This window comes from Bombus huntii, unplaced genomic scaffold, assembly GCF_024542735.1.
Source record: "Bombus huntii isolate Logan2020A unplaced genomic scaffold, iyBomHunt1.1 ctg00000141.1, whole genome shotgun sequence".
NCBI classification, from domain to species: Eukaryota; Metazoa; Arthropoda; class Insecta; order Hymenoptera; family Apidae; genus Bombus; species Bombus huntii.
In genome coordinates, this window is record NW_026099386.1 from 56,273 (window position 1) to 126,463 (window position 70,191).

Consider the following 70,191-nt stretch of genomic DNA (forward strand, 5'->3'; position numbering starts at 1 on the left):
CTATGAATGATTCTCTAATGTGTATATTAGAGATGAATTTGATAATTTATCCTCATAATATGCAATCCGCTTTTAAGTGGAAATCATAATTAACAATTTCTGTTTGATCAAATATGAAGAGCAGATAAATCGATACGCTTAAATCAATATCAGAATTTCTTAACATTTTTATCAAATATTTTAGCACTTTTCCAATTTAATATAAAATAATATAGAATAACATAACTGTCATTTCTTTATAAAGCGAAAGAAACTTGGGACAACCTAATAGGAATTTACTTTTATTATCCATTATAAAAATGGATTGTTAATCCTCTAGGAGATACGAACAATATAATTGCAATTAATAAGGAATAAGCTAGCATAACTTAAACCAGCTTTTGCAGAAAGCTATTAGCTGAAGATGTTTATTAAACAATGACAACATGAATTTTCTTAAGTACCCCATTTGCTACTTAATCTACTTCGTAAGTACTGTGTGTCCTAGCCTTCAAAGGATGCAATTTTAACCAGAATGTTTCACATTACCTACAATTACCGTATTGTTTCCTTGTAATATAATTTATATTTACATTATCTACGTTACGTTACATTCTACGCGTTAATGTAATGTGATTTTTATTTCTAATCGAAGTTATTTAAAATTTGTAGTATCTGAATAAAAAATTAACAGCCTGCAAAAACTTCACAGAAGCATTAGTATCTTCGAAACTATTGAATTCAAATGGCTAATATTCTTTAACAATATGCACTCGACGACGTTTATCGAGAGAAGTATGTGACGTAATAGTTAAACTTTCAATTCATATACATATATCGTTTATGAAAAAGTAGTCATTCTGCTTTTGTGATCTGTGACACACTATAAATTCTCATAAGCTAACTAACGCGTAATCTTCTGTAACGTATTAATATAATATAGGTATGTATATCTCGACTTTGAGCAACCAATTGGTGATAAATAAGCTTTAGTACATACACGTACTTTCTTACACGTAACAAGAGACCAGTTAACATCTCTGCTCTTAAAAGAAAAACGAAAGAAACTGTGAAAAGCTGCAGAGTTCAGGTCGAATAACACCAGCTCAGATAAATGACCCTCTAACTTACCTTTGTCCTCATCGACGTCAGTGATTTTAAAGCTAGTTATAAAGTGCACTTCTCAGCCAGCGTCCACGGCAGTCAATATTATTTAACGGGTCTTAACGCGATGTAAAAAGGGAAAAAGGAGGAAAGAAGGAACAGGGAAGCAAAGAGAAGAAACGAATTTTTCATTTTCTCGAAACTGGATCAAGTTTCAGGCTGCTCGCCAAAGAGTCTGTAGCTAACGAGACAAGATTAGACAAACCGCGCTTTAAAATTTCCACAGAACTATAATAATCCTCGAAATCAATACGATTCGTCGATCCATCGCCTGATTAAAAAATGAGATAGGATGAAGCTCACTAGTCGGCCTTTGAACTTTCAATAGTGCTTACGGCTCGTATACTCTAGTTTGAATGCTACAATGTAAGCCAAGTCAGCTGTAACTAGCGTTCGCGTGATTGTCGCTATCTATTATTCACGCGTTACACGTTCACCAGACAAACGCGTCTACCGGTTGACATTGTTTTCTGTCCTGAGTTTCAAAGCAATTATGTTGCTTCGTGTAATCAAATCTCGCCAAACTAACGATAAGTTCTTGTTTGATCTTACACAGTTACTAAAACTATACAAGTTAAACCAATCTAGCCTAAACAAGTAATATCGTTATATATTCTTTTTTAAATCTATATATTGTTTAATAAATCGTGGTTAGGATATAGTAGCTGACAAAAATATTCGGACAAATATATTTGTAGAAACATTTTAGGAGTGTATTATGCATAGTGTTGACTATCATGGGCGTGTTGGTATTATTCGAAACTAATCTGAAAATCTGTATGGAATTTGTAAGATATTTAGTACGAGTACTGTGCATTACTGATATGTACACAACCGAGACGAGATAACGAAGGTATTGCTCTCCATCGTTCATCGCTACGCGTTGCCAATAGCAACGTATAATGCATATATATCTCGCAAAGACCATAAAAGTACCCAATGGAACCACGTTTAATATTTGATAATAATGTCCCATTACAGTTTCGTCATTTTCAATTAATTAAACACGATCCTCTCTTTAAAAATTAGAAGATAAAATACGTAATACAAATCTACTCGAAATCTTTTAAACCTTACGGACGACTACTTATGGTCTTTAAAAGCAGCAGGGATTAGCAGAATATTAACTGCGGATTTTTCTTGGACCGCAGCATGCAATATGGAATATGGTTATTAAAATGTACACTGAAAATTTCATATCCATAAGATACTCGTGCTTGTAGAACCTTGAAAATGAATTCTTAACCCAAATAGTCGACCGCGATACTCGAGAAATTTTGTGAAGCTGACGTCAATACCAATATGTACCGTCGTTGTGCTATTATTTCGTGATAAGCCGTATTGATTGCACTTCCATTTCACGGAATTAATTTTTCCACACAAAAAGTGATAACGATAATCGAAAACAGAAAAATATACTACCACTTTTCGTATCAGCATACACAAGCGCACTCGATTTTACACGAGTATACAATTTGCAAATTCGACGGAACGATCGGATTTAATTATTTTTTCGATATTTCAGGCATCAAGTTCTATTTACACATCGAACGTTGAAATACGGCGAAATACAAAATGTACAAACCACTCTGGACATTAATTAACTTTAAACGTTATTGATTAATTAAAGAAACCAACCATTGTGTTGATTTTTACATTTTGAAAAATTGTTATCCACTTTTGCTTTGTTTAAAAATTGAAAAAAAAATACGTTTATTGTAAGTCACGAGTATCTCTTTTATTTATTTAAACTTTAGATCAAATATTACAATTTATAAATATATCATTTATTTAGATATACTTGTAATATCTGTTTTATAAGTTTCTACAACCATTTATCTATTTATCTATTTTATTTGCACATAATCTTTAAAGACTGATTTTGTAAAGAATAAAAAATTGTGATTCTATTTAAAAACGATCGTGTCAGACTCAAGTGATAAGCGATATATATTTCAGCGATATATATATTCAGATTTCACCATCACATAAACGGTGCATAAACGGTGCTATTGGAAACGTTTCACAATGGACGTCTTACAAGCGCCTGCGATGTCCGTCATATGTAAAGCTATACCACTGAATCACGGCCGACATTTAGTGATTAAGGTCGATCACTTAGAGCTGTTAATCCGACATAATGGCGAGCAATACATCGAAGACATTATTGGAAACACAGTTACAGTTCAATTTCATTGAGCTTATTTGCAAATAAATGTGTACAATATATTTTAGAGGTTTTAAATATTATTGCTGACTAAACTTCGCGTCTGCGCATCATCTTTCTTTAACTTTTTTTGCATTTTCTTATCGACGCATGAAGACGAAATGCGTAAATTTTATTATTTATTTAAACATTACTATATTGTGCTCAAAGTAGCGGAATATCGTTTTATTATCAATATATGAAGAACTAAAAGAATTAAAAAAGAATTAAAAAAATATGTAGTTCAATCAATACTTCGTGTATTTTTCTATCTCCACAAGACAATATCCGGACGCTTACAGTTACGCTTACAGTATCAACAAAGATTTGTCCAGCCATACGGAATAAGTCGTACTCGGTAAAAGTTTAAAAGTATTAACCGCACGAACTCCAGAAACACTTTTCAAGTAACTTTCGAACCAATAAATCCCCGAACTAAGAACTGTCATATTTCGTCTCTATTTATCGAATATTGTTAGAAAATGCAACAAAAAAAAAAAAAAAGAAGTTAAATAGAAAAAGTACTTGGAAACTTAAAAGAAAAAATCTCGAAAAATCTCTTAATACTTTTTACTGTCGTCTTGAGACGCACCATATGTTAAGCTTCTTCGTAGTTACAACTTTTACCGCAGATGTAACGAACTGACAAATGCTTCGAATGGCGCGCGCGCGTCGACGCCTACACTTAAATTTTAAATAAATGTTTTTAAATAAATGTTTAAAATAATACATTAAATGTATCAACTTTGTTGCGCAGTTTCATTTAATTTCTTACGATATGGAGGGTTTAATTACGTTTAAGATATCTATTTGAATCTTTTAAATTCGAAGTTTTTTAAAAAATTACCCTAAACTTTATAAAATTAAATCGTCTTTCCACTTTGTTGTATCATAAAACAGTTACTTAAATTCAAACCTTACCGTCGTCTTAAAATATTCTATATTTTCCTCGTCTTAAAAAATCTCCCTACAGAAAGAATAAAGAAGAATAAATTCCCATACGTTAAATTTCGCGTGATTGATGGAATACATAACGATAACGAGAACTAACTAGCGACAACAAGCAACCATTAGCAAGGACAACTGGCGACTATAACTGTCGTCTCTATGATGTATGGCGACTAAGGAGAACAGCCAGCAACTACGGATTACATGTAACAACCAACTGCCCCACTTCTAAAAGGCAACTAACTTGCAAACCCTTTGATGGTTTCTGTAGCGTGATATACCCCTTGAACGTGGTTAAAGAATGTGGTCGCCGCTGGACGGCCGTTTGACAGCAGAGCGATCTCGCCAATTCAAAGCTTGACATTACAAACTACCGAGAATCATTAGGCTCGTTATCGAGCATCTAGCTTTCAGAAGGTGCTTTATCATATGATACGACTTCACGATATTCTTATAGCAAGAAGAATAGCCAACCTCTAACAAAACAAATTTTTACTAAGTGCTGCATGTGAGCTGCAGGCCGGCCTACTAGGGAAATTTGACGAATGAATAAACTAAAATATATACGAATATATTCGTTATATCATAAAATGCCCGCATTGTGTTCTCTAACACCATAGAGGAAACTAAATTTATATATTAAAAAATTGGAATACCTGTTATAAGAGAGTTAATTAAATTCTAACCTATCGATGACTCCATAAAAACCTTTATTTCCTAAAAATGTATATCTTTCAAATTCTCCTTAGAAAGTATCATAGAGAAAATATGAAACCTGAAAAGTACATCACGCTGATGCCTCGATCAACCCTCGTGCTTCGCAGTCCATGTGTCCGAGCGATGAATTCCCTCCAAACAAGGAAAAACCAAAGGGTGGTCTTCTTCGAAGGACGTGAGAGGGTAAGGGAAGCAACGGGAACGATGATCACGCGATATACTGGCGGCGTACGTATAGAACGGCTGTTGCGAGAGAGTTCGCAAGAAACAAGAAGAAAAAAGGAATCGTAGGCCGACGCGACTATACGCTGTCGACGGACAAACAGCGACTGAGCCTAACTGAAACGAACTCTGTCGCAGTATGAGCACGGGCTACGTTCGCGGGTCGATCGAACACGTTCTGCGTCTCTCCTCGGCACCGGCGTCAAAACCACCCCCGACGAGCGCAACGCACTGGTGCACCTGCAATATTAACCACTGGTCTTTCCTTTTTCGCGCGATATTATATCAGCACCTATGATACCATTTCAAAGACCGCAATCAAAACATTAAATACCGCATTAAAGCCATACAATAATTCGCAATATTCATTCGTAAACGTTATTGTATATGTGCTTAATTAATCGTTATTATGTTTCGAATGATTTACTACCTCGTATTCCATAAGCAGATATATGGTTCATTTTCACCTCAAGTACGATATAATTTGTAACAAATATTTATAATTCACAATGTAAAATATTTATAATTCATTGGAAATATTTTTCTATCACGGTATAGTGGTCAAATTTCACAAGTGGTTAAATCACAAACATGTGGTAGTCAGAAGCTATACTCACGACATGACAAATCATGAAGATGTCATGAAAAATGGCGTCCGTCCATATATATTCAAACGCAACGAACAAGTTCGAACTTTTCGAGAAGAAACGATTTGTTCGATAACATCTGTCGCGAGCTTCTCTTCCTTTAACGATAACAATTGACAACTAAAGCTCGAGAGGCTCGTAAGGATGAACAGCGACGAGTATCTAGAAGCTATGTACTCACCTGGACAAGGAGACTCCAACACCAAGGACGTTGGAAGTTTCGAGAAGCGAAGATGGAAACTGAAGTAGCACGTCAGGTCAACTCCGGCGAAAACTGCTAAAGAAAGAAAAATCCAACTAATTTGTTTCCAACAATAAAATGAAATTAATTTGTTTCACAAATTATTAACTGGATATTATTCAAAAATTATTCAAAATTCGCTTGATTGATTCACGGCCCGGGACATTTGGGTCATACCATTTTGGTAATGGACGAAAATGGCAGAAGGAAGAACGACCGTTTTTTTCATATTTCTCTTTCCCCGGGAAACGATGGAATGCCCGAGCACCTTGTTTCATTTCTTCTCGACATCAATTTCAATCTTTTTAAACGAAATATAATCTGAACGATGAAAAGTTCATTCAAATAATGCTCCGCACCAGACACTCACGAAAATTAAGAAGAAACACGGAAAATTCGCGAATAAAACGGATTTCTTTGTTCCAGTGAGATAATAAACCTCGTTCACGTATTGGTTTTTAAAATCAATATATCCACCAATGTGCACTCGTTTAACAAGGGTGATGGAACGTGCCAAAAATCTCTCAAGGGGGTCTTGGCAACGGAAGAGTCGAAAACGTCACAATTATGAATGAAAAATTCGAATAGTTGCTGATTTTACAGTCGAAACCGATAAAGAACTCCAGATATTCCCCCAATTAATTTACAATAAATTCGCGAAAATGATCGATTGCTGACGTCATTGTATTCTAGAAAGATTGTAAAACGATAAGAATTTATTGAAAAAACTTATATTCGATGATAACACTTCTAATAAGAGTACTAAGAGGAGCGATTCTGTACTCACCTTCCTGTCTCGAAGTACCGAACGCAATTAACCGTCCGCCCAGGATGGAACCGTTCGGAACTTTTGTAAGTCACTGCACGGCCGCTGCTTATGGTGGAAATGTAATAGATATAAGTACAGAGCGCGTGAGCGAACTAAAAACGCGATAGAGAAGTAGAGAGAGGATGTTCCGTCCTTGTCTAACGACGCGCGCTTGTACAGGAAATATGTAACAGCGGTATACGAGCAGCGTCAGTGTCCACTAGTGTGCATGCCTGATTAAACAAGGACAGGAAGTATCTATACATGGTGTTCTCTTTCTATTTCCATGTTGCATCCATCTTACTATACAGTACACACACTCAGCTATTCTATCATTATATTTGTGCGTTGCTTATGTGTGAACCAAACATTTCCATGGCAACAAATCGTTTGTCTCTTGTTTGATGCACGGTTTTCAACGGAGTTGAAAGAATTTTTTAAGAGAAACGTAATGGACGGGTTGTTTTTAAAGTAATAAACGGAAATTCTCGTATCCATTGAGAAACGATAGGCGATTTGAAAGTGTCACTATGAACGGTGATTTATCGATGCAAGGTAGTATGAATAAGATATTTTATAATCTGCGAAAAAAGGTAAGGAATATTCTAGATTTTAGATTTTAGATTTTAGATTTTAGATTTTAGATTTTAGATTTTAGATTTTAGATTTTAGATTTTAGATTTTAGATTTTAGATTTTAGATTTTAGAATTTCCACGTCACAGACGTGTGTGTTTTGTTATTTGATTTGTAATATTGCTGCAGTTCTCTTAATAGCTGTTCGTTTCATGCGATACTCGCACATAGTATCTATGACTTTTGCTTCTAACAATTTTTATAATTAGGCTGTATCAAATATTTTTAACGTTCGTGTTTCATGAAAAATCATGTGTAACTCGTTGAATTCGCAAATGTAACAAAAAATTACATGAAAAAACTTATATTATTGTAATGAAAAAATAATTATATTAGGAGGAGAGTCGTATTTCGGAACGTCATCGCAACATATTATACCTTGTATGTGATTATTTGGAACACAATGGGTGAGTATATTATAATTAAAATATATTCCTAGTTCCAATTCTCTTGAATAGTGTCAGTGACCAATCGAAATAGAAATCAGTGGACATCGTGGAAAGAGAAGGCGAAACCAAATTTGAAAATTCGACATCGGTAATTCAGTAGTTAAGAATAACTCAATCGATAATGTAGATTAACTAGTTATAAACAAATATATGAAATATAAATTCAAATTATTCTTATCCATCTAAAAATTGGAAATTAAAGAGCAGAAGACAAGAAATTATCTTCGAGGATTTATATAGTAAATACATTCTTTTGCCCGTCTTACCTAGAGATAAAACAGTTGTTTGATGGTTATCTTATAGTGTTCAGTCATTGCGAAAAATATTTTTAATCAGTTAAAAACTATAATTAATTAAAAACTACATTTTTTTAGGTATATAGACATTAGCGATGTATTATTCCGGGAAGCTCGTCTGTCTCCCGAACATCGGGTCTGCGACAACATCGATTTGGAAATTATCGTTGCAGAGTATGAAAATTATTACAAGATGAAATTTCAAAAATATCCCATATTGTGTAAGAAAATAACTGGAAGGGAAATGACGAGGGAAGTGACAAATGCAAGCAAAACGTAAGAATTTAAATTATTTAACGATATTAAACTTAAACGGTATTCAACGTGTATCCTATTCAACGGTATCGTATTCAACGTATCAAATTCAACGTATCGTATTACAATATGATCCAGTGTTTGTAGAAGTATTGAGACAAAAGCCAAATCTTTTAGTAAACAAGCGAGAAGTGAGCCTGTGAAAGAGACGAATCTACAGCAGAAGATAACTGATGACAATACGAATCATATTAATCTCGCAATGACAGTGACGTCAATATTCCCCAATGAGAGTGATGGACGTTCATCAGAAGAGCTATTTAACGTCCCAATGGAACAATCCATGCAATCGAAGATATTGAAATGCATTGAAAAGCTTTATTCAGATAATACGGAATTACGAAAGATTGCTGAGGACGTCTCATGCGTAAGTTATTTTCGATTAATATACGTATCGTAAAGCTTTTAAACGATAAAATTCCCGTCGATAAATCGTCCAACGTATATCGACGATGACGTGATTTCGGTAACGCTTCAAATATCAAATTACGTAACGCTTACTTAATATAGAGAAGACGCCATTTTATCTTTGTATATCTTTGTATCGTCACAGGAGATCGTAGTAAACAAATTAAATGTACATTGGGATGACGTTATAGGCCTAGAAGAATGTAAAACCGCTGTTAAGGAGGCCGTTGTGTATCCCCTTAAGTATCCTATCTCTTTTGATGGCCCGTTTTCCCCATGGAAAGGTATTTTGCTGTACGGCCCACCTGGTACAGGTAAGATACTCGTATTCTTTTCATTTCTGTACGTGTTTACAAGAAATATACAAAACAGGGAAAACGAAGTTAGCGAAGGCAGTCGCGACAGAATGCCATTGCACCTTTTTTAACATAACTGCCAGCTGATTGGTCAGCAAATGGAGAGGCGATTCCGAGAAGTATATACGTGTAAGTTGCTTTGTCTATGTAAGTTTCTTTGTTCCTTTGTCTATGAAGGAGAGATTCTAGGTATAAAATTTTTATTTTTCGTCATTTATATATAAATAGAATAGTTGTTTGGAAAACGAAATGATATCATATTCGCGATGAGGCAATGAATTTAAGGAATTTCGAATATAATATTTAATGAATAATACATTTGTTAAACTGAACAGGTTTTATTTGAACTTGCCTATAGTCATTCGCCTACAATTATTTTTATCGACGAGATTGACTGGATCGCCACAAATAAAGGAGACTGTATATTGTCTGAACCTGCAAAGAGATTCAGATCAGAACTTCTTTCTAGATTGGATGGATTAGTGTCTAATGAGAATTCTAATGTAGTTCTTCTGGCTACAACTAATTCCCCTTGGTACGTATATCACGTTATTTCAATGTTTTCTAAGTAGAAAATATCGTAATATTTCTCCAAATTCCAAATATGTTATTGTGTTGTTTGAAGTATTCCTTCATTATTATTAGTATAATAGAACGATAATATTTATTGTAAATATGTTATTAGGGGCATTGATGCAGCTTTACTCAGGCGTCTCGAAAAGCAAATATACGTATCATTACCCAATGAAGTTGCTCGACTTGGTATATTCAAATTATACCTTAGCAACCACTTATTAGAAAATACAGATATTGTAAACCACATAGTAAAATGTACTGAAAGATATTCTTGTGCAGATATAAAATTGCTTTGTAAGCAAGCGTGGCTACTAGAAATAAGCCCGATATGGAGGAGACTTGAAAAGAAAGAAACACCTGTTACCACTTTGAAATATGAATTAAAAAGTTATGAAATATTAGCAAAATTGTTAAAAAAAATGTCACCTACAGTTATGCAAATAGATAAATATGATACGCGGAACAAATAAATACGCAATCGTAATGACAGATATTGAAAAATATAAATAAATGGATTATCGTTCGAGAAATCATTCGCATGTGTGTGCATGTGTGTGCGCGCATGTGTGTCGTGTGTGTCATGTGTGTGTGCGTGTGTGTGCGCGCACACGCTATAGGCTAAGTTTAAAATGTTCGGTTGTATTATATCCTTGTATTATATATGTCGGAGATGAAAGGAAAACCGGAGCCTTCCCTTTGCAATTTTGAGGAAGCCTTCTAATGCTTTAGCCTAGATTTTATCATAACTGTAATTAAGCAATTGTCATTTGTAATTGTTTGATATTTGTGAAAGCGAAAGTGAGTTCGAGGTGACAACTGGTCGCCGAACGTAGCCACGGTCACGGGATAAACGTTTTGCCTGACGAAGGTGTGGATCGGTTGTATTGTTCTCCCTAGAAATCGCATAGAATTGTACTTTAGAGATGTCGATATAATGGGACACACGTTGTATTAGGAATCAATCTCCAGACAGAAACTGCCTAGTAACGGCGTTTGAATCTTTCTCGATGTTTCCAAAGAGTATACAACAAACTTTTGACAGAAATTGCCTAGCAACAACGATTGGAACCTTCTCGATGTTTCCAGCGAGCATATAACAAACAAATGCAGTCGGATAGCGAAAAAGATTTTCATCAGATATTCATTCGTGTGATCGCCTTGGAAAGTGATACATCGAGCAATTTACCGAGTGTCTCAGCAATTGTATTCTGTGTTTAAAATTATTCTACACATAGTAAAGAGTTATCCCGTTGACCGTGGATTCGTTTGAACCCCGGAACATTGTTAATAGCGTTAATTAAATTCATTATTCGTGAAACCTATCGATCGTTAATCTCATTATACGTTAAATTCATTATTCGTAAGACATATTATTCGTTCCTCTTATTGTTCGTTAAACTTATTAATCTTTAATCTAATTATTAGTTAAACTTATCGTTTGTTAATCTTATTATTTATTAAACTCATTATTCATAATATTTTGTAAAATCTTGTTTATTCGCGTAAATATATTCTCTGTTTCGTAAAACAATGGCTAATTCAAACGAAGGATCATTACGCGCCTTAAATCCTAATGATAACCCGACATATATATGTGAGTGTATTTTATCAAAAATATGTTTTTTAGTTTTTCTTATCTTAGTAATTATTTTTAAAAAAATAAAGTCTTATATGAAAATAAAGCTGTTCTTTATTTCAAATAATTGAAGTAAATAAATACAATGAGTTTTATATTTTATTATATCTTATATTATCGTTATATTGTTATTGAAAAAATTGATATAATCAACACTTCTTCCTGTTCTCTTGATTGTTTCTTGCTTGTTTCAAACCATGATAATAACCTACAAAAGAAATAACATAGTCCATTGAAAATTTAATATACAATAAAATACTTATATGAAATAATTACCTGTGTGAAAACCACTAATATACCATGACATCAACATACTTGAAAGTGCGTCTGTATCATTATCTGGTAATCTAGTACATTTTATTAAAATTTCGTATTTTTTTTTTTCCAAATAAAATGTTAAACTTATTCCAAATTACTTATTAATATTAGAAGTATTCAGCATTTCATTAGAATTTTTAAATTGTACTTACTCGGCCATTAATTATGGTGGTAAAGGAGGTGCAGGTGGCATTATATCAGTCATCGAATTGAAAGATGGTCCCGATATGAAGTGATGTGCACAATCCATTTTTTCTACATTATATTTTTTCGAATTTACATTTGTAGAAAAATTAGTCTCACAAGTCTCGTCGTTCTCTTCATTGAATTTCTCTTCCAAAGCTTTCTTTTGTTGTGCTATTTGACTTTGCAAACCTTCTGATTCTAAAAGAGAACTCAACTCGACTTTCTCTGTATTACCATAGCCTAAACACAGAGTAAAAGAAATTTTTGTCATTTAATAGAATGGCTGAGTGACATTCAGTTACTGTCCTTACAGGCAATGTACTAGAATTTCCCATGCATAAATGTATATGTATAAATGTTTGCCTTGATATATGTAGTAATAATCACTCGTCTAATGAGGAGAATTATATTCCAAGCAGCTAATAATGAACAATAAGTAACATGCATGTTTATGGTTCATGACCCTATATCCCACGGGTCTCTCCATAGACATTGACAGGTACTCCTGCCGAGTTAAGAACCTGCTGAATGACACTGTGATAGACTATGCGAAAGCCTTTACTTCATATATATATATGTATTTTTAGTACATTTCTTAATTGACATAACCATCATGCTAAAGGTATTACCTACAAATTTTACAACACACGTGCCATTGTTTTCGTAAATTTTTGATATTATAGCTTCATAAATTTCTCCATCCTCTGAGTATATTGCACGACAAGGTGCTCCTATGATCCATTTCTATAGAGAAAAGATGTGTATACAAATAAATATAAGTAAATAGCAAAATAAAATAATTTGCTTCCTAATCAATATATTTAATAATATTCTGTATCAAATTTGTAATATTCTATCAAAATCACAACCTTGTGTAATTTACTTGCGTGTTTAGGCTGCTTAAGATTTTGTAGGTTTTCTTTCGGTTGAGAATTTCCAACATCCATTCCCATTCGCTTGATAACTTCTTCTTTTGCTAAATTTATTGCTTTATCATATGCTTCTATTAATGCACTATCGTCCCAAACATTATCATTGGCTGTGTCTGTATCCTTTTGAGATAGCAAATTATACGTTATTAATATCGATACAAGTATTTTATTATCAAACTATTGCAAATTATCATATATGTCATTTTTCAAAAATTGACTAAAAGGTAATGGATACTGTTAATTACTATTATGCTAAGATCTTGTACTAAAATAATGTTAAAACCATTACGTTTCCATTACCATACATACGTTTCCATTTCCTCGTATAAAAAGAACATTCATATCATCATCATTCATATCATATTTAAATATTGAATTTGCTTCTGAAATATTAATTTGTCTCATTTCTTCAACTCTAACACATTGTAAACAATGATGACATTATACCAACTATAATACTAAAAATCTATTCCCCATTCATTCGAAAGATTATTTTTTGAAGCAAGGTTAACATTGAATGTTCCCACACTTCAATAACTGTATTTTACTTTCTTTACAATATCTAACAATATATTAGAATACTATAAAAAAATATTGTATGCACAAAAAACTGTTTATAGCGAAATAGCAAAAGAATTAATCACATATTATAACTAAAACGAGATTGTTAAGTAGATTATATTATACTGCATATGCGTTAGTGTTTCAGCTGGTAAATATAGTTTTTATATCTGAAGATAAATAAGATTTAATTCTATAAAATTGCATAATGAATTATACATCTATTTATTACTATTCGTATTTCCCCTTAGTTGTATGTTGTCAATAGCATCAATCACGAACATATAAATAAATATAGAAGAAACCTCTATATGGTTTCTTCTATATGGAAATGAAAAGGGAAAAATGAACATGGAAGACAAGAAAGTTTTCTTCAGGTTTAGCGTATGCGTGATACGCTTTGAATGTCTCAGATAAAGATAAAGATACTCTGCTCATTTCTATTTGTTCCGCAGAACGAGAAATTTGTTGTCTTTCATATTGGTTTTTACGATTTAATTTTTGGGCAGTTTTCCCTAGCGAGTGTCGGTCCCTGTTTGATATAACCAGACCGTAATTTATACAGATATGTATTATAGATATATATTTGTAAAACTGAAATCAGATGAAATAAATGTTGCCTGAGGTTTTAAACGTTTAATAAAAACAATATTTCATTTGGAAAAAATGTAAGATATGTAAAATTACATATTGATCATTTTGCTGGTCTTGTATCATAAAACGTGTGGCCCGAAGAGCACGTGTCCGGTAGAGATACGTCACTTGTGTTAGGAACCGTTTTATAACCTATCACAGTAAAGGAACGTCGACAGTATAGCAGCCGAAGAATGCCGTGAAAGTTTCTGTACAAAGTACAATTGATCTACAATTGATATTTTCCGCAATACTTATCTGATGTTCGGTCAGGGTGTCCCATACTCATGATATTTATGACAGTGGAATGGCGTTAGTAAATCAATTACAAAAATTTTCGAGATCAATTCTCGGTATTGCATCAAATTATTCAAAATATACAAGCAACACAACGTTACCCTTTTTGCAGGCAACAAGAGGAATATCGACCACGCAACCACTTTCAGAAAAACAAGAGTAAGTGATACAAATTTTCTTGTGCTTTCCTTCTTTTTTTAATAGAATTTCAGTACTTACCTTCCAATATAAAATTGGTGTCAAAATAATAATGCTAATAATAATGTCTAAGAAATTTTTCTCTTTGTAGGAGTATAACATCTAGAAAAATAACATAGTATTAATAAGAACAACATTGACAGTGAACAACTAAAAATATAACACTGTTATAAATATATGATATACGAATTTTATTTATGTATTATTAAGACAAGTATATCTTATTTTTAAATTATTTCTATTATCATAAGTGATACATATAATTAAGGTATAATTAAGAGAAGATTAATTGAAGAAACACAAAAAATAAGGAAAATAATTATATTGAGATAATTTTTATCTTTCATAAATATTATTTTCAGAGTAAATATAACGTTTGTTAAAGCAAGTGGAGAGAGAATCAAAGCAAAAGGGAAAGTTGGAGATACTATATTAGACATAGTAGTAAATAATGAAATTGATTTAGATGGATATGGTATGTTTTAAAGAAGCATAATTTACTTAATTTAAAATAAATAATTTTGAGGTAGAAAATATTTGAAAATTTTCATTTTTATCGAGTTTAATATTCTTATTATTTTTAACTTTTGATACTTTATTATATAAGTATGTTGTAATATTAAAATATAATTGATATAGGTGCTTGTGAAGGAACATTAATTTGTAGTACGTGCCATTTAATATTTTCGAAAGAAGTTTATGATGCACTTCCTGACAAACCAACAGATGAAGAATTAGACATGTTGGATTTAGCATATGAATTAACAGATACGTGAGTTCATAATAATCAGTATCAAATCATTCACATTATTAATTCTATTACCTTTTAATATTTTATAAAGTGAATTTTTCTTTGTAAATTTATGTAAAAACAGGTTAGTATTGGGTATTTCGAAATCTGCATCTCAATGTAGAATTTCAAATCGCTATCTCTGAATACTACGAAACTGAAATTATAATAAATTTTCATAGTTTTTTATTTATGACCCTATAATCATTACGAATCTATGTTGGAATTAGCATATTTACAATGTTGATTTTCAAATGGATAAATAGAAATCTTATTGTGTATTAGTATTAATTTGTATAGCAATAAATATATTTATTGACATATTCAGTTATATAATATTTAATTTCAGGTCACGGCTAGGCTGTCAAATAGTAATGTCTAAGGAACTAGATGGAATTGAGGTAAGAGTTCCATCAACAATTAATGATGCAAGAGCATAACTGAAATTATCTATAGGTTTTTGAAAATTTGTATACAATGTTATACATCTCTTGTTAAAAAACCCTTGTTATAATTATTAAAATATTGGTATTAAAAAAATATAATAAAGAATCTTGTGTTTAAATGTGAAGCTTATATATATACATATGTTATATAGTATAATTGCAATTTTGATATTTGTACATTGCCATTGTAAAAAGCCTATCCAATTATGAAGAAAATATATCTTTTATTTTTAATATACAGGGTGTCAATTTTAAAACGTTCATCTAAATTATTTTCGTTACTATTAAAGATAAGAAGAAATTACTAAGGAAGACTTAAATGGTTTTAAGATGTGTACTTGGTTATGATAAAAAAGACTCTTGTGGAATAAATTTTGCAACTTCTGAAAGATTAGATAAAAGCTTAGAACCTAAAAAATAATTTGAAATTAATTTCGTTTAGATATACTGTTTGATTTCTTAGCTGTGGGCAAGTTTAAAAGATCATCAAACTCATGGTCAACAAAACAACAGAAATGTACATGCAATGCTTTTTCGTTTCACAACAAGTTATCTGACACTATCATCATTTTCGTGGCACATGCAACATTATCGATTCAGTATAGTAATGTTTTGGATTGAAACAAGTGTCTCGACATTGGGGCAAAATATTTCAACCTTTAAGGACTAAAATTAAAACTTATGAGTTTGTTTATAATTTTAATAGATTTTATTAATATTGTTTTTACTGGTTTATTAATTACAAGAAAGTTTGTAAAAGACTGAAGTTTTACGTAAAAAGTACAAATATTCTTTCAACAAAATTAGTCAAATCACATCATTATTTATACATATTGTATATAAATAAAATATGCGGATATATTACTTTACCCTAGAATTAAAATTCAATAATATTGAGGAATCTTATTTATTCAGATTTTGTACATTATCGCTTCTAACCTCGGATAATAGAACAACAAATTAAATATTTTTAAACAAAAAAACTTTGTTCCTTTGTTTGATTTCCCTTGCTCGCGTTTCTTAACTACTTAGATATAAAATACTTACGTTTTCGAAAATTCATACTTTACAAGCTACTAAACGCTTTATCTGTTCAGAATAATTTATTGTTTTCTTAACTAGGTACATACCAAATACATCTATTAAGTTGGTATTTCTCATAATTACCAGTACATAAAGCTAAAACACTTTTGTACTATGCTTGTTATACATGGATCTAACAAATAATTTAACTTGTGTATTGTCGTTTGTATATTTTGTTACGTGTAAAATATTCTATTTCTACACTACTTACAAGTTCGATAAAGTGTACATTACACATCGTGAAATTTACATATTTTCACTTGGTTACCCTGCCCAATTCGAATATAATTCAGAACGTATGTGCTATATTTATATATTCTGCATTTGTTTTGTATATTATGTACACTGATCTGATCTTTGTAAACGCGAGTTTTACGATATTAATGAGAAATTTGCCAATTTAATGGAAGTTGTTAATTTTTTCTGGCACGTTTCACGTTAGCAGACATTTTTCTTAAGTTACAGTCGAAAAATGTTTTTATGTAAAAGAATAGGAATGATTATTAGGAAGTTATTTTAAGATGACAAGATATTTCACGTCTTCTATTTAAATATAGCGTTAAATTTTAATTCCGTCAATTCGTATATACTCGTACATCGAATTTCCTTTTCTCATGTCATTTCTTTTCTTTCATTTCACATTTAATTACAAAGATAAAGTGTAAGTACGTTGCTCATAAAATTAATATCAAATGTCGCAAAATATACAAAAGTAAACTAAGAAGAGGGGTACATATTATTACACAAACTGTCGTTCATATTGCATATGTACATATGCAGTATAAAAACAATACTTTTTAGTTTTTAATCTCTTGTTTAAATAATCCTAATATCTAAATTTGTATCGGTCATTGATTCGATATAACTGCGTTTATTGGAAGTAATTAAGCTATAGCCTGCGCACAAGAGAAGAAGGAACAAACACGTATAGTATACACGCTTAAATAACAAAATTAAGTCAGTTTACGTTCAATGTGAACTTGATCAAAGTTCCAGTCTCGAATTATAGAGTTTCTTACTATCAGTTTACAAAATTCGATATTACGATTATGTACCGTATTTGAAAAACATAAAATGCTTTGTTCAATTTTAAATAAAACTAATATTTACCGAAGCGAATACGAAAAAAATGTTATCATCAAACTCAATTTTCAATTATCAAACTTAATCCAGCACAAATACAAATGTTCTTCGTGCTTTTTTACTTTTACTACTTTTCAACTCTCTATAGTTCGAGATTTGAGTTCCGCTAACTTTCTTTCTACTGCGCATGCGCAACAGGAAAACTTGAATTACACGTAATAGTAAAAAGTTCGAAAATCTTATCCTTTCGTGGCAGCGAAAGTAACCTAGGACTAGAGGTTCCATAACATTAATAATAATAAGGCAATAATATTAATATTAATAATAATGTAATCGAGTACTACTAACAATATTAATAATAATAATAATAATAATAATAGTATGGTAATGGCAAGATACACGCGGGTATAAATTAATCATTCCTTTCGTAATATCTACGACGTCTTCGGGATATTCTTTAGAAATTACTTTATTTCTGGTCAATATTCATTAACGAGCAACTTTTCTCTCTGTTTCTTATCACGATTTTTTTCACTTCATCACAATTGTACCGTTAGAAATTATTCAAAACATTGTTAAAATGTCCATGAAATATATGCAATTGCCGTATTGAATAAGCGAGTAATGAAGTTGCTGTTTCACTGAATAAAAGTGAAATCTCCAATGCGTGTGCTCAAGTATATAAGTTAAAAAAAGATTGGTACATCAATGCCTATTATTCTTAATCAATATTCATCATTTAACAATTAGGACCGAATTTTTACAAACCAACTCTAAACCACGACCCAATTTACAAATAAAAAGATCGATGTGTAAATTAACTATCAACTATTAATCTCCAATCCTATGTGAAGATATAATGTTCGGACCAAATTTCTAAACTAACGTGGACAATTCATGCGGACTATTGGTGGTTGCTGCGCTACTTAGATCCAATGTGGCAGCCGGAAGACCAGGACTGACGCTGCCGGTTGCTTCCCGTGGCAAATGCTGCGATCTATTTAGCTTATTTCCAGGACTCGGTGGCGATCTATCTGCTGGTGTATCCGGTGGCGTAACCACGTTTCTGTGTCCGCTCACGTTCAGATGATTGTGCGTCGCCGCGATCGGAGCTGGCGATGAGAGCAACAAGGGCGGTGGGGACATTGACACGTGTCGATGATGATGATGGTGATGATAGTGTTGGTACTGTGCAGCTCGGCCGTGCGTTGCGTGGCTGGTATTTAGTTGGTTCGTCACGGGCCCGACTTTCGTTGGGCAGCCAGCATGGTGGATGGTTAACGGGCCACGTAGTTGTTGTTGCTGTTGTAGCTGGGGCTGGTTCTGGTGCTGTTGCAGCTGCTGCTGACGCTGCAGCTGTACCGCCGCTTCGCACTGTTCGCGCGCTAACGCCTTCACGGCATTCGTCTTCTCCTACGAAATAAGAATGATAGGTTAGGTTGTAGTCAGGGGCCATAACAAATTAAAAAAGTTATAATATAAGAATTTACATTTTAGTTGAAATGATTCTAGTTACGAATAAGTATTAAAGATGATTCAAATCTTTTTCGTTACCGATAACCATGGTGAAAACTCTTTTGGATTACTTTCAGCCATTGTCAATCTTATTGTCTTATTATACTACATGCTTGAAGTAGAAGGAGGGGTACAGAGAAAAAGACTTTTTCTCGGCAAATATAATCGTTACTCAATTATTTTGTTCAACAGTTTTACAAATCTCCCCAAAATAAACGAGAATACGAAAATACACTGAATATCGTGTGTATGGTTATTTATAAAATCCCCTTGAAATAGTTGCGATCGCGGATCACATAAACAAACGAACCTGTCATTCTACAGAGTATCTTTTTCGGTGAAATTATGCAAACGTAAATGTAACTTCGGTAGAACTCCTCGAGAACTTGTAAGCTTATATGACTCTGACCCAACCAGTCCATTCTAAAGTGTATAATTTATAAAAGGGGATTATATTAATACGCGGAGGATGTGGTAGGTGGTAAGTTTTGCATATGAATGTTTGTTGATACAACGAATGGTTAAATGGAGGTTTTCATGAATGTGATAAGGACTAGATCGAATGTTTTAACATTTATAACTAGAATGCGTATTTTTATACAAGTTTGTAGTTTTACGAACATAATCAAAGAAATAAAATTTTAATAGAGATTTGTTTTCTTATATACGTATATTTTAGCGCATTTTATGCATTTTGCGCCATTTGCGTACTTTTCAATTTCGCACGAACGTATAAAGATCCGCAATATAATTATAACGCTTCTTAAAAATGTGAAAAATCCTGGTTTCCTAAAAGCTTGCAATTGATTTCAGAAAAATTTTTATGAACTCTACCAGATAAATTATGGTAACTCTGAAAAACAAAATTTCACGATAAAATGATTTCCGGGTAAAATACACATAAAAGATGATTTAGACGTGTTTGAACGTGTTCGTTTTCTTTTTTAATAGCGATATGTTCTTACCCTCTGCCACACGAAGACGTTATGGACCATTGCGCATCCACAAAACACGATGCCAAGGCCTATGAAAACCGACGTAACGATTGCCGGCGTCGAATGAAACTGGATGAATGTATACAATATCATACCTGAAAGCATTGTTAGAGGATCATTATAACACGTATGCCATAACAAGCGGGACAAAGAATCGGCGCAAATACATATTCTCAATACATATAATTCTCGAAGCGTAAACTATATACATATGCTTTTAATTGAAATTTTCAATACTAGTTGCAAATTATTTTTCAATTAATTTATTATTTAAGTCTTTATATATCAATTCTCGACGAATAAATTACTTAAATTATAGAGAATCTATCTTCAGACAATAGAGAATTCAATATTTTTGGTCGTTAAGTAATTTACAAATTTCTAAAACGATTACGTTCGAAGTTTTGGACAGTATTTGAAGTTTCTAACATGACATTAAAAAAAAATAAATAAATTTTATGATATAATTAAAAAAACATTGTAGTCTATCATAATTTCTATTCCGTCAAATTTATTAAAACGCAGTTTTCTTCTGAACAGAGTCAAAATGTCCGTCTTGAATCGAGTTCAACAGCTTAACGATCGATCGAGCGAATGATAGCTGTGTAAACTAGCATGACACAACGTAAACTTTAGATTAGATCTCGATCCATCCACCAGCCGTATTCATGCATGACATGAATATTCTGTTTCAGCTCTTTATAAATTAATCTGTTAAAACTTCTCTAAAAGACGATCATTTTTTATTTTTCTAAGAAAAATAATGACTATTCGGCGTTAAAATTAACTTTATTTCCATTGGATTTCTAAACTGATTTCATACACTCAGAGATAGTTCACAGTATCTTTTAGATTCATGCCTGAATTCAAGAAAAATTAAACGTATAACTTATGTACTAGTATCTTTCAAAAGGTTAAAGTTGACAGAATTGAAGGAATTGGTTCTTACCAGTTAGAAAGACGGGAATGCTAATGAAAAACCCTCCGACAGCACATATCCGGCTGATGGATGATTTTTGCAGGTACTTGTTACTCCTGAAACAGACAAAATTTGAAGTGAAAGTCAGTTTCACGATTCTATGATAATTGAGCGAAATATAAAGGAACCAGTTTTTTGTTTAACAGCCAAGAATCTTTCAAAAATTCTACTGTAATTGATACTTCAAATATATTTAGTCAGACAAAGGATAATCATAATCGCAACGTTAATCTTAACTTTAATTCAAGGATCAAACAGTATCATTATACATATAAAAGTAAACATAAAGTCTATCCACATTGTTGTTGTTGTTGTTGTTGTTGTTGTTGTTGTTGTTGTCGTTGTCGTTGTCGTTGTCGTTGTCGTTGTTGTTGTTGTTGTTGTTGTTGTTGTTATTATTATTATTATTATTATATGTTATTCTATAATTGATTTTTATTTCTTTATTATCAATATTATTCTATTTTCTATAATGATTCAATTATAGATCTTATTTTTTGTCAATCATATTTCACTGAAATGATCACTTTGAAAATAATCTAATAGTAAAAAATGAAAAATAATCTTTTTCTACCTTGTCTTCATTTTTTACAAACTCTGTCCACCGCCGCAAACCTATTAAATGCATGAAACGACAAAGCAAAGCTGCTTCACATAATTCCCCGCTCACGCAGTGTCAATCAGCTCACGACCGCAAACGATACTGCTAATTTCCAGCGACCACGAACGATTTCACCGTAATTGCCGGTGTGAAATTTACCAATACGTGCTCGAATTGGTCAATAATGGATAGAGCGCTCTTGCACACACTAATCTACCAACAAATAATATTGACTCAATTGAACAACAGCGCCTAGATTAACGGACAAACCGCATGTTCCAAACAGATTTACAATCACGGCAGAAAATACATGCCGTTATAGATGTTTCCTGGTCAAGACTAATTTCCACGCGTTAAGAACATTGTAACCGGAATCTAGGAAGAACTAGCACTTCCTGGAATAATACTATTGTGTCCTCGATGAATGTCTCTCCGCAATGCCCTCGAGTGAGTTGTTTTTGTCTTTGGTCGTACGACGTCCGGGATGAGAATTCGGGGAACGGTTTTGCGCTGCTTTAATACTCGCACAACCATCCATCCATGGGACTGCATCTTTTTAGGAGGACCAGTGATTAATCTTTTCCCTTTAATCTTTAATTTTCATCTCTAATTTCTCATGAGGCTAAGATTCCTGCATCTTTTATCATAATAATTTATTAATACTATTAATAAATTGAGACAATTTTACACGTCGTATTTTGCGTTATAAGATGACTTGTAATTTGTAAAATTTACCTGTAAAATTCCTTTGTTTGTTTTACCGAAGCAATAGTTGGCATTTCTATACGACAATAAGAATTTGTTAATACTAATAATTTGTAAGGTTATCATGTTATCATTCTTCTAATGGATAGTATATTATTGAAACTTTTTTTAATATTGAAACGCGATATTTTTTTGGAGAAGAAGTGCATAGTAGTAAAGAGTTGAATTCTACGGACGTAAAAAGTGGACATAACATTTTCTGTACATGGAGTCGCCTGGCCTAAACATTTTATGATTTCCGGGCAAAAAACAGACGAATCCAGCGCTGATTTTAAAGCAGCTTCATCCAAATAAGCCACAATAAGAAATTCCCACGAAACAGTTGCGTTCATCCCCTTTCGAGGTCGCCGACCTCTTTGAATGCGTTTCAAGTGCGTCGTACCAATGAAACTTCGAGTTCTAGACTAATTTCTCGGCCTTTTGCGTTAAATTTAACCTTCCGCGTTAGTGTATTTCGGACGAGCTCCTATTTTACGCTTTCGTCGACTTCACCAACGTAACACGCAGCATCCGCAAGTAAAACTGTCTCTTAAATTTGATGTGACACCGATACACGACGAGAAGAATCACAATGCCATTTTTATTCCACTTCGTTAATTTTTCGTCGTAAGGTTTAGCTGTAAATAGGATTAAAAAAATTTAGATTAACGAGGAATTTAAAATTGATCTGTTAAATCAACAATTTCCATTAGTTGTCGATAGATTTTATAAACCTCAGATTACTGAGAAATTATACACATTGCAAAATATTTACCATTGGTTACCCACGCTACACGTAAATTTGATCAATCTACCAATGCACTAACACTGCAATAAATTTCTATTGCAACATTCCACGCTCCTTTGCCGCACCTTAAACTCCTCGCTAGATTTATTCCACCTTAAAGTGTCACATAACTCCTACGACACCGATATCAAATCTTAAACTCCACCAAATTCCAGAGAAACTTGATTTCGTCGAGAGTAAGAGATTAAACTTAAAAAGCAATTTATTTCATCTTTAAACTATCCCAAACTTCTTAAATATAATTTATATATATATATATATATATATATATATATATATATATATATATATATATATATATATATATAAAATATTATACACTTATTGTGTGCATTATATATTTCAAGAACTTTGCAATAAAAAATAAAACTTATTACATTTAAGATATGGTTATATCGCACAGGCTCGAATATGATAAAGAGGTTAAATAAATGTCTCGAATCTCCGCAACAAACTCACACAAACCACCTAAAACACGTATACACAATGTGCATTCACTACGAACTCGACTCCCATTCCCTGCCAAAATCACAGGCATGCAGAGTCAATTTCACTGCTCGAGCTAGTTGAATAGGGAAGAAGGTCGAGAGCTGGAGTTAAGGAGCATAGTTGGTAAAGAATCGCGTGCCGCCGCGCCATTAAGATCAAGCCCACGATCTCAACAATAAATATTAGACGGTTCTCTGACCTGCATTTCGCGTGCGACTCGGAACGATTCAAAAACGCGTAAATTTCCCATGAGTCGAATCAAACGTTCGCGATTTATCGCATTTAGGTTATATCGATATTGTCCACGAGTGGAGGCATTCAAACACAGATTGCTTTGTGTCACTCTATCGTAACTGCCCGTAATACATGATAATTTAATTTCGAATTCTTTCGAATATATGCACGTAACGAAAAATTTGTATTGGTTCGTCAATTGCAGACCAACCAGTTGTTAGCCAGTGAAAATAATGTAGATAATAATAGTGAAGAATTAGCTCGAGAAGAGTAAACAAACAAGGCGCCTTGATAAAAGGCACAATGTGGGTCCGCAAAGTGGTGGGATTTCGGCGCATGCGCATTGTTTCGCATCAACTTACAATTAGACATGCACGAAAGCTTCATTTCTGCCGCATACATACTTGGATTCGCGTGCATGAAATTCACAAAGTAGGTTATTGCTTGAAAAACAGCTTTAATCGAGCGAAGCTTTTAACCAGACTGAAATCAAGTCTTGGTTTCTTTAGAAATTCAGATGGAATAAGAGAAACCTATTTTATCTAGGTTAGGCTAGGATAAAGGTTAGGCTGCATCGGTTGGCTTATATGACTTTCCGGTGACTTTGAAGGGTAATACGGCGCCGGCGGTCGAGAAGGTAACTTCTCTATTGAACGAGATCTCGTTGATCTCGTCTAAGCAGGAAGAGTCTGTCGGCCCTTTGATTTTATACGAGTCTTTCCATTCACGATCGTGCGAGCTGACTACAGGCGACGACACGGACCCCCGACAAAACTGTCTGAGCCTATTCAAGGCGACGTCAAATAGTTTCACTCGGAGAGATGAATGGAGATAAGAATCACCGGAGCGTCTCTGCGCTTCGATGACAATGATATTTGGTCAATCCTCTTCTTGTTTCTCGTTTTGAAAGAAGGTTGTAAAAAAGAGTGCTACTAGATCGTCTAGGGAAATCACACGGTATATATTGCGTAATGCTATTGATTTATCAAAAATAACAAGAGGTTAAGGAGCTTTGGGGAGGTTGATTCAATTTTTTATAACCTGACATCTCTTTGAACAAATGTCTTAAGAAACGCTTGAATAAAATGTTAAAAAAAATAATAATTATGAAATCTTTTCCTGTATTTTTAGACAATAAGATTTACTATATCCTACGCCATAATAAGAATCAATTTGCTATGAACTGGTATCTCGGAAATTGTAAGAATTCAGAAAATATAAGGAGGCCGGAAGAGGTAAATGAAATCCACAGAAACATTGACCCAACCTCAGCCCAGTTAGCCAACAAACTAAAATATCTCGCTGCCTTTTCTATATTTACGACCAGAACGTGGTCATTAATTGAGTCTAGCGACTGCACCGTAGACGAGTCACTGACCGATGTTGCTTTAATGGATATGCGGAAAATCACGTGTTCCAGGTTCCAGGGATGTAGTTGTTTTCATTTCCGGAGAATACGGTCGACTCGCGTGTGTATACCAATCTATCTGAGGATAGGTGTTCCTTAGAATTACCAACTATATTACTTTCAACCTTGTGATTAAAATTTTTAAACGTCACTTAATAGCAATTCAGTCGAGTAAGCACAAACTTTCAAATGTCCTAATTTTCAAATCTTTATATTTTTTAATCTCAAAGATATTTTATTATTTGCCGTAGATCAAGCTTCGTGTTACCGGTACTGTAACATTACAATCCTACGAGAAGCAGAAAATAGTGAAAAAATCTGACCTAATAGATAGTAGTCAATATTCCTTTGACGCGTCTTATGCGAACCGCAGTTAGAGGAAATGCAAATAAGCTCTTGCGAAACGGTTTGCCGCACGACAAGCCTGCGAACAACGCCCAATGCAAGTTCGGTGGGAGTTACAGGAAGAGGGACGTCTAAAATCAACTAGGAATCCCTATTCAATCGTCTAATTTTCGATTCCGGCATCGAACTTCCCGAAGAAAATTAAATACAATTCCGACTCGAGATTTAATTTCAGTCTCGTAGCTAATGCAATCTAATCGCGTTTGCAAGGCTACGCTTCCGGTCAGAAGCCACGCGCTTCGATCGCGTACTTTCCGCATCGGAAGCGTACGCTTCGGTACGAACCGCGTCGATTTTCAAAGGAATCATTGGACACCGGAAGAAGAAGAAGGAGGAAGAATAAAAGCACGTAAACCGGCAGGAGGTCAATCGAGACAAAATCGATATCGTTGAAAGCCGAAAAAAGACCCGAATTTAGGCTACAGTACATATTCGAATTGAATATATTCAAGGTTTAGATTTTCTTCTCCTGAAAATTATAAACATAAATGAGTCGACAAGCGATCTTGAAAAGCGTCTGTTCCATCTAGATTATGTAAATTGCGTGAATTACCGTTAGCCATAATTCATAATTTATCGAAAAAGCGCGCTTCTTCTCAACTACGCTTTCCCCTACCAGCACCGACATTATCGGCAGATCGATAAGTATCAAAATACCACAAAGATATTAATCTCATCTTTCTTCTAACCGCGAAAAAATGCCGCGCAAATGATAAAACAACAGATCAGCCAGAAACATCGAATTCTCCACGCTTCCGACTGCAAGAAGAAAAACAAAGTTATTTGTGTATGATGGAAACGTCTCTGGACGATGCTCTTAAGCGGTCGAGTGCGCGCGAGAATAGCATCGCGGATCGGCATTTCCACGGTGAGGATTGTAAAACGGTTACGCAGATGATGGATCATACGCATGGACCGTAGAGACTATCGTGAATGATGGATCAGACACACATACGCGTTCTTCGCTCTTCCGATATTTTTCGTAACAACTGCTGCGATCTCGTCATTGGAAACGATCTCGGGAAATTCAATCGAATATCGAGGAAATTTATAGAAAGCTACAGCTGTGTTCGAGCATTATTCTAGAGAAAAGTGATTAACTCTATGAGACTAACGATACAATACGTCTCAAGATAACTTTTAGGAAAATGATTGTAAAATTCTTTAAAATTCTTTCGACACTTTTCGGTATATTCTTGTCATTGATTCTGAAAGTATTTGATTAATTTGCTGGTTAATAGGAAGTTGGTTAAAACCGAAGTTAGTTAAAGAAATAAGTAAACACGAAACCCGTGGATACTCTAGACATATGATTCTACCTGCACGCGACAAAAATATTCATGATCTGAACAAGGAAAGAAGTGTTGTTAGATTCGCGTCATGCTGCAAATGAAAGATTTACAGCTCGAACCCAATTATCTGTTACATTACATTCTCGGGCACGTGTAGGCTGAACGTCATGATATATGAACACAAGTATAGAAAGAACAACATGGATATTTCGCGCGAAGAAAACGAAGCTTCACATATACAGTGTATAACCACTCGACAGTATTTGCTCACGAAAAATACGAGTTGTTAAAGTCTAACAAAAATTACGTATACAGTGGCAAAGAAGAAAACTGTTATGCCGTTTACTCTTATTTCTAATTGACAGAAAGTCGTCAACGAACAAAGAGCGCTTTTTCTTATCCTCTGTACCTTCGCGAAGCAATCACAGAAATTCTCCAAAATGCTTCGTGTCGACTAAACAAAGAAAAAAAAAAAAAATGACAGCTGCTAAGAGCAAACTACCTCCGGAATTTTCTTCGTTTCTAAGTGAACCAGGAAGAAAGAAGGGAAGGGTTAATGACGCCGAAACTGAAGAGTGGCCACGGATCGTTTGAAAGGGGCCACGACAACCGTTACGATTCAGTCGCACCTGTTCCTCTTCCTAGGTTACCACGCCGAACCATTGCGCGCTTTTACGAGCGTTCCCGCGATAGTTTCCTGGCACTTGCTCGCCCTTTCATCGAAGGGTCGATCGGTTAATTTAAACTCTCGAAGGCTTTGTCCAGTCGGTAACATCGATAAGCTTAAGTCGAAATACGGATTTCTCGTAAATTCAGAATTTTATTGCCACCAGGATGTATATGGAGGCGACAGATGAAGAACACGATGTAAATTAGATTTCTTGCTTTTATAGAGAAGCAATTTTTAAATTGAACACCAGTCGTCGATCGGTTCTGTAGATCGTTTTTAATAACAAAATAAATTTGGTTAGTCCATAAAGGTTTGTTCGTGTGAATCTTCCCATAGATCATCCGTAACGTAAATACCGCTATAACCGGCTGCAGATACATTTTCCTTGAACATGTGGCGGCACTTGACAGTAAACTTCCCAACAGTTTACGTCGCGTGACGCACGACACAAAGACCCTATACCTGCGGACAAGATGATTGCCAGATGTCGATACATTCGTACCGAATATTTCCAGCTAGCCAAGGGACCGCTATAAATCTTAGGATTTATTTTAGCTAAGGTCCTCCAAAGAGACAAACAGTCTTTGTTTATCAGTCTCGAAGTCGACCACCTACCACGGGGACACACGAGAAATCTGCTATCTCTCACGTACGACGCTGCCCGCTAGCAACACCCTCTCAAAGCTTTTCTCAACGAATCCGATGCCTTCGCATCCTTAGACACATCCCAACGAGTCTTCCTCCGCAGCAGCATCGCGACAAAAATGTCAGTCTATTACCGCGAGTTACCGCAGTATATCACGATCGTTATACTTACACGGTTCGAGCCGAATAATTATCTAAGCTCTCGACATCTCGTGCAATCATTGTCCGCACTCGCAGCGTATCTCGAATCGTAGCTATCCAAGCTCTATCTTATAACCGCGCATTCGCGAACCGAATACAATCGCGAATCCTGTATCAAGTGTACTCATTGACATTAGAGTGAATAAACATTTATCGTTCAAGAAATCTGAGAAATCTGAGTCGAAAGAGAACACAGCTAAGTGTCCCTTACCCTTTAGGGAGAAGAAAATCCCACGCACCTAACCCCAACCCGAATACTAGCCTCACAGCCTCACGACTAGTTGTTCATTCCGAATTAACTAGCTCGATGATGGCCCAGCAACCGCGACCAGGCTCTCCGGAGCAGACTCGCAGCTACCCCGTTCTACCCCCCCCCCCCCCCGTGGCAGAAGTGTAGCAGAACTCTCCGCACTAACGACGCTAACACTACAAAGAAAAGGAAAATAGAAACAGCAACGCAAATAAACACACACAACAGGTTCGCCGTATTGGAATCCTCAAACGACGCCATGGAAATCGTAGAACCGCCACCAAACCAACACTCACAGAGAATCCCCCCTCCCCCACCAATATTTGTGGACGACGTCATTGACATACAGACAATGATCAAGTCCCTAGAGAGAGATATCAGCAAGGAGGAATATAACCTTAAGATAAGCAACAACAAAGTAAAAATACTACCGACGAACCCAGAAGCTTACAGAAAACTCACCAAGACACTCAGGACCCTGAACGCCAACTTCCACACCTACCAGCTCAAACAGGAAAGGCCTTTCCGGGTGGTCCTACGAAACATACACCACTCAGCAGACATAGACGAACTAAAATACGAACTCTCAAAACTCGGCCACGAAGTCATCAACGTAAGTAATATAAGGCATAGAGTCTCGAAAGACCCGTTATCCTTATTCTTCCTAGACATTAAACAAAAGCCGAACAATAAGGAAATCTACAACATCAGTCGCCTAATGAACGCGATAGTAAAGATCGAACCACCGCTCGTGAAAAAAGAAATAGTGCAGTGCAAAAGGTGCCAAAGGTACGGTCATACGCAGAAATACTGCAACCATACTTTCCGCTGCGTTAAATGCGCAGGCACTCACTCCACTGACCAGTGCGCCAAATCACCGGAAACCCCAGCGAAATGCATCCACTGCCAAGGGGACCACCCTGCCAACTACAAAGGCTGCCCAGCATATAAAACACTATACACGAACAGGTACCCTAAGCTCAGAGCAAAAGAGGTATCCAACCAAACACCCAGCCCGCCGAAATTCACGACTACCCCAACCCCCTCAACCAACCAAACACCCAGTCCTACCATCTCCAAATTCATCTCCACCTCAACCTCCTATGCCCAAGCAGTACAAGGCATCCAAAATAACCCGAACAGCCAAAGGAACCTTCCCCAAAACAGTGTCCCCAACCCACCTAACACAGACAACTCCTCAAGGCTTGAAAAGCTAATAGAGAAACAATCGGAGCAAATAAATCACTTGCTATCGCTACTAACACTCATCGTGGAAAAATTAGCACGCCCCGACTCAAAATAAAACCAAGGCGCATAGCACTCTGGAACGCCAACGGTCTAGCGCAACACAAACTTGAACTAGAACTCTTCTTAAAACACCAGCAAATCGACGTAATGCTCGTATCGGAAACCCACTTCACCGACAAGAGCTACCTGAAAATAAATGGTTACAAATTCTACCATACCCAACACCCCAGCGGAAAGGCCCACGGTGGCACCGGAATAATAATCAAAGCAAGTATTAAGCACTACGAACTTCCATCATTCCAGAAAGACTACCTCCAAGCAACAAACGTAGCAATAGAAGACTGTCATGGCTCAATCACCACCTCAGCAGTATACTGCCCTCCCAGACACTCCATCGCCAAAGAAGACTTTGATAACTTCCTGGACACCCTGGGCAATAGATTCATAGTTGGAGGAGACTATAACGCCAAGCACATCCAATGGGGCAGCAGACTGGTTACAGCAAGAGGCAAAAACCTCTTAAACAGCATAATAAACAACAACCTCAACTACCTCACCACATACGAACCCACATACTGGCCCACTGACACCAACAAAATACCCGACCTTCTCGACTTCTTCATAACTAAAAATAGCCCATCAAGACACGTCCAGATCAACTCCTCGGCTGATCTCTCCTCTGATCATTCTCCCGTGATAGCAACAGTCAGTTCAACAATCATCGAGAATACACCTAATGGCTCCATTCACAACCAACACACCAACTGGCAGCTCTTCAGAGAAGTCTTTACACACTCGACCTCAGAGCCTTCACCCCACTAAAAACAAAGGAAGATATCGAAGCAGCCACGGAATACTTAAACACGAGCATAATAAACGCAATCCGCCTTTCCACACCGACAAAGCCATCTAACAGCAAACAAGAATATCCCCAATACATACTAAAAAAAAAATAGCAGAAAAACGTAGACTAAGAAGAGTATGGCAGACCCATAGAACACCGGAGGACAAACGCAAACTTAACAACGCAACTAGAAAGCTATCCAGAACCTTAAGAAACTATAAAAACGACTGTTTCCATAAATACCTCGCCAGCTTATCCCCCACAGCCGACGCCAACTACTCACTATGGAAGGCCTCCAGGAAACTCACACGCCCCCCACAAATAATCCCACCTATCCGCCGTCCGCAAGGTGGATGGGCGCGAAGCCCTATAGAAAAAGCCGACCTGTTTGCAAAACACTTGTCAAAAGTATTCAAACCCCATTCCCCCAAAGCCGCCGCGGACGTTACTGAATACCTGCACACCCCCTTCCAAATGTCCCCTCCTATCGAACCCTTCTCCTCTGCAGAGACTATAGAAACAATCAGTCGCCTAAACCCCAAGAAAGCAGCAGGACACGACCTAATAGGCAATAGAGCAATCAAGGAACTTCCCACAAAAGGGATAGCACTCATCACATCGATTTTTAATGCTATCCTTCGCCTGGAACACTATCCTAAGGCTTGGAAAATCTCATTGATTACCCTCATCCCTAAACCCGGTAAACCGATATACGAAACCTGCTCCTATCGCCCAATCAGTCTTTTACCTACCCTGTCCAAACTATTCGAGAAGATGCTCACGAACCGACTCCTTCCAATCCTAGAGAACTTGAAAACACTCCCAGATCACCAATTCGGCTTCCGAAAACATCATTCTACAGTAGAGCAAATCCACCGCTTAACTCATACGATCAGCCAAACACTCGAAAAGAAAAAATATTGCTCAGCGGTTTTCCCAGACATCCAACAGGCATTCGATAAAGTATGGCATGAAGGGCTACTATACAAACTTAAAAAGATCCTACCCCACCCCTACTACTCCATCCTAAAATCTTACCTAACCAATAGACAATTCATGGTTAAATGCCTAGACGCCACTTCCGCAACATTCCCAATAGAAGCCGGCATACCCCAAGGTAGTGTCCTCGGACCCCTACTGTACTCCATCTACACTGCCGACCTACCTATATCAAACGATATAACAATAGCGACATTTGCAGACGACACAGCGCTATTGGCTACCCACGCAGACCCGGTAATAGCCTCATCCACTCTCCAGCGAAGTCTCGACTCCATGGAAAAGTGGTTTCACAAATGGGGCTTCAAAGTCAACGAAAAGAAATCCTCACATGTAACCTTCACGCTCCGAAAACAAACCTGCCCCCAGGTCACCATCAACAATGCAACAGTTCCTAGCAGGGACACAGTCCGATACCTGGGCATGGACAGGAGACTAACGTGGAAGACACACATCTCAGATAAAAGGAAGCAACTAAAGGACAAACTAAAAAAACTCTATTGGCTCACGGGCCGACGCTCCAAACTAAATATACAGAATAAAATTACCCTCTACAAGACCGTAATAAAACCTGTCTGGACCTACGGAATCCAACTATGGGGAACAGCAAGTAACTCCAACATTGAAATACTCCAACGCTTTCAATCGAAAACGCTAAGATCCCTAATTGACGCACCTTGGTATGTAACCAATGAAACAATACACCGCGACCTCAAGATACCCACCGTCAAAGAGGAAATAGCAAAATATAGCGACAGATATAGCAAAAGAATCAACAAACACCGAAACCCCCTAATCACTGGACTACTCGATACGACGGACCAGATTCGCAGGCTGAAGAGGCACTACCCGCTAGACCTAAACGTTAGATTCATTTAATTATCCAAATTAAGCATATGCACTTACTTATATTACTTATAAATTATACCTATCTATAATAAGTATTAACTTATTGTAAATAAACAGCCATGTCACTGCGCCACGCCAGAAAAATTACTGAAAATTCTCAACGCGAGAATTGATTGTAATCTCAACAAATAAATAAAAAAAAAAAAAATACAATAACACATTTCATTTTAAATTAAAACGAGAATAAATACTATTGTGTATAAATTTAATAGAACGACACACGTGATTTGTAGTCAACACTGTGACAGTTTGTGCAATTACCTTTTAATCGAGTGGAAACGAGAGCATTTTCAAATTTCTATTAACCAACGGTATTATCAATCAATTTTAACAATGATTGAAGGTTGCAAAATTAAATATAAAATGATTTATTAATAGCATACGTAGTGTTAAATTTGCAAACAAGCAGCGTATCTTTTAAGAATAATAAAGACACCAGAAAATAAAGATAATATTCTAATTACATTGCAAATTAATGAATAATTTAAGAAATGTATTTTTGTTATATTAATGTATCACAGATTCTAGGTAAAGTATTAATTTAATTTACTTATTATTTAGGAGATTGTATTTGAAATATAATTACAATTTGTAAGGTGTAATCAGCACACCTTTAAGCTAGTAGATATTTGGTAGCAGTTCTCAAGTCTTTGTGCAATATAGCACAATTGAGTTTAACCGAGTTTAATCCCTTTGACCAGCCAGCTTCCAATTTCATTTATGGCATAATCTCCTGACAATTTCATGCCCTTCAGAAGAAACACAATATCCTATTATCGTTTTGTGATCGTTGAATATGATCCGTTTTCTGTTGTTTTTAGATTCAAGTGACGAAAACTTATGAAATGATATTTTAAGTTTAAACTGATCAATTAATTTAATTAATTGATTTATTGTAGCAACAATGGTAAATTGTTTAAATAGAGAAAGAAATTTACAACGAAAAATGTATGAATGTAATATTTGAAATCTAAAATGATAAATTATTGTGCGAAAATAATAAAACTCGCAATGTCAGCACATGGTCTCATTAGAACGTGTTTAACGAGCGTAGCGTAAGCGTGAAAATGAAAACGTTGAGGCTCTCGTGGTGTAAAAAGGCTAAATTCCTCATAAAAATACAAGAAATGAGAGGGAACGTTCGCCCTTGAACACATAAAACCAAAAAAAAAAAAAAAAAAAAAAAAATAGAAAAGGAAAAAAACCACAAATTTTAGTGAAGCTATTTTACTGAAACTTATATCATTTTAACAGCTATATATAAAACGTTGAATTATTTCCTTTCGCGCAGAGCAATTTTACTTCAAATTTCTAGCTTCAGAATGATAATTACGTATTTGTAATTATCAACAAGCTTTAAAAATATGGAATATTCAGCCAGATGAAATATAGGTAAAGTATTTAGAAGAAAAAAGATTGAAATGTTTTATGTAAAACGATTAAATTAAGTGGTTGAGTTTGAAAATTTGACTCGGTTTAATAATTCAATGGAAAAAATATTCGCCCTATGAAAAAAAATTCATGTTCCTGTCGATATATCGGCGAGGTGCTCCTCTACTTTCGACTGCTCTGCAATTCAAATGCAGCAATACTCGAATATACATGGCGAAAGAAATGGAAATTGAGGAATTTAAGGGAACCAATTACTCTCGCGTCGACGTAACTTCAAAATGTTTCACGTGTCGGTGTTTGCGAAATGAAGTTCGTCGTTATCCGATTAACACGCTTGCAGATGCGTTCTTTTTGTTGCAAAGTAAATGGACAAATTGTGAACAAATAATGTTTACAATTACATCAAAATTAATGTCCTAAACTTTACCAAGAATTATTAAAAATCCCTGCGTATTGCTTACGTAATGTTGATATTGAGTAGTACCATACATAACCTCAACATTATGATACTTACAAACATCGCTAAACAAGTAGTGCGAACGATGTCGAGTAAGTATTCACTATGTAAAAAGTATTTATAGATAAAAAGTATGGGAAATATATAACCGAATGTATTTAACTTTTCCAACATTTTAGCATTTCGCTTGGCGTTGGTACAACTTGAAGTAAATGAAGTAAAACGCAAAAATGTAGAGCGGGCAGTTTCCTACATTTCTAGCGCAAAAGAGCGCAATGCTGATATTATAGCTCTTCCTGAATGCTTTAATTCACCATATGGAATACGTAATAATTTGTTTTTTTTTTCAATAATTTACCATGTGTGTAACAACTATATAGAAAAAAGTAAAAGTAGACAAATTACCTTACCGTTTATACTTCCATAAAGATTGTGAATTGAGTCGAGAATATAGGATTTCCCCATTTTCATGATTATCGTGATTTTTGTATAAATATATTTTTTAAGATACTAATAATTAGGTACTTATAAATTGGTATTATCAATTATTTTGCATTTATAATTCCGCCTCTAGTATAAGTGTTAATTGAAAACTAACTTTATGTTTCAAAAAGTACTAGCAAAGTCGTAGAGTAACAAGCCACTGATGCTAACACAAATAGCATTGTCGTAATTAAATATTTCTAAATATTCATTTTTCATTTTGAACCTGTAGAAACAATTTATTATATATACTGTTAGCTAAGTAATTGCATATTTAATTAAGTCGAGATATAAAACTTAGTTATTTTAATAATTTAAAAAATAAAAAACTGACAAAAATTTCAATTTAATTTATGGTTGGAACAAAAGACAGTTATTTTTCATTAATTGAAATATTGCAATGCAGAGTACTTTCGAAAATACGCCGAGAGTATTCCTGATGGTGAAACGAGCGTTGCTTTATCGAATGCAGCTAAAGAAAACAACATCTATGTAGTTGGTGGTACGATGCCTGAAATAGAGGGCGATAAATTGTACAATACCTGTACTATTTGGGGTCCCGATGGAACTTTGATAGCAAAACACCGAAAGGTAAGTAATATATTCCTTTATGGCTTTGAATTTGAAAATATTGGGGTGAAGAAAGTGACTCTATCTAGGAATAATTTAGGAATATACATATGTACATACGTATACTATAACCAATTCTATAATTTACGGTTTATAAAATACGTTATGATACGGAAAACGCCCATTTTTGTTGTAATGTGTAATATAAATTTTTCACATACGAAAATACTTATTTTTTCTCCTTTTTAAACATTATTAAATGATAAGATTTTTTAATAAAAGAAAGTGATAAAAACGCTGTCAGTTATTAAATAAAAAATAATTAAAGTTTAGGAGTTGGTAACTTTGATATTAAATTACAAAAGTTGCAGCAATAGAATTAGCGACTACATTTTTATGTTATTAGGTACATCTATTCGACATCGACATTCCTAATAAGATTACTTTTCGAGAGAGTGATTCACTCAGTCCTGGTAACTCCCTAACGACGTTCGATGTGAAGGGCTGCAAAATAGGTATTGGCATATGCTATGATATTAGATTCGAGGAAATGGCACGCATTTATCGGAACAAAGGTACAGTAACTTAATCGATCAATACTTAACTAGCAAAAAATTAAATATCTGTATAAAAAGAAGCTTAATTTAAAAAACCAGTATATTTGCTGAAAATGAAACAAATAAAAGAATTAAAAGCACAATAAGAGGACTGTCCTCGCATATTCAGAAATGATGGAATGTGAACCGTGCAACTACGAAGTTAATTGGTATTCGGTGGCTTCATATTTCCTGCTTCTCTGGGTTAGGTTGCCAAATGCTGATATATCCAGCGGCATTCAATATGACCACTGGACCACTGCACTGGTCATTACTTCAGCGTTCCAGAGCGAATGATAATCAATTATACGTTGCTTGCATATCACCGGCTCGTGTTCCTTCAGCAAGTTACGTCGCATGGGGGCATACACAGTTGACCAATCCCTGGGGAGAGATTCTTTACGATTTGGAAACTCAAGAGAATATGGCAGTCACCGATATCGGTAATTTACAGCTTAAAATTAAAAGCGAGAGATCCATGATGTAATTAATTTTTAGTCTCGCTAATTTATCGATTTAGCCATCTTCCTCTGTATTTGTTGAATTTATTAGTAAGCATTACTTATTACTTCGTATGTTTCTTTTTTCTAACAGATCTAAAAGTTGTTGAGGAAGTAAGGGCTCAGATACCTACATTTTCTCAGAGACGTACAGATTTGTACGACACTGTCTGTAAGAAGGAGTAACTCTACACTAAAACAGAAAATGTTTTTTTATAATATTTCTACTACAATATCCTTTTTTTGCGAATTATTACTAATTTCTTATCATTTGTACTAAATGAATGACTCAATTAAGAAAACCAAAACGTTATAAATAATAATCTGTATATCTTGTGTATCAACATGTAATTGGATATTATAATAATATAGGAATGCTATAATAATATAGGATAATAATATAGGAGAATAGAATAATAATATATAATAATAATATGCTTTTAAACACCTTTAATATCGATCACATAAATTGTTATAATTCACAATGATTACGCATACATAAAAGACCCCTTGATAGTAAAATTTACGATCAAAAGGCAATTACGTATCGTTTAACAACATTTAATTTATAACACCTTTTAAACATTTAGACAGATTAACACATAACACTTCTTATATATAAACATCAATTCGAAGTTATCAGCTTGGAGAAATTGGTCGATTAATACCTGTAGATTGTCTGTCTCGATGAAAGACTTAAAGAGAGCAAAAACATGATAATGCCGCTAATATAATATTCCTTCTTTCTTGTACCTGTCTGCCTCTCAGGTCGTTTTACTAATTACAATAAGTAATTTCGTCTTCTTTGCGCTCTCTTTTAACGCATTCGAGACCGAAAGAAATTCATATCAGTCAGTAGGCAAGGGTATAGTATACATATTTTATATATAACTTATGTAGTAATGTATATATCATGTTAATTTCATATTTTTTTCAATATAGAATTATTATATATATATATATATATGACTGTACATAATACATTATAGAATAACATAGTATATAATTTTATATTTTAAAAATATGAGGCATACTATTTAAGATTGTCATCGATTTAAAATCAAAGTATGAAAAGGATACCCTGGAGAGAGTAAAACACAGAATCATTCTAACTAAACATTCAGATCGTACCGACACCTAGGTATCGTTTTACAATTAAATCTCGGTCTCGAATGGATTAAAATGAAATACATACTTGCAGCTTCAACATCTTCAATATCGAGGAGATTCAAACTTTACAAATAAAAGCGGCCTGTTCCCCTTTCCACGACAGACTCTCATACCATATCCGCTCTTATCCAGGCTTTTACTTGAAACCAGCAATGCGTTCATTTACAATTTAAATTTACCCGGACCATCCACTGAATCGTCAGCCCTTTATAAATATATAATGAACCCAGAACATGTGCCTGTGCCCCTGGTATCGATGTTCGGCTTGTGATGTTCGTACCGGAACCTTCGCACAATTTCAATTTGTCACGCGTGAACATCGATTCTTCCAAGGGTCACAGCTTTATGCGGCTAAATCCTTTAGAACGATTAAAATGATACTAATGATATGGTATTTTTTACAAAGATTTAACATATCCATAAAATAGGAAGTTTCGTGCTCTCCTATTTTATATTAATTATAAATTAATAAGTTTTATATGTGTTATTTATAGATCTAATAAATTTTGTATTGGTTTACAGCAGGTGCTCCGGGTATAAACAGACGACAAACGAACAAATAGAAATTCAAACTATTGTCGTTGTTTAACTCGCATGGGACTATAAGCTCGAATTGGACTTAAACGTTACGATCGTCGAGAATAATTACTATATGTACCCTGTACGACGGGCAGAGAATCTTAAGTTATTAACGGCAATTCCTTTGTGCATAATTCAGGTTTATTAACAACCTGTAATGGATAATCATCGATGAACTCTTTTTGAATAAAGTTCACATTTATAAAGCAAACACTATAAAATACGACAGGACAATTGTAATCGATAAATAACATTTTATTAGGATATTATAAGAAGCTAAGATATCGAGGTACATTAAAATTGAGTCCGCTGCAACCCTCATGACATTTAAAATGCTACGCGTATATTGAGTAAAGTTGTTATATTAAATATAATCATATTAAATACAAGCTCGTCCGCTGGATTCCCAAATTATTTGGTTAAATACTTTGAATACGAGAATACCGAGTGTTAACAGTAGTAAATCCTCTATATGGTATGTTTACTTTGCTATCTTGAATAGGTAAATAACATTTCACTTTAACGCATTTAACCAATATTAACATTTAACATTTAACATTTAACCAATATTATACGCATATGCACATAATGTTACTGTTACATATAATGATATATACGTAGATATACACGTTAATTAAATCCTCTATATGGTATTTTTATATCAGTATCGTAAACATTGTAAACCGGAAATCTTTTATTACACACGTACATATACAGTCAATATTATTGTTACATATAGTGATACATACGTTGATCCACACATTAATTAAATCCTCTATATAGTATTTTTACTTTGCTATCTTGAATAGATAAATAATCTCGAATATAGACATACAGGTACACTTACGTTGATATACACCTTTGTACAAGGTGTCAAAAAATTTTTTATCACAGCGTTTTTTTAAGACGATTTTATAGCTTCGAAATTGATCTTGACACGATTTTCAATGTCAAATTATTTTTCTATTGCATCATGTGATACTCATTAGGAGGAACGAAACTTCTGTTTTCTTAGAAAAAATGTTTGAAATTTCATTAATTCCTAGATTGATTTTATTTATACTTTAAGGTCAGATATGACATCAAATAATGTCAATACTAATATCTAGTTATTTGTCAATTTACAGCATCTGAAAAACAAGACATCTTCGAGACAGCGTGGGTTTTCTTTCCAACTTTCTTAACTTTCAACAATAAAATTTTCGTCAAACGATACAATCTATCCAACAAAGTTCTTGTAGACAGCCAATCTCGTAAGAACATAGATCTTCTTCAAGTATTATTCTTCACAATGCTTCGTGTGGAATTTCTACTTGACGAGTTATTATTAAACGATTAAAAGCTTATTATTATACGATAATGTAATATCGTAGAATAGCTTTGATTGGAGATCGGCTGAAATTAGAAAACACCGTGTACGCCGTCTTTTTGTGGTTTGTTTACATCCAAGAGCGCCTAGTAACAGTGACGCGAGAAAAGATAAGCAGCGTCAAAACAGAAGTACGGTTTCATATTTCAAGGAGTGGCAATCGAGAGGCCAGAGTATGTGAGCCGAAAAGTGTGTGTGTGTGTGTGTGAGTGTGTGTGTGTGTGTGTGTGTGTGTGTGTGTGTGTGTGTGTGTGTGTGTGCGTGTGTGTGCGTGCAGGACCGAGCAGGAATGCATTGGCGAGGTTCAGAGTTGATCGAGACGTCGAAGCATAGAGTCGTTAGAATTGAGTTGCGAGTGTTGTCGAGTGTTAGAGTTGCTAGTGAGAGAGAGAGAGAGAGAGAGAGAGAGAGAGAGAGAGAGAGTTACCAAATAGTTGTCAAGTTATTTGATGTAAATACGAGCGTTGCATTTAGTTTTCCTGTTAATCAAACATCGTTTCTCTGTCTGTATTTTCTGTCTGTAATATCTGTATTTTCAATCCATTATTAATAAATTATAATTAATCGGACAAAATTACACCTTTAATATATTCCGATATTACAATAACTTACTTTTTTCTACGTCAATGGACACGAAAGACGTTGAGTGAGGAATTAGAACAAGTGTGGATCGTTGGAAACCACTATGCTGCGGTCTACCATTCGTTTTACCCTATATATACCACGGAACAAAGGATAATTTTCACCGGCTTGGCTATGGCTACTGGTGTGGATCCAAGTATTCGGGCCATACTAGACGCTATGCAGAAGCAGAACGAAATCAAGTTAAGAAAACTGTTAAAGGAGACTATTAAAGCAGCGACTAGTCGGAGTTATCAGGGTAGTTTAGTTTCTAATAATTTGAACAAAAGCTTGGAGAAAACAGACGTTACTGTAGGAAATGAAGAAATGGTTTTGAAAGAATTTTCAAAAGAATTGCAGTCTAATGTAGAAAATTCTTATGAAAAGAAAGTATCAATTGACACCGCTTCACAGGATTATATTTTCATTAAAACAGACTTAATGTTTGATGTCAATAGCTCAACAGAATACCAGAAAGAGTCTGTGAAACGAAGGAAAGAAGATATTGCAGTATTGTATAATGATTTGTCACCATCTTCGTCACAAGATACTCAAAATTTACAAGAACGGTTCGACAAAAAAAGTAAAAGTTTAGGAGAAGCAGAAAAAGATCATAACAAGAAGGATAATATTTCAATGAGAAATATTTTGGACGGCGATACAAATAAAGAAAACCAAATTGAAACGAAGGAATTAGAAGCAGTTAGTAAATCAACTGCTGAAAATGATACAAAATCAATAGACAACGTTGAACAAAATATATCATTAGAATCCATACAAAAAGCAAGAGATAATGCTTACAATAATGAACATTTGCTTATAGAAGAAGACCAAATGATGACAGCGAAAAATGCGTGTGACACTACAGAATAAAAAACTTCAGCAGATCTTATGTCGAGAAATTTAGATGCTAATACACAAGAGAAGTCTTTAGAGAATAAAGATGACAAGAATCCATCTCCATCTATGTTAGATAGTAGTAAACGGAGCAGTCGTTATAATGTTGCTGCAAAGCCTGCTACTTCGCCAAAATTTGAAGAAATTGTTTATAATCAAACCAGACAATCAAACACAAATAAAATTTTGCGAAGCGCTTTAAAGACGAAATTAATCGAAGACAAGTCTGAAATAATTAATAAACAAAAGGCATCGGAAAATGTAGAAAATAAATTTGCCAAAGAAGAAAAAAGAGGTGTTAAACAAAAATCAATTTCAGATAGTGAAAACGAAACAACTGATAAGTTCGTCAACGAAGGCAAGTTCTTTTAACGAACACAGCTAGTGATAGCGATAGGTATAAATCTGTAGAAAATGATAATGCAGTAACGGGTGTAATAGCAACTGATGAAGCGAAACATAGAGGCAGACCTAGGAGATCGGATAAAGTCGAAGTTAAAGAAGATGAAAATACAAGTGTAAATTCCGACCAATTGCGGGGAGACGTAACCGCGAGGAGAGACGTCAACGGGGGTCGTACGATTATATCAATCGACACCACGAATTGATCGATCCCCTGATTTCCGTTGAGATAATAGGGGTGATTGAGTTTGTATAACACTGTGATTCACTGAATTATAAATTATATATTTCCAACACTTTACAGATTACACTGACGTAGAGAAATAAATAGTTAACAACTTGTCGCACGAAGATGTGATAGATATGTACGCTAGAGCAGGGCTCTTATAATGGAGATTAATGTATTAATGTACTTAGCACTATAATATATTTAGGAGAGAAGATGTATGTTCGACAACACCGAGAACCGACAAAAGATTTTCGTAAAGTATGCGACTCTCGCGCTATGTGTAGACTGCCGCGTTAGGCGTTAGTTTTTAGACTGACTGTCGCTCTTTTTCTAATACAGAAGAAAAGTTCGGTGTGGGTATGCCCCTGTGCCTAAAGAACGCGGATTCGTTGTCCCCACTTTCGTTAGGAAAAGTGAGGGTAACGAACCGCGGTGTCGATTGGTCATGACCTGCACTACTGCTCGAAGGGATGAGTAGGAAGTCTCCTACCATCGTGGTGGATAGATGACTGTGTGCGTGAGGAAAACATAGCTTGTTTTATTAGAGGGCTATTCGGATTTTCCTAATGGGTGCATACCCGCTTTCTCCGTGTTTTAAGTACGTCTAATAAACCCAAGGACCTCTCTAAAAACCGACTGTGTTTCGAGAATATTTTTAAGCTTTAGAAATTCTTCAAGACAAACGGATTGAAGACACATGGCGAAACACTACAGGGAAGTGAAAGTTATGGTGGGTCCTTAGGTTTATTGAGGGTCGAAGTGACGTTACGCAGGCTGGTTGTTGTCCGGTGGTGCGAGCTGGCGCGGGCTGGCGTGCAGATGTTTTAGGCGGCGTAACACCAAGGAAGATCCTAGAAAATGAGAAGGGTGGATTAGAAGAACGAAGAAAACTCGAAGAAGATACAGAAGAAGAAACTACAGAGACAGAAGTCAATTCAAAAGGTATATTAAATAATAAGTGCGATTTACTTGATACCGAACTTATAATACTTATAAATTATACCTATCTATAATAAGTATTAACTTATTGTAAATAAACAGCCATGTCACTGCGCCACGCCAGAAAAATTACTGAAAATTCCCAACGCGAGAATTGATTGTAATTTCAACAAATAAATAAAAAAAAAAAAAAAAAAACTTGATACCGAAAGAGCTATTGAAATTAATGATACGGTTCAAGATATTAAATTTACTGAAGGTAGAAGCCGAACTCAAAATGATATGGAAGATGTAGTAGAAGATTCACAAGAATTATCTAATAAAAGTAAGTTATCAGAAATAAGGATTGCACTTAACAAAATTGAATATACAAAAACTATTTTACGGAATAAAAAGAATTCATTAGAAAGAGAAAGAGGAGTAAGGGAAAAGAAGAAAATGTACAGACAGAAATTATTTCAAAAAATATATCAGATGATAAATGTGATTTGCTTTAGAAAAAAAAAAAAAAAAAAAAAAAAATATTATCCACAAACTACATTAGGAATTTATCTATTTTAGTGAGGAGAAAGAGAAAGGATAGAGGAGTTGATCAATAGACTGTGGATTTTGAAGCGTTTATGAAAAACTTACAATTTTAATAAAATATTCAATGTAAAGTCTTTGTTATAATATTCAGATAGATAGATGAAAAAAAAACTGAATTTGCATAATTACTCATGGCTTATTGATCAATCATGCGACTCGTTCAGAGGTAACTCGAGTTGTAAAGGCGACAATTTATTAAAAATGGTATATCTGACGTACGATGCATTTGTTCGTGTAAAACTATTTAAATAAGTATAAAAATCACGCGAAAAAAAAATCTACTGAAAATAATGTTGAACTAGTTAATAATAATAAATCATATAGTGAAACACAAACCTTAAATCAAGATTTTAAGTTCAAGAAAAAAAAAAAAAAGAAAAAAAAAGAAGAAAGAAGTTGATAAAATGACAGCAACATGTAGCAGCAGGCGAGAGAAAATAGGCCAAATTTCTAAAAGAAGAAACGATGCTCAAGAACTCGGAATTTCTCGAGTGGATATGCTAAACAACGAATTTAATGAACAGTTGAAAGAACGTGAAACAGCAATAGAAGACTTACATCAAATGTTAAAGCATCAATCGGAAATTCATAAAGTTACCTTAAATGAAGCAAGTTTGAAAATAGGAGAACTGCAGAGTGCAGTGTATCAATGTGCACTAAAAATGCAAGCAACGTGACGATTACTTTTAGAACACCACAAGCACCACGAAAACACAATCAAGACCAAACAAGATCAAGTTCAAAAGTGAAGTTACGTGAGCTTATTACTGCTAACGACCAAAAATTGAATTACGATCCCGAGCATCAACTCGCTGATCTTCAAGTAGAATGTTCCGACAAAGACAGGACGACACAAGAGTTCGAGAAACACATAGAGGACATGAAGGAGGAAGTGCAAAAATTAGAATTGCAACTCGACGAGTTACAAAAAAAAGAAAAACACACACGCACGTAAAAAGAGTTCAATCTTTTGGAATACAAATTGAAGAACTAACAATAAAATTAGAAGAAATAACACAGAAGAAATAAGTCACAAATATGAAATTGCCTGATGGCTGATGTTGATCGTTGACGTTTATAGCGAAAGAATTCCGTCAACGGCGCCATCTGGATCCTTGTTGAAAAATTAAACAAGCCGCAATAGCACCATTACGCTCATCACCCAGAGTAGCGTTTGTCGCTGAGTCGAGGAGCTGGAGGATTTCTTATACTCAAGGACATAAATTTTACCACTTCCGGTAACGTTCTTCAGGTGATCGAGGCATTCGAAATCACAACATTCTTTTCCAAGGCGAAATTTTCTGCATGGCTGTAGTAAAAAGAAATCGATCAATTGTACAGATCAATCGTCACTCGACTGCTCGAGAATTCAGGTCATCCAGAGAATAGAATAGAGAAAAATGTAGAAAATGTGGAAAAATGTAGTGCGATCATCACGGTGGGAGGAAATAGGGGGATAGGGACCAAATGAATGAACGAGATGTTAAGGACAACTGACGATAAGTTCTTCTTTTGTCGAGAATTGCATGTTTGTGAATGGTTTGTGGGTGATTAGGTGGAGAGAATTGAAGAGTTTGGAGGTGACTGGAAGAGTGTTTTGGGCAAGGTAGATTGCAGAATGGTTGCGGTAGCATTGTGTTAATTATGGGTTTGTACATGTAATCTTTGTATGTATCACTACATACAACCTAACGTATATTTTTAATAATACATCAGAGTTTTAGTTATTTCATAGCTATGAATTTTATACTCTATAATCTTGACGTTTTATTTCACAGAAGCGTTTGAATATCCATAAAAATTAAATGAACCAATGTATTCATTATCTTATAGAGAAGATATATTATTTTTAATTATGTTCCAATTATTTATCATGATCCTGATTTCCTTATTCTGAAAATTTGAAAGGAAGTTTTGTAGTTTGATACTTTCAGCGACAAAGGGTCAATATTGCTTTAGTATATTTCGTCACATATACATGTATATCTATATATCCACCGAAAATGCGCTCTTGTAGACAAACGCTCGATTCGCGTCATAGCTTTTAAAGCTCGTCGCATCTCAATCCGTTGGAAAAAGTTTTTCCTGTAGCATATTTTATTTTTACGAACCAACAAGGTCTTTGTTTATTTCCTTCTTTTTTTTGCTCCAATTCCCCCATTGTTTTTTCAAGGATAGTATTTCAGAGCCATTAGTCAAGTTCATTGTAACAATAAACGTACGTTTCGGAAACATTTTGTGCTGTGAAACAGAATACACTAAAGTTTGAAGGTCACATCGATTTTCGAAAGTTTATAAATGGAGGTGTATGACAGTATCACCAGCTGTTGCTGTCCCCAAGCGCCAAAATACGTTCTGACTACTATTTTATGTATCTCACAGAAGTATGTCTTCATTCATCATCTCCCATGCCATCCACCAACGTGTTCTTAACATGTTATCTCCTAGTAAAATATTGATGTTGAGTCAGATATCCAACTGAATAATCTTTTCGGTGTCTACTATAAGACATTTAAAACCAAGGCTCGTACACACGTGTGCTTATACGTCAGATGTAATACTTAACACGAAACCTGCTTATATTAATATTAAATTTATGCATAGTAGGATGTTCGACCTTTGTAAAAATGAAATTATAATACATTTCATACAGTTTCACCGTGGAAAAGTGAATCTTTCTAGCATGTCCACGCAAATGCAGGGGAGGGGAGGACTGTGCATGCACCAAACAACTTTACGTTCGTAATTTTTCACACAAATGTACAACTGTAGGGAAAAAATTATCTCTGATTTTTCGGATGTTAGGAATCGACAATATCGCATAACGGAATGCCGTGTTCTACGTATTCTATTTTTGTTACGACGAAGTTGTGGTACAAACGAAGTCCACATAAGAATAGTACAACAAAATCGGTTGAGGTTAGGTTATCGTGCAGATATCGCGGCTTTTGCATTGGAAATCACGCAACTGCCAGTCTCGTCGTTCCTTGTAAACGAAAGAAAGGTATTGTAATCGGTCGGAATTAACATAAAACTCGTCGCATGCGACCATATGGCCTGAATGTTGAATAAACGAGAGTAGAGCGCGAGCTATGTGATTCTAACCGTTTAGGCGGAAACTAATGATTGTAACCAGAGCCGAGATATATGCCAATATTACTTTGCTCGACAAAGCGTATAAGATGAGGAGAGAATCGCGATAAGGTAGAACAAGAGACAGATATTCTCTACGTAAAGCAAGTCTGTCAACTAGATTGAAATCCTACAGCTATAACTACAGTGAATCCATATTCTGGCGAATTGTCTTTTCACAAATGAAGCTTCTGAAGAACGGAATTGATACAATAACTACTGTTCATTCATAACTACTGTTGTAAGAATCTATATATTTGTCTATCTATATCTATATATATATCGATCTATATATATTTGTCAGAATGTCATTTTATCAAAAAACCCATCCTCTGTAATCATAGTTTAACGAAGCATAATTAATAGAAGAGGTAGAGCGTTAAGTGGAGATGATTTAATCACAGTTAAGTAGATAAATCTCTATATTAGTCTCTTTAATTAAAATGTCCTACGTTTTATTTGCGTCATTTTTTTCCTTCATCCAATTTAAAATGTTTAAATAACAATAGCCTATACAATATAATTTTATGTAAAAAAATTGATTATACCATGTTTATTACAGATATTTAACATTTTTGTGTACATACAAAATTTAAATTATACCTCGCTTGAGAACAAAAATTCTATTTATTTTCCTAACATGTACTAATAATTATTGATCAAACTAGAAAAAGCTGGAGGAGATTACTTAGGAAGATTACTTAGCATCTTATATTCCTGGCAAGGCTCGAACGTTTTATCTTCCTTTAGATTTTCCTAAGTTTCCATTTCTCTGACTTGCTATTTTAGTTAGCTTAGTATACGTGCTATACATAGGTATGTATAGTGTCATGATCGCGACAGTCGTGAGTTACCCACGCTTTATCCTCCGTAAACTATTTATAAGAGAAGAACAAATTACATGTTAGAACTTTCATTCAATTTACCAATACAAATAATTTTAAACAAGAAAAAAGACCTAATGCAGTGGTTTCAACTTAAACATATCCAACAGTTATTTACGAATAAATAGTATAAATCTTTTAGCAACATGAAATTCGCGATATTTATTCAAATATTTATATTTACAGTGCGCCATCGGCAAAGAAAACGTGTTTATCGATTTTATGCTTTTGCCACGCAAACAGGGAAATTGCAACTCAAAATTGAATTCGCACTGCAAAGCGTCGACGTTACGACATCAATTACATACTTCAAAAACACCGAAGGTATCACACGGAATCAGAGAGATTCTATGAGAAGTTAAACGCATAGTCACCCTATTGGGAATAGGATTGCTTTGATTCGAGCTCAAACATAGGTAAAGCTGAAAGAATCTTTTGCGGATCTTCCTTCTTCTCTACGTTGGATTTTATACAAAACGACTTTAACCTTTTCAAGGAAATACGGAAATAAGGATTTTAGATAGAGAGATTTATCTGGAAGGAAATGGATAGAAAACGTAGAACCAGTTCTTGTTGGTTGAAAGATTTTTTCTCTTCGCAGAGATTCAAGCTTTAAAGAACGATCAAATATGTGCGCAGCTGACTTACGCGTGAAGTTATTATTAAAAAAAATTGTTGCATTTAAAAGGATAAATATTAATTTAAATTTAAAAAAATTGTTAGTTCAATTATCATGTTTAATTTAAATTTAAAATAATTGTTAGTTCAATTATCATAAGTTTAAAGATATGTAGATATTGTATTTACATATCGAAAATCAGACAGCAATATTAATTAACACACCTAGTCAAACGCACACGTACTTTAAAACCGTGCTTTAAAATCGATATTCGCTGAAACAATACATCGCTCTGCGCTTCCAATTTGTTTTCGCACGAAGAATCAGTCCACTCATTGTTACCGTCACCATCTCTACCGTAATCTATATTACTCGAATAAATTCTATATCTTGATTGGAAAATCACATATTTTAACGAACTTCCTTATTTTTTGTTTTTTATGACTTTAATTGGCAATTTCCATAATGTTCTATAACTTGACAATAGACTGATAATATTTCAGGATATATATACATACATCATGTTTTTGAGGATTCTGTAGTAAAATATATTATAATAAATTATAGGAAAAACAAACTATTTAAGAAAAAATTACCACCTTCGAGTAATAAATTATAGAAGGTTACCAATGTAATTTAAAACTTAAAACTTAAAAATAATCTATTACACGTAACAAAGAAAAAGATTTCTTCGCAAACGGTAACTCGAAAATTACAGCCATTGCTGTAGAAACATAGTTTTACAGGGAGAAGAATTTCGCTAGAAACTCTCGACGATGTCACATCAAGCGAAAATTCAATAAAGCGATTACTAACCATACTACCAGCGGCAATCGTGTTACGGCAATTCGTAAATAAGTTAGTCTTCTATTTGCAGAAACGTCTCTGGCAATATCGTCACACTCTTGATTACGTCGGCGCTATCAAATGGTCTTTGGAAGAAAGTTTTCCATTATCTACTTTTGCCCATGGCGTCGTTCCAACAAATGAATTCGAGTTCTGAATCGCTTTGTCTCGTATTACCGCTCGTATTACCGCTCGTATTACCGAATTGCTGCTTCTCACGACTAGCAAAGTGTTTCGCAAAAAAAAAAAAAAAAAAGAAAAAAAAAAGAAAAAAAAAGAAAAAAAAAAAAGAAAAAAAAGAAGAAAAAAAAAGAAAAATGGTATCGGAAGGATAGAAAAAAAAGCGGTGGCCTACATCAAGCAATCTTCATGCCGATAATGCATTTATTATTCAGTTCGTTCATTTTCTATCGCGTAACAGACACTGGGATAACTGACAGAACGAGCGTATAAATCTTGCATCTCTCGACCTGACTTCTCCCGATGGAAAAATATTTACTGGTCTGGAATCGTGCATCGCTAATTAGTAAAAAGGTAATAAGCAAGAAAGCAATTATACTACCGGATTGGTATTTCTATTTTATTGGAGATTAATTAACCTGAGTAAACCAACAAAAACTTATCGAAAATCAATCGAAATTAAATCACCTTTTCAAACAGGCTATAAATAGCCAACTAATATTTGCAGTAATAAACTTCACTTTCGAATAAAGTATACGCTCTATAAATTGTAAATTGATAATTTCGTTATTATATCATTTTTCTTAGTCTAAACTGGATTCAGTGAAAAGAGCTTTCAATTGAATTACACACTTCATTAGTTTATGAATTATATTCGTTACCATACGTACAAAAGAAGGGTGACTGGTTTAAAAATTCAAAGGGTAGAACCTCCAAGCTCACGATTGGAAACAAATTCAGTTCAATGGTTTAATTTGCCATTTAATTGAATTCTCTGGCAATTTCAGCGAACTGTGGGCTTTAGAAGTGTCCAGCATTCAAAGGCAAGACCTCCTCCATCTTTCTCTTTCTTTCAGTTCCAACCTCAAGTAATTGACCTGTTAATTCGACGCTATATTTACATGCTCGCAAGGGATTCAGACGACTTCATTGCGTTAAATTCGCAATTTAGCAAACACGAATGTCTCAATCAATTTGTAGTTCGAAACAAATAAAAGATAATCAATTTTTCAAAATAACAATCGATATGTTCAATGCATTTGTCGATGCGTTTGATCGTTATGTTCATTTAGCATTTTTATAATAAAAGCGTAGAACACATGTACATACACATAATATTCCATGAAATGATTTATACAGACTATGAGTCTCGTTTTATCATATTATAAAAGAATGAATTTTTCCCAATAAATGTAACTTCATACAAAATCTCGTTTAAAAAATTCAGTTTTTATTCTCATCAAATTAATTTAATATCGGAATATGTCATTTTAGTCGTTATAAAAATTTTATGTCAAAAAGCGTTCACAGATACATATATAAATAAATGTCCAATCCTATGCATTTATTTAAGCTGAAATCTGAACTTAAATATTTATTAACAATATTCTGACGAATATATAATGAAAGATAAAAGCAGCTTTATTTTTTTTATAGGATGGCTCATGCTTTTTATTCATTTTATGTTTTTCGTTGTCAGCGCGTAACTACCTATCAACCGCATGAATGCCAGGTTTTACTACTCAGAAGCGAAGAAGCGAAGAAGCAAATATACGTTAGCTTGCATGGAAAAACGTTAGATACATATAAAAGTCATAACGTAGCTATTTACACCTATTTACATGGGGAATATTTATTTTTGTATGAAATATTTTTGCTTCTGAACTCTCATTATAAATGTACGTCCATTTCCTACGTTAAAGTACGTCTCTGCTTTGAAAACCTTCATTTAAATATAACGGTTAACAAAATATTATTAGAGAAATATTAAAACGAGACGCTAAAAGAACATTTTAATAAAGTACAAATGATTATTTGTTCTTTATTAAATTGCACTGCTGTAACTCTAATTTTATTAAATTCAAAATGAATCATTTATAAACTGAACCGGAATATAAAATTTTATTCCGCAAAAATCATAAAGTTGAAAGTTAGGAACGAATAACAAATGAATAACCTAGTTTCATTAAAAGGCACGTATACGCCAATCCGCGTAATAACTTTGACACTCCAATTATTATAAAATATGTATCCTTAAGGGATTCTTTTGCGCGAATGCAAAATACTTTTCATACGTGCAACTGAATAAATGGCGCGTGATTTTCAATATTTCTTTTTGTAGAATTTATAACAAAGTAACTTTTTCACAAATGTTTTCGCTAACATTTTTACAACGTAAATGTCTTCTTTTGTAATTAATAATTTCAACATTTCTCTGAACAGTTTCGTTGCGATAAAAAAAATATACAAAGCTTATGACGTACTTGTTTAAAAATATTTATACGGAACAAGACTTTGAATTTGTCAGACCAATCGTTCTAACGAACGAATAAATTAAACGACTCGTAACAAAAAATTATTCCTGTCCATGTTTCTCTTTGTAAAAGTAATTCAAGGCAAGTTAGATGAATCGTTGTGTACCCTATTCGCGTAGCATGTGCTTTAACGACCAGCGTGCAAGCGTTAACGGTGTGCTTTAGTTTCTCTCTGGTTGTGTTAAGTGTTTAAGTAATGAGCATATACTCACTACGGGCGGGTCGCATACGATCGACCGGCACCACTTCAGCCTCGAATTATAGCAGGTGCAGAAACTGCAAACCGAAGGTCCCGGCTCAAACGTAAGATCATGTCGAATGGTTTCTCCTTGAAAGTCAACACAGCTGTTTGTAACATCTGAAAACGATTCTCAGCTTCAATATCTTTGCCATTCGGCGGTCGTACGCGCAGTTACGTTAACCGTTTCAACGCCACTCAGCGTGATCATGCTGTACACGTAGTGTGGTGAACTGTGTCGCGATGTTTGGTTACGATTGTCAATTCACAACGCGCTCGGTTCCGAACGTAGCTTGCCGCTAGTCTATCAGAGTTTCCTCTCGTAATTACTTTTCTTTCAAATAATCGTAAACCAAATAAAGAAAAAACTAATGTATAAATTACCTCTTGAATTGGAAAACCAATTACAGAACGTCACACAAACAAAAGGTAAAGCACGAATATTTGGCAACCTTTTGACTCTTTAGTGTAACGTTTCTGATATAGCTGATGAAGTGAAGCGTGAACGCGTTGAACGGTATGTTTCGACAAAAAAAAAAGAGCAGTGCAATCGAGTTGATCGGCACTTCTCGTAAATAAATAAACGAAGCGCTATTGCGCTTCATGGTACAATCCGATACGGATTTTTAAAACATCCCTGATACTGAAACGGCTAATAGCGTTACGAAAACGATCGCGCCAGGAAATTTTTGTTCAACGGATCCGCATTGCGGCTGCCACGATGCTTTTACGTAGCATTGATGCTTCATCGATGAAGCACGATTGAAATTGGATATTCGATTTCTTACTGGGGAGAGAGTTTTCATATCGTGTTTACTGTTTCACTTCGCAAGTGTGCTTTACAGTATACGTTAGAACTTGAAATCGAGCTATTTGAGTTAAAGTAGCTTGTAGCTTGAAATCACGTTTAAAGGATATAAGAATAGAAGGCTAAGAAGGCTAAAATTCAAAAGTGTATATATACATTACTAATATATAATGCCTATAATATATAATATAATAAATAATAATGCCTATATATTGGCTAATTTATCAATTAATTAAATCCGTGTATATCAAGTTTTCTATAATTTAGTACTTTCGTGTAACTACAGAAATTTGATGCAATATAAAACTTGATTAAAACAGCGATTCATTAGGAAACGAGAATAATGATGCAAATATTTTTTGTAGCCATTATATAGGATTTCGATCGCATAATTAATCAGTATCAACTTACCAATCTTTACAAACTGGAAAATATAAAGAAGAACCGACACTATTATGATTGCCGCAATTATGAGTGCTTTCACGTACACGTTCATTGTTGGTAAAAAATTTCGATGACAAGCGGAAACAAATGAACAATCCAAAAGTATCTGCAACAGAAATCAGAATACACTCGTTTTCGCATGGTTGGATCAATTTCGCGTGGGACTAACCTGATTGAACCTAACGCGGGATAATTGCTCAACTCACGACCTTAACCAGCCCGCTTGATTCTCTGTAAATGCTTGAAATTGACGCTTGGATTCTTTCCAGATTAACTAGCTTTGCCCTCCCCCCCCCCCTCCCGTTATCTATTTTCTTAGATCGACTTAAACTGCCGCAACATATTATCTTTCTTCTTTTCTTTTCTTTTCTTTTCTTTTCTTTTCTTTTCTTTTCTTTTCTTTTCTTTTCTTTTCTTTTCTTTTCTTTTCTTTTCTTTTCTTTTCTTTTCTTTTCTTTTCTTTTCTTTTCTTTTCTTTTCTTTTCTTTTCTTTTCTTTTCTTTTCTTTTCTTTTCTTTTCTTTTCTTTTCTTTTCTTTTCTTTTCTTTTCTTTTCTTTTCTTTTCTTTTCTTTTCTTTTCTTTTCTTTTCTTTTCTTTTCTTTTCTTTTCTTTTCTTTTCTTTTCTTTTCTTTTCTTTTCTTTTCTTTTCTTTTGATCTTTTAAAGCCCTAAATCGCTGGCTATTATATTTTGTACACTCAATTACTCTGTAAGTCATAAGTACATATGTTTTACAACGTTATTTGTCATATTTCAGTTAAACCCCAGAAAAGCCAGAAATATATTTGCAGCGTGTTTTAACGCATCCCTGGCAAAGATCTCAAAAACGAGTTGCGACACAATTTAAAGCGACAAATAGCACCGCGTGTCTCGTTGTGGTAACACACGGTTCGCCAGCTTTTTAAAAGCGCTCTCCGTTTGCTTTTTCCTCTCTTCCCTGTCTCTTCGTTTTTTTCTTCACGAGCAAAACCATTTTCGCGAGGACGAGAGTACGGAAATGACGTACTGGCAATTTTGTTTTGTGATAATACAAGCAGCTCGGTTTCAGTGAATTAAACTTGGCCCCAAGCTTCTACTTATCCCTACCTTCCTTTCCTTTATTTTCCCTTCTATATCGGTTTTGCGGTTTTCCACATTTCCATCACAATAAACCATGTTTTTTCTCGATTTTACATGTTAGCCAATGATTCACGGCAAAAGCGTCGACTGTAAAAATATTTGTAGTTGCAATAGCAACAAGTATGTTTTCTCAAATAGAAAATATTGGGAGCGTACACGCTGGCAAAACAATTCATGAATAGCTCGTCCTCTGCTTGTTATTTGTTTCGATACTGTTAGCAAACAAATTCATGAAACATACTGGTATAGCGTAAAATGAACATAAAAGTTTTGCGTACACTTGAGAGCTGAACTTTGGCTGTTATACGTATATTATATATATACGCACACAGTTATGTATATGTATATATATATAGAAAATTCCTTAGAACTTTGAGCTTAATAACATATTAAAATCATTAACATTAAGGAGGTGAACTTTACTTACTAATTACCAAAGTTTCTTCCGCCAAATAATACATAAAAATTGAAAAAGATAATGTAACTAGTTTTAACTTTTTTTTGTGTTATAATTTGAATCACTCGATTTATCCGACTGAGGATGGTCGATCACAATCTCAATTTATACATATTCTCATCGCATGAAATAGATCACATGAGGGATTTTCAAAAGTCGATGGAATATTAATGGCGATTAATTATTTACAGGTGTATTCTGTGCGGCTAGAGCAGTCTCCTAATGAATGATTGAGTACCAGGAATGTTAGCGGTAAACAGGATTACGGCTATGAATGATTCTCTAATGTGTATATTAGAGATGAATTTGATAATTTATCCTCATAATATGCAATCCGCTTTTAAGTGGAAATCATAATTAACAATTTCTGTTTGATCAAATATGAAGAGCAGATAAATCGATACGCTTAAATCAATATCAGAATTTCTTAACATTTTTATCAAATATTTTAGCACTTTTCCAATTTAATATAAAATAATATAGAATAACATAACTGTCATTTCTTTATAAAGCGAAAGAAACTTGGGACAACCTAATAGGAATTTACTTTTATTATCCATTATAAAAATGGATTGTTAATCCTCTAGGAGATACGAACAATATAATTGCAATTAATAAGGAATAAGCTAGCATAACTTAAACCAGCTTTTGCAGAAAGCTATTAGCTGAAGATGTTTATTAAACAATGACAACATGAATTTTCTTAAGTACCCCATTTGCTACTTAATCTACTTCGTAAGTACTGTGTGTCCTAGCCTTCAAAGGATGCAATTTTAACCAGAATGTTTCACATTACCTACAATTACCGTATTGTTTCCTTGTAATATAATTTATATTTACATTATCTACGTTACGTTACATTCTACGCGTTAATGTAATGTGATTTTTATTTCTAATCGAAGTTATTTAAAATTTGTAGTATCTGAATAAAAAATTAACAGCCTGCAAAAACTTCACAGAAGCATTAGTATCTTCGAAACTATTGAATTCAAATGGCTAATATTCTTTAACAATATGCACTCGACGACGTTTATCGAGAGAAGTATGTGACGTAATAGTTAAACTTTCAATTCATATACATATATCGTTTATGAAAAAGTAGTCATTCTGCTTTTGTGATCTGTGACACACTATAAATTCTCATAAGCTAACTAACGCGTAATCTTCTGTAACGTATTAATATAATATAGGTATGTATATCTCGACTTTGAGCAACCAATTGGTGATAAATAAGCTTTAGTACATACACGTACTTTCTTACACGTAACAAGAGACCAGTTAACATCTCTGCTCTTAAAAGAAAAACGAAAGAAACTGTGAAAAGCTGCAGAGTTCAGGTCGAATAACACCAGCTCAGATAAATGACCCTCTAACTTACCTTTGTCCTCATCGACGTCAGTGATTTTAAAGCTAGTTATAAAGTGCACTTCTCAGCCAGCGTCCACGGCAGTCAATATTATTTAACGGGTCTTAACGCGATGTAAAAAGGGAAAAAGGAGGAAAGAAGGAACAGGGAAGCAAAGAGAAGAAACGAATTTTTCATTTTCTCGAAACTGGATCAAGTTTCAGGCTGCTCGCCAAAGAGTCTGTAGCTAACGAGACAAGATTAGACAAACCGCGCTTTAAAATTTCCACAGAACTATAATAATCCTCGAAATCAATACGATTCGTCGATCCATCGCCTGATTAAAAAATGAGATAGGATGAAGCTCACTAGTCGGCCTTTGAACTTTCAATAGTGCTTACGGCTCGTATACTCTAGTTTGAATGCTACAATGTAAGCCAAGTCAGCTGTAACTAGCGTTCGCGTGATTGTCGCTATCTATTATTCACGCGTTACACGTTCACCAGACAAACGCGTCTACCGGTTGACATTGTTTTCTGTCCTGAGTTTCAAAGCAATTATGTTGCTTCGTGTAATCAAATCTCGCCAAACTAACGATAAGTTCTTGTTTGATCTTACACAGTTACTAAAACTATACAAGTTAAACCAATCTAGCCTAAACAAGTAATATCGTTATATATTCTTTTTTAAATCTATATATTGTTTAATAAATCGTGGTTAGGATATAGTAGCTGACAAAAATATTCGGACAAATATATTTGTAGAAACATTTTAGGAGTGTATTATGCATAGTGTTGACTATCATGGGCGTGTTGGTATTATTCGAAACTAATCTGAAAATCTGTATGGAATTTGTAAGATATTTAGTACGAGTACTGTGCATTACTGATATGTACACAACCGAGACGAGATAACGAAGGTATTGCTCTCCATCGTTCATCGCTACGCGTTGCCAATAGCAACGTATAATGCATATATATCTCGCAAAGACCATAAAAGTACCCAATGGAACCACGTTTAATATTTGATAATAATGTCCCATTACAGTTTCGTCATTTTCAATTAATTAAACACGATCCTCTCTTTAAAAATTAGAAGATAAAATACGTAATACAAATCTACTCGAAATCTTTTAAACCTTACGGACGACTACTTATGGTCTTTAAAAGCAGCAGGGATTAGCAGAATATTAACTGCGGATTTTTCTTGGACCGCAGCATGCAATATGGAATATGGTTATTAAAATGTACACTGAAAATTTCATATCCATAAGATACTCGTGCTTGTAGAACCTTGAAAATGAATTCTTAACCCAAATAGTCGACCGCGATACTCGAGAAATTTTGTGAAGCTGACGTCAATACCAATATGTACCGTCGTTGTGCTATTATTTCGTGATAAGCCGTATTGATTGCACTTCCATTTCACGGAATTAATTTTTCCACACAAAAAGTGATAACGATAATCGAAAAAAGAAAAATATACTACCACTTTTCGTATCAGCATACACAAGCGCACTCGATTTTACACGAGTATACAATTTGCAAATTCGACGGAACGATCGGATTTAATTATTTTTTCGATATTTCAGGCATCAAGTTCTATTTACACATCGAACGTTGAAATACGGCGAAATACAAAATGTACAAACCACTCTGGACATTAATTAACTTTAAACGTTATTGATTAATTAAAGAAACCAACCATTGTGTTGATTTTTACATTTTGAAAAATTGTTATCCACTTTTGCTTTGTTTAAAAATTGAAAAAAAAAAATACGTTTATTGTAAGTCACGAGTATCTCTTTTATTTATTTAAACTTTAGATCAAATATTACAATTTATAAATATATCATTTATTTAGATATACTTGTAATATCTGTTTTATAAGTTTCTACAACCATTTATCTATTTATCTATTTTATTTGCACATAATCTTTAAAGACTGATTTTGTAAAGAATAAAAAATTGTGATTCTATTTAAAAACGATCGTGTCAGACTCAAGTGATAAGCGATATATATTTCAGCGATATATATATTCAGATTTCACCATCACATAAACGGTGCATAAACGGTGCTATTGGAAACGTTTCACAATGGACGTCTTACAAGCGCCTGCGATGTCCGTCATATGTAAAGCTATACCACTGAATCACGGCCGACATTTAGTGATTAAGGTCGATCACTTAGAGCTGTTAATCCGACATAATGGCGAGCAATACATCGAAGACATTATTGGAAACACAGTTACAGTTCAATTTCATTGAGCTTATTTGCAAATAAATGTGTACAATATATTTTAGAGGTTTTAAATATTATTGCTGACTAAACTTCGCGTCTGCGCATCATCTTTCTTTAACTTTTTTTGCATTTTCTTATCGACGCATGAAGACGAAATGCGTAAATTTTATTATTTATTTAAACATTACTATATTGTGCTCAAAGTAGCGGAATATCGTTTTATTATCAATATATGAAGAACTAAAAGAATTAAAAAAGAATTAAAAAAATATGTAGTTCAATCAATACTTCGTGTATTTTTCTATCTCCACAAGACAATATCCGGACGCTTACAGTTACGCTTACAGTATCAACAAAGATTTGTCCAGCCATACGGAATAAGTCGTACTCGGTAAAAGTTTAAAAGTATTAACCGCACGAACTCCAGAAACACTTTTCAAGTAACTTTCGAACCAATAAATCCCCGAACTAAGAACTGTCATATTTCGTCTCTATTTATCGAATATTGTTAGAAAATGCAACAAAAAAAAAAAGAAGTTAAATAGAAAAAGTACTTGGAAACTTAAAAGAAAAAATCTCGAAAAATCTCTTAATACTTTTTACTGTCGTCTTGAGACGCACCATATGTTAAGCTTCTTCGTAGTTACAACTTTTACCGCAGATGTAACGAACTGACAAATGCTTCGAATGGCGCGCGCGCGTCGACGCCTACACTTAAATTTTAAATAAATGTTTTTAAATAAATGTTTAAAATAATACATTAAATGTATCAACTTTGTTGCGCAGTTTCATTTAATTTCTTACGATATGGAGGGTTTAATTACGTTTAAGATATCTATTTGAATCTTTTAAATTCGAAGTTTTTTAAAAAATTACCCTAAACTTTATAAAATTAAATCGTCTTTCCACTTTGTTGTATCATAAAACAGTTACTTAAATTCAAACCTTACCGTCGTCTTAAAATATTCTATATTTTCCTCGTCTTAAAAAATCTCCCTACAGAAAGAATAAAGAAGAATAAATTCCCATACGTTAAATTTCGCGTGATTGATGGAATACATAACGATAACGAGAACTAACTAGCGACAACAAGCAACCATTAGCAAGGACAACTGGCGACTATAACTGTCGTCTCTATGATGTATGGCGACTAAGGAGAACAGCCAGCAACTACGGATTACATGTAACAACCAACTGCCCCACTTCTAAAAGGCAACTAACTTGCAAACCCTTTGATGGTTTCTGTAGCGTGATATACCCCTTGAACGTGGTTAAAGAATGTGGTCGCCGCTGGACGGCCGTTTGACAGCAGAGCGATCTCGCCAATTCAAAGCTTGACATTACAAACTACCGAGAATCATTAGGCTCGTTATCGAGCATCTAGCTTTCAGAAGGTGCTTTATCATATGATACGACTTCACGATATTCTTATAGCAAGAAGAATAGCCAACCTCTAACAAAACAAATTTTTACTAAGTGCTGCATGTGAGCTGCAGGCCGGCCTACTAGGGAAATTTGACGAATGAATAAACTAAAATATATACGAATATATTCGTTATATCATAAAATGCCCGCATTGTGTTCTCTAACACCATAGAGGAAACTAAATTTATATATTAAAAAATTGGAATACCTGTTATAAGAGAGTTAATTAAATTCTAACCTATCGATGACTCCATAAAAACCTTTATTTCCTAAAAATGTATATCTTTCAAATTCTCCTTAGAAAGTATCATAGAGAAAATATGAAACCTGAAAAGTACATCACGCTGATGCCTCGATCAACCCTCGTGCTTCGCAGTCCATGTGTCCGAGCGATGAATTCCCTCCAAACAAGGAAAAACCAAAGGGTGGTCTTCTTCGAAGGACGTGAGAGGGTAAGGGAAGCAACGGGAACGATGATCACGCGATATACTGGCGGCGTACGTATAGAACGGCTGTTGCGAGAGAGTTCGCAAGAAACAAGAAGAAAAAAGGAATCGTAGGCCGACGCGACTATACGCTGTCGACGGACAAACAGCGACTGAGCCTAACTGAAACGAACTCTGTCGCAGTATGAGCACGGGCTACGTTCGCGGGTCGATCGAACACGTTCTGCGTCTCTCCTCGGCACCGGCGTCAAAACCACCCCCGACGAGCGCAACGCACTGGTGCACCTGCAATATTAACCACTGGTCTTTCCTTTTTCGCGCGATATTATATCAGCACCTATGATACCATTTCAAAGACCGCAATCAAAACATTAAATACCGCATTAAAGCCATACAATAATTCGCAATATTCATTCGTAAACGTTATTGTATATGTGCTTAATTAATCGTTATTATGTTTCGAATGATTTACTACCTCGTATTCCATAAGCAGATATATGGTTCATTTTCACCTCAAGTACGATATAATTTGTAACAAATATTTATAATTCACAATGTAAAATATTTATAATTCATTGGAAATATTTTTCTATCACGGTATAGTGGTCAAATTTCACAAGTGGTTAAATCACAAACATGTGGTAGTCAGAAGCTATACTCACGACATGACAAATCATGAAGATGTCATGAAAAATGGCGTCCGTCCATATATATTCAAACGCAACGAACAAGTTCGAACTTTTCGAGAAGAAACGATTTGTTCGATAACATCTGTCGCGAGCTTCTCTTCCTTTAACGATAACAATTGACAACTAAAGCTCGAGAGGCTCGTAAGGATGAACAGCGACGAGTATCTAGAAGCTATGTACTCACCTGGACAAGGAGACTCCAACACCAAGGACGTTGGAAGTTTCGAGAAGCGAAGATGGAAACTGAAGTAGCACGTCAGGTCAACTCCGGCGAAAACTGCTAAAGAAAGAAAAATCCAACTAATTTGTTTCCAACAATAAAATGAAATTAATTTGTTTCACAAATTATTAACTGGATATTATTCAAAAATTATTCAAAATTCGCTTGATTGATTCACGGCCCGGGACATTTGGGTCATACCATTTTGGTAATGGACGAAAATGGCAGAAGGAAGAACGACCGTTTTTTTCATATTTCTCTTTCCCCGGGAAACGATGGAATGCCCGAGCACCTTGTTTCATTTCTTCTCGACATCAATTTCAATCTTTTTAAACGAAATATAATCTGAACGATGAAAAGTTCATTCAAATAATGCTCCGCACCAGACACTCACGAAAATTAAGAAGAAACACGGAAAATTCGCGAATAAAACGGATTTCTTTGTTCCAGTGAGATAATAAACCTCGTTCACGTATTGGTTTTTAAAATCAATATATCCACCAATGTGCACTCGTTTAACAAGGGTGATGGAACGTGCCAAAAATCTCTCAAGGGGGTCTTGGCAACGGAAGAGTCGAAAACGTCACAATTATGAATGAAAAATTCGAATAGTTGCTGATTTTACAGTCGAAACCGATAAAGAACTCCAGATATTCCCCCAATTAATTTACAATAAATTCGCGAAAATGATCGATTGCTGACGTCATTGTATTCTAGAAAGATTGTAAAACGATAAGAATTTATTGAAAAAACTTATATTCGATGATAACACTTCTAATAAGAGTACTAAGAGGAGCGATTCTGTACTCACCTTCCTGTCTCGAAGTACCGAACGCAATTAACCGTCCGCCCAGGATGGAACCGTTCGGAACTTTTGTAAGTCACTGCACGGCCGCTGCTTATGGTGGAAATGTAATAGATATAAGTACAGAGCGCGTGAGCGAACTAAAAACGCGATAGAGAAGTAGAGAGAGGATGTTCCGTCCTTGTCTAACGACGCGCGCTTGTACAGGAAATATGTAACAGCGGTATACGAGCAGCGTCAGTGTCCACTAGTGTGCATGCCTGATTAAACAAGGACAGGAAGTATCTATACATGGTGTTCTCTTTCTATTTCCATGTTGCATCCATCTTACTATACAGTACACACACTCAGCTATTCTATCATTATATTTGTGCGTTGCTTATGTGTGAACCAAACATTTCCATGGCAACAAATCGTTTGTCTCTTGTTTGATGCACGGTTTTCAACGGAGTTGAAAGAATTTTTTAAGAGAAACGTAATGGACGGGTTGTTTTTAAAGTAATAAACGGAAATTCTCGTATCCATTGAGAAACGATAGGCGATTTGAAAGTGTCACTATGAACGGTGATTTATCGATGCAAGGTAGTATGAATAAGATATTTTATAATCTGCGAAAAAAGGTAAGGAATATTCTAGATTTTAGATTTTAGATTTTAGATTTTAGATTTTAGATTTTAGATTTTAGATTTTAGATTTTAGATTTTAGATTTTAGATTTTAGATTTTAGAATTTCCACGTCACAGACGTGTGTGTTTTGTTATTTGATTTGTAATATTGCTGCAGTTCTCTTAATAGCTGTTCGTTTCATGCGATACTCGCACATAGTATCTATGACTTTTGCTTCTAACAATTTTTATAATTAGGCTGTATCAAATATTTTTAACGTTCGTGTTTCATGAAAAATCATGTGTAACTCGTTGAATTCGCAAATGTAACAAAAAATTACATGAAAAAACTTATATTATTGTAATGAAAAAATAATTATATTAGGAGGAGAGTCGTATTTCGGAACGTCATCGCAACATATTATACCTTGTATGTGATTATTTGGAACACAATGGGTGAGTATATTATAATTAAAATATATTCCTAGTTCCAATTCTCTTGAATAGTGTCAGTGACCAATCGAAATAGAAATCAGTGGACATCGTGGAAAGAGAAGGCGAAACCAAATTTGAAAATTCGACATCGGTAATTCAGTAGTTAAGAATAACTCAATCGATAATGTAGATTAACTAGTTATAAACAAATATATGAAATATAAATTCAAATTATTCTTATCCATCTAAAAATTGGAAATTAAAGAGCAGAAGACAAGAAATTATCTTCGAGGATTTATATAGTAAATACATTCTTTTGCCCGTCTTACCTAGAGATAAAACAGTTGTTTGATGGTTATCTTATAGTGTTCAGTCATTGCGAAAAATATTTTTAATCAGTTAAAAACTATAATTAATTAAAAACTACATTTTTTTAGGTATATAGACATTAGCGATGTATTATTCCGGGAAGCTCGTCTGTCTCCCGAACATCGGGTCTGCGACAACATCGATTTGGAAATTATCGTTGCAGAGTATGAAAATTATTACAAGATGAAATTTCAAAAATATCCCATATTGTGTAAGAAAATAACTGGAAGGGAAATGACGAGGGAAGTGACAAATGCAAGCAAAACGTAAGAATTTAAATTATTTAACGATATTAAACTTAAACGGTATTCAACGTGTATCCTATTCAACGGTATCGTATTCAACGTATCAAATTCAACGTATCGTATTACAATATGATCCAGTGTTTGTAGAAGTATTGAGACAAAAGCCAAATCTTTTAGTAAACAAGCGAGAAGTGAGCCTGTGAAAGAGACGAATCTACAGCAGAAGATAACTGATGACAATACGAATCATATTAATCTCGCAATGACAGTGACGTCAATATTCCCCAATGAGAGTGATGGACGTTCATCAGAAGAGCTATTTAACGTCCCAATGGAACAATCCATGCAATCGAAGATATTGAAATGCATTGAAAAGCTTTATTCAGATAATACGGAATTACGAAAGATTGCTGAGGACGTCTCATGCGTAAGTTATTTTCGATTAATATACGTATCGTAAAGCTTTTAAACGATAAAATTCCCGTCGATAAATCGTCCAACGTATATCGACGATGACGTGATTTCGGTAACGCTTCAAATATCAAATTACGTAACGCTTACTTAATATAGAGAAGACGCCATTTTATCTTTGTATATCTTTGTATCGTCACAGGAGATCGTAGTAAACAAATTAAATGTACATTGGGATGACGTTATAGGCCTAGAAGAATGTAAAACCGCTGTTAAGGAGGCCGTTGTGTATCCCCTTAAGTATCCTATCTCTTTTGATGGCCCGTTTTCCCCATGGAAAGGTATTTTGCTGTACGGCCCACCTGGTACAGGTAAGATACTCGTATTCTTTTCATTTCTGTACGTGTTTACAAGAAATATACAAAACAGGGAAAACGAAGTTAGCGAAGGCAGTCGCGACAGAATGCCATTGCACCTTTTTTAACATAACTGCCAGCTGATTGGTCAGCAAATGGAGAGGCGATTCCGAGAAGTATATACGTGTAAGTTGCTTTGTCTATGTAAGTTTCTTTGTTCCTTTGTCTATGAAGGAGAGATTCTAGGTATAAAATTTTTATTTTTCGTCATTTATATATAAATAGAATAGTTGTTTGGAAAACGAAATGATATCATATTCGCGATGAGGCAATGAATTTAAGGAATTTCGAATATAATATTTAATGAATAATACATTTGTTAAACTGAACAGGTTTTATTTGAACTTGCCTATAGTCATTCGCCTACAATTATTTTTATCGACGAGATTGACTGGATCGCCACAAATAAAGGAGACTGTATATTGTCTGAACCTGCAAAGAGATTCAGATCAGAACTTCTTTCTAGATTGGATGGATTAGTGTCTAATGAGAATTCTAATGTAGTTCTTCTGGCTACAACTAATTCCCCTTGGTACGTATATCACGTTATTTCAATGTTTTCTAAGTAGAAAATATCGTAATATTTCTCCAAATTCCAAATATGTTATTGTGTTGTTTGAAGTATTCCTTCATTATTATTAGTATAATAGAACGATAATATTTATTGTAAATATGTTATTAGGGGCATTGATGCAGCTTTACTCAGGCGTCTCGAAAAGCAAATATACGTATCATTACCCAATGAAGTTGCTCGACTTGGTATATTCAAATTATACCTTAGCAACCACTTATTAGAAAATACAGATATTGTAAACCACATAGTAAAATGTACTGAAAGATATTCTTGTGCAGATATAAAATTGCTTTGTAAGCAAGCGTGGCTACTAGAAATAAGCCCGATATGGAGGAGACTTGAAAAGAAAGAAACACCTGTTACCACTTTGAAATATGAATTAAAAAGTTATGAAATATTAGCAAAATTGTTAAAAAAAATGTCACCTACAGTTATGCAAATAGATAAATATGATACGCGGAACAAATAAATACGCAATCGTAATGACAGATATTGAAAAATATAAATAAATGGATTATCGTTCGAGAAATCATTCGCATGTGTGTGCATGTGTGTGCGCGCATGTGTGTCGTGTGTGTCATGTGTGTGTGCGTGTGTGTGCGCGCACACGCTATAGGCTAAGTTTAAAATGTTCGGTTGTATTATATCCTTGTATTATATATGTCGGAGATGAAAGGAAAACCGGAGCCTTCCCTTTGCAATTTTGAGGAAGCCTTCTAATGCTTTAGCCTAGATTTTATCATAACTGTAATTAAGCAATTGTCATTTGTAATTGTTTGATATTTGTGAAAGCGAAAGTGAGTTCGAGGTGACAACTGGTCGCCGAACGTAGCCACGGTCACGGGATAAACGTTTTGCCTGACGAAGGTGTGGATCGGTTGTATTGTTCTCCCTAGAAATCGCATAGAATTGTACTTTAGAGATGTCGATATAATGGGACACACGTTGTATTAGGAATCAATCTCCAGACAGAAACTGCCTAGTAACGGCGTTTGAATCTTTCTCGATGTTTCCAAAGAGTATACAACAAACTTTTGACAGAAATTGCCTAGCAACAACGATTGGAACCTTCTCGATGTTTCCAGCGAGCATATAACAAACAAATGCAGTCGGATAGCGAAAAAGATTTTCATCAGATATTCATTCGTGTGATCGCCTTGGAAAGTGATACATCGAGCAATTTACCGAGTGTCTCAGCAATTGTATTCTGTGTTTAAAATTATTCTACACATAGTAAAGAGTTATCCCGTTGACCGTGGATTCGTTTGAACCCCGGAACATTGTTAATAGCGTTAATTAAATTCATTATTCGTGAAACCTATCGATCGTTAATCTCATTATACGTTAAATTCATTATTCGTAAGACATATTATTCGTTCCTCTTATTGTTCGTTAAACTTATTAATCTTTAATCTAATTATTAGTTAAACTTATCGTTTGTTAATCTTATTATTTATTAAACTCATTATTCATAATATTTTGTAAAATCTTGTTTATTCGCGTAAATATATTCTCTGTTTCGTAAAACAATGGCTAATTCAAACGAAGGATCATTACGCGCCTTAAATCCTAATGATAACCCGACATATATATGTGAGTGTATTTTATCAAAAATATGTTTTTTAGTTTTTCTTATCTTAGTAATTATTTTTAAAAAAATAAAGTCTTATATGAAAATAAAGCTGTTCTTTATTTCAAATAATTGAAGTAAATAAATACAATGAGTTTTATATTTTATTATATCTTATATTATCGTTATATTGTTATTGAAAAAATTGATATAATCAACACTTCTTCCTGTTCTCTTGATTGTTTCTTGCTTGTTTCAAACCATGATAATAACCTACAAAAGAAATAACATAGTCCATTGAAAATTTAATATACAATAAAATACTTATATGAAATAATTACCTGTGTGAAAACCACTAATATACCATGACATCAACATACTTGAAAGTGCGTCTGTATCATTATCTGGTAATCTAGTACATTTTATTAAAATTTCGTATTTTTTTTTTTCCAAATAAAATGTTAAACTTATTCCAAATTACTTATTAATATTAGAAGTATTCAGCATTTCATTAGAATTTTTAAATTGTACTTACTCGGCCATTAATTATGGTGGTAAAGGAGGTGCAGGTGGCATTATATCAGTCATCGAATTGAAAGATGGTCCCGATATGAAGTGATGTGCACAATCCATTTTTTCTACATTATATTTTTTCGAATTTACATTTGTAGAAAAATTAGTCTCACAAGTCTCGTCGTTCTCTTCATTGAATTTCTCTTCCAAAGCTTTCTTTTGTTGTGCTATTTGACTTTGCAAACCTTCTGATTCTAAAAGAGAACTCAACTCGACTTTCTCTGTATTACCATAGCCTAAACACAGAGTAAAAGAAATTTTTGTCATTTAATAGAATGGCTGAGTGACATTCAGTTACTGTCCTTACAGGCAATGTACTAGAATTTCCCATGCATAAATGTATATGTATAAATGTTTGCCTTGATATATGTAGTAATAATCACTCGTCTAATGAGGAGAATTATATTCCAAGCAGCTAATAATGAACAATAAGTAACATGCATGTTTATGGTTCATGACCCTATATCCCACGGGTCTCTCCATAGACATTGACAGGTACTCCTGCCGAGTTAAGAACCTGCTGAATGACACTGTGATAGACTATGCGAAAGCCTTTACTTCATATATATATATGTATTTTTAGTACATTTCTTAATTGACATAACCATCATGCTAAAGGTATTACCTACAAATTTTACAACACACGTGCCATTGTTTTCGTAAATTTTTGATATTATAGCTTCATAAATTTCTCCATCCTCTGAGTATATTGCACGACAAGGTGCTCCTATGATCCATTTCTATAGAGAAAAGATGTGTATACAAATAAATATAAGTAAATAGCAAAATAAAATAATTTGCTTCCTAATCAATATATTTAATAATATTCTGTATCAAATTTGTAATATTCTATCAAAATCACAACCTTGTGTAATTTACTTGCGTGTTTAGGCTGCTTAAGATTTTGTAGGTTTTCTTTCGGTTGAGAATTTCCAACATCCATTCCCATTCGCTTGATAACTTCTTCTTTTGCTAAATTTATTGCTTTATCATATGCTTCTATTAATGCACTATCGTCCCAAACATTATCATTGGCTGTGTCTGTATCCTTTTGAGATAGCAAATTATACGTTATTAATATCGATACAAGTATTTTATTATCAAACTATTGCAAATTATCATATATGTCATTTTTCAAAAATTGACTAAAAGGTAATGGATACTGTTAATTACTATTATGCTAAGATCTTGTACTAAAATAATGTTAAAACCATTACGTTTCCATTACCATACATACGTTTCCATTTCCTCGTATAAAAAGAACATTCATATCATCATCATTCATATCATATTTAAATATTGAATTTGCTTCTGAAATATTAATTTGTCTCATTTCTTTAACTCTAACACATTGTAAACAATGATGACATTATACCAACTATAATACTAAAAATCTATTCCCCATTCATTCGAAAGATTATTTTTTGAAGCAAGGTTAACATTGAATGTTCCCACACTTCAATAACTGTATTTTACTTTCTTTACAATATCTAACAATATATTAGAATACTATAAAAAAATATTGTATGCACAAAAAACTGTTTATAGCGAAATAGCAAAAGAATTAATCACATATTATAACTAAAACGAGATTGTTAAGTAGATTATATTATACTGCATATGCGTTAGTGTTTCAGCTGGTAAATATAGTTTTTATATCTGAAGATAAATAAGATTTAATTCTATAAAATTGCATAATGAATTATACATCTATTTATTACTATTCGTATTTCCCCTTAGTTGTATGTTGTCAATAGCATCAATCACGAACATATAAATAAATATAGAAGAAACCTCTATATGGTTTCTTCTATATGGAAATGAAAAGGGAAAAATGAACATGGAAGACAAGAAAGTTTTCTTCAGGTTTAGCGTATGCGTGATACGCTTTGAATGTCTCAGATAAAGATAAAGATACTCTGCTCATTTCTATTTGTTCCGCAGAACGAGAAATTTGTTGTCTTTCATATTGGTTTTTACGATTCAATTTTTGGGCAGTTTTCCCTAGCGAGTGTCGGTCCCTGTTTGATATAACCAGACCGTAATTTATACAGATATGTATTATAGATATATATTTGTAAAACTGAAATCAGATGAAATAAATGTTGCCTGAGGTTTTAAACGTTTAATAAAAACAATATTTCATTTGGAAAAAATGTAAGATATGTAAAATTACATATTGATCATTTTGCTGGTCTTGTATCATAAAACGTGTGGCCCGAAGAGCACGTGTCCGGTAGAGATACGTCACTTGTGTTAGGAAACCGTTTTATAACCTATCACAGTAAAGGAACGTCGGCAGTATAGCAGCCGAAGAATGCCGTGAAAGTTTCTGTACAAAGTACAATTGATCTACAATTGATATTTTCCGCAATACTTATCTGATGTTCGGTCAGGGTGTCCCATACTCATGATATTTATGACAGTGGAATGGCGTTAGTAAATCAATTACAAAAATTTTCGAGATCAATTCTCGGTATTGCATCAAATTATTCAAAATATACAAGCAACACAACGTTACCCTTTTTGCAGGCAACAAGAGGAATATCGACCACGCAACCACTTTCAGAAAAACAAGAGTAAGTGATACAAATTTTCTTGTGCTTTCCTTCTTTTTTTAATA

At 34.2% G+C, this 70,191-nt stretch overlaps 7 protein-coding genes and 3 long non-coding RNA genes across 22 annotated transcripts; 5 read left to right on the plus strand and 5 right to left on the minus strand.

The window, feature by feature from the left end:
- The first annotated feature begins 7,317 nt into the window (after positions 1-7,317).
- Positions 7,318-11,648, plus strand: LOC126877266 (katanin p60 ATPase-containing subunit A-like 2). 5 transcript variants are annotated; one of them, XM_050640085.1, is made up of 9 exons: positions 7,318-7,525; positions 7,903-7,973; positions 8,047-8,103; positions 8,390-8,587; positions 8,705-8,993; positions 9,180-9,348; positions 9,407-9,537; positions 9,726-9,925; positions 10,076-11,648. In XM_050640085.1, the coding sequence occupies exons 1-7, from the start codon at positions 7,463-7,465 to the stop codon at positions 9,475-9,477; spliced, it is 918 nt and encodes a 305-aa protein (XP_050496042.1). In that variant the 5' UTR covers positions 7,318-7,462; the 3' UTR covers positions 9,478-9,537; positions 9,726-9,925; positions 10,076-11,648. The 5 variants fall into 5 exon arrangements, with proteins under 5 accessions (XP_050496042.1, XP_050496041.1, XP_050496043.1 ...); XM_050640084.1 differs by having other exon boundaries at positions 9,407-9,519; XM_050640086.1 differs by having other exon boundaries at positions 8,714-8,993; positions 9,407-9,519.
- LOC126877270 (survival motor neuron protein-like) lies at positions 11,634-14,941 on the minus strand. Of its 4 annotated transcripts, none has more exons than XM_050640097.1 (5): positions 14,749-14,941; positions 12,976-13,158; positions 12,736-12,850; positions 11,879-12,346; positions 11,634-11,810 (listed from the first exon to the last, which is right to left on the minus strand). In XM_050640097.1, exons 1-4 carry the CDS (start codon positions 14,827-14,829, stop codon positions 12,084-12,086), a joined length of 642 nt encoding a protein of 213 aa, XP_050496054.1. In that variant the 5' UTR covers positions 14,830-14,941; the 3' UTR covers positions 11,634-11,810; positions 11,879-12,083. The 4 variants fall into 4 exon arrangements, with proteins under 4 accessions (XP_050496054.1, XP_050496057.1, XP_050496056.1 ...); XM_050640100.1 differs by lacking the exon at positions 14,749-14,941 and adding an exon at positions 14,287-14,406; XM_050640099.1 differs by lacking the exon at positions 14,749-14,941 and adding an exon at positions 13,348-13,390.
- Positions 14,395-16,201, plus strand: LOC126877275 (adrenodoxin-like protein 2, mitochondrial). Its single transcript, XM_050640109.1, has 4 exons — positions 14,395-14,688; positions 15,090-15,202; positions 15,367-15,499; positions 15,867-16,201. The coding sequence occupies exons 1-4, from the start codon at positions 14,540-14,542 to the stop codon at positions 15,955-15,957; spliced, it is 486 nt and encodes a 161-aa protein (XP_050496066.1). The 5' UTR covers positions 14,395-14,539; the 3' UTR covers positions 15,958-16,201.
- A 2,239-nt stretch (positions 16,202-18,440) lies between these two features.
- On the minus strand, positions 18,441-22,240 carry LOC126877268 (dual specificity tyrosine-phosphorylation-regulated kinase 1A-like). Its single transcript, XM_050640095.1, has 4 exons — positions 22,193-22,240; positions 21,589-21,674; positions 20,610-20,734; positions 18,441-19,542 (listed from the first exon to the last, which is right to left on the minus strand). The coding sequence occupies exons 1-4, from the start codon at positions 22,201-22,203 to the stop codon at positions 19,006-19,008; spliced, it is 759 nt and encodes a 252-aa protein (XP_050496052.1). The 5' UTR covers positions 22,204-22,240; the 3' UTR covers positions 18,441-19,005.
- Positions 22,241-22,821: 581 nt separating this feature from the next.
- On the minus strand, positions 22,822-24,005 carry LOC126877279 (uncharacterized). The gene is made up of 3 exons (XR_007694892.1): positions 23,739-24,005; positions 22,955-23,601; positions 22,822-22,856 (listed from the first exon to the last, which is right to left on the minus strand). It is a non-coding gene; the product is annotated as an uncharacterized LOC126877279 (long non-coding RNA).
- Positions 24,006-35,299: 11,294 nt separating this feature from the next.
- Positions 35,300-37,817, plus strand: LOC126877281 (omega-amidase NIT2-like). Its single transcript, XM_050640110.1, has 6 exons — positions 35,300-35,306; positions 35,394-35,550; positions 36,108-36,288; positions 36,674-36,842; positions 37,073-37,306; positions 37,458-37,817. The coding sequence occupies exons 1-6, from the start codon at positions 35,300-35,302 to the stop codon at positions 37,547-37,549; spliced, it is 840 nt and encodes a 279-aa protein (XP_050496067.1). The 3' UTR covers positions 37,550-37,817.
- A 23,458-nt stretch (positions 37,818-61,275) lies between these two features.
- Positions 61,276-64,614, minus strand: LOC126877278 (uncharacterized). Its single transcript, XR_007694891.1, has 3 exons — positions 64,586-64,614; positions 62,377-62,463; positions 61,276-61,625 (listed from the first exon to the last, which is right to left on the minus strand). It is a non-coding gene; the product is annotated as an uncharacterized LOC126877278 (long non-coding RNA).
- Positions 62,783-67,106, plus strand: LOC126877267 (katanin p60 ATPase-containing subunit A-like 2). 5 transcript variants are annotated; one of them, XM_050640090.1, is made up of 9 exons: positions 62,783-62,990; positions 63,361-63,431; positions 63,505-63,561; positions 63,848-64,045; positions 64,163-64,451; positions 64,638-64,806; positions 64,865-64,995; positions 65,184-65,383; positions 65,534-67,106. In XM_050640090.1, exons 1-7 carry the CDS (start codon positions 62,928-62,930, stop codon positions 64,933-64,935), a joined length of 918 nt encoding a protein of 305 aa, XP_050496047.1. In that variant the 5' UTR covers positions 62,783-62,927; the 3' UTR covers positions 64,936-64,995; positions 65,184-65,383; positions 65,534-67,106. The 5 variants fall into 5 exon arrangements, with proteins under 5 accessions (XP_050496047.1, XP_050496046.1, XP_050496048.1 ...); XM_050640089.1 differs by having other exon boundaries at positions 64,865-64,977; XM_050640091.1 differs by having other exon boundaries at positions 64,172-64,451; positions 64,865-64,977.
- LOC126877273 (survival motor neuron protein-like) lies at positions 67,092-68,848 on the minus strand. Of its 2 annotated transcripts, none has more exons than XM_050640107.1 (5): positions 68,806-68,848; positions 68,434-68,616; positions 68,194-68,308; positions 67,337-67,804; positions 67,092-67,268 (listed from the first exon to the last, which is right to left on the minus strand). In XM_050640107.1, exons 1-4 carry the CDS (start codon positions 68,836-68,838, stop codon positions 67,542-67,544), a joined length of 594 nt encoding a protein of 197 aa, XP_050496064.1. In that variant the 5' UTR covers positions 68,839-68,848; the 3' UTR covers positions 67,092-67,268; positions 67,337-67,541. The 2 variants fall into 2 exon arrangements, with proteins under 2 accessions (XP_050496064.1, XP_050496062.1); XM_050640105.1 differs by having other exon boundaries at positions 68,797-68,848.
- A 441-nt stretch (positions 68,849-69,289) lies between these two features.
- Positions 69,290-70,147, plus strand: LOC126877276 (uncharacterized). The gene is made up of 2 exons (XR_007694889.1): positions 69,290-70,003; positions 70,101-70,147. It is a non-coding gene; the product is annotated as an uncharacterized LOC126877276 (long non-coding RNA).
- The last annotated feature ends 44 nt before the right edge of the window (positions 70,148-70,191 follow it).

What these genes read in the sequence shown, in the direction of transcription:
- LOC126877266 (XM_050640085.1), top strand. Translation starts at nt 7,463, where the DNA reads ATGAACGGTGATTTATCGATGCAAGGTAGTATGAATAAGATATTTTAT. An exon ending in GTGACAAATGCAAGCAAAAC is followed by an intron (nt 8,588 to 8,704) that starts GTAAGAATTTAA and finishes AATATGATCCAG; the next exon opens with TGTTTGTAGAAGTATTGAGA. An exon ending in TTGCTGAGGACGTCTCATGC is followed by an intron (nt 8,994 to 9,179) that starts GTAAGTTATTTT and finishes GTATCGTCACAG; the next exon opens with GAGATCGTAGTAAACAAATT.
- LOC126877270 (XM_050640097.1), bottom strand. Translation starts at nt 14,829, where the DNA reads ATGTTATACTCCTACAAAGAGAAAAATTTCTTAGACATTATTATTAGC. An exon ending in CACCAATTTTATATTGGAAG is followed by an intron (nt 13,159 to 14,748) that starts GTAAGTACTGAA and finishes CTATCTCAAAAG; the next exon opens with GATACAGACACAGCCAATGA. An exon ending in GTGTGTTGTAAAATTTGTAG is followed by an intron (nt 12,347 to 12,735) that starts GTAATACCTTTA and finishes CTCTGTGTTTAG; the next exon opens with GCTATGGTAATACAGAGAAA.
- LOC126877281 (XM_050640110.1), top strand. An exon ending in TGATAGCAAAACACCGAAAG is followed by an intron (nt 36,289 to 36,673) that starts GTAAGTAATATA and finishes TTATGTTATTAG; the next exon opens with GTACATCTATTCGACATCGA. An exon ending in TATGGCAGTCACCGATATCG is followed by an intron (nt 37,307 to 37,457) that starts GTAATTTACAGC and finishes TTTTTCTAACAG; the next exon opens with ATCTAAAAGTTGTTGAGGAA.
- LOC126877273 (XM_050640105.1), bottom strand. Translation starts at nt 68,838, where the DNA reads ATGAATGTTCTTTTTATACGAGGAAATGGAAACGTATGTATG. An exon ending in GAAATGGAAACGTATGTATG is followed by an intron (nt 68,617 to 68,796) that starts GTAATGGAAACG and finishes CTATCTCAAAAG; the next exon opens with GATACAGACACAGCCAATGA. An exon ending in GTGTGTTGTAAAATTTGTAG is followed by an intron (nt 67,805 to 68,193) that starts GTAATACCTTTA and finishes CTCTGTGTTTAG; the next exon opens with GCTATGGTAATACAGAGAAA.
- LOC126877268 (XM_050640095.1), bottom strand. An exon ending in CATTCCCGTCTTTCTAACTG is followed by an intron (nt 20,735 to 21,588) that starts GTAAGAACCAAT and finishes CAATGCTTTCAG; the next exon opens with GTATGATATTGTATACATTC. An exon ending in ACGTCTTCGTGTGGCAGAGG is followed by an intron (nt 19,543 to 20,609) that starts GTAAGAACATAT and finishes CTTATTTCGTAG; the next exon opens with GAGAAGACGAATGCCGTGAA.
- LOC126877267 (XM_050640090.1), top strand. Translation starts at nt 62,928, where the DNA reads ATGAACGGTGATTTATCGATGCAAGGTAGTATGAATAAGATATTTTAT. An exon ending in GATTATTTGGAACACAATGG is followed by an intron (nt 63,432 to 63,504) that starts GTGAGTATATTA and finishes CAATCGAAATAG; the next exon opens with AAATCAGTGGACATCGTGGA. An exon ending in GTGACAAATGCAAGCAAAAC is followed by an intron (nt 64,046 to 64,162) that starts GTAAGAATTTAA and finishes AATATGATCCAG; the next exon opens with TGTTTGTAGAAGTATTGAGA.
- LOC126877275 (XM_050640109.1), top strand. Translation starts at nt 14,540, where the DNA reads ATGGCGTTAGTAAATCAATTACAAAAATTTTCGAGATCAATTCTCGGT. An exon ending in CCACTTTCAGAAAAACAAGA is followed by an intron (nt 14,689 to 15,089) that starts GTAAGTGATACA and finishes TATTATTTTCAG; the next exon opens with AGTAAATATAACGTTTGTTA. An exon ending in AATTGATTTAGATGGATATG is followed by an intron (nt 15,203 to 15,366) that starts GTATGTTTTAAA and finishes TAATTGATATAG; the next exon opens with GTGCTTGTGAAGGAACATTA.